This window comes from Cryptomeria japonica, chromosome 11 (assembly GCF_030272615.1).
Source record: "Cryptomeria japonica chromosome 11, Sugi_1.0, whole genome shotgun sequence".
In the NCBI taxonomy this organism is placed as follows: Eukaryota; Viridiplantae; Streptophyta; class Pinopsida; order Cupressales; family Cupressaceae; genus Cryptomeria; species Cryptomeria japonica.
In genome coordinates, this window is record NC_081415.1 from 297,602,516 (window position 1) to 297,674,604 (window position 72,089).

The 72,089-nt window shown below is 36.0% G+C and overlaps 1 protein-coding gene across 1 annotated transcript; it reads left to right on the forward strand.

Annotated features, from left to right (window-relative positions):
• Positions 1-12,607: 12,607 nt before the first annotated feature.
• Positions 12,608-26,450, forward strand: LOC131072370 (protein unc-13 homolog). Its single transcript, XM_058008517.2, has 5 exons — positions 12,608-12,853; positions 13,793-14,647; positions 15,218-15,673; positions 24,839-25,028; positions 25,184-26,450. The coding sequence occupies exons 2-5, from the start codon at positions 13,865-13,867 to the stop codon at positions 26,200-26,202; spliced, it is 2,448 nt and encodes an 815-aa protein (XP_057864500.2). The 5' UTR covers positions 12,608-12,853; positions 13,793-13,864; the 3' UTR covers positions 26,203-26,450.
• The last annotated feature ends 45,639 nt before the right edge of the window (positions 26,451-72,089 follow it).

The following is a 72,089-nucleotide window of genomic DNA, read 5'->3' on the forward strand; positions in this document are numbered from 1 at the left end:
ATGATTTGATGAGTATAAAGATGTCGGTAAAAGACACAGAAAGAATATGATGGATAAGGGGATGAATAAGTTATTGTAATCTTTAACAGGATTTTCTTTTAACCAAGCATACTCTAGAAGAGTATATTTCTTAGTGGGTCCGAAATCCCATAGTGGTTTTTCCCTATTTGGGTTTCCACGTTAAATCTGGTGTTATGAGGTTTATGATGTTTATATGCTTTTGAGTTTGCATGTTTACCAGTTTTGGTTATATCACTGAAGTATATGTTACCGAGGTTGAATCTAATGTTTTTATGGAAGATTAAGTTTGTATGATTCACCCCCCCCCCCCTCTCATCTTATCAGCTTGGCATCTGTACTTAACATTAAGTATCAGAATTATCAGATTGGCTGTATAAGAAAATGTTTGCTTCCTCTCTCTTTAGGCAGCTCACTTCTTCTTTTCTGAGTTTAACTTCCGTGGGAACCCCAGATTCTCAATCCCAGGAAATCTCTATATCACAGAATGCAAAAGATAACCTGATTCATAGCTTGATGTTTAATTGCCAACCTTTCCATGTGGTTGATCGCAATCTTCCCACTGTTGGATCCTCATCGAATACCCCAAATATCGAATTAATGGTACATGATATCCTCATCTTTGTTGCATCGAACTTGATTGATTAAATTGCTCTTGAGGAAATTCCAGAAATTCAGGATGTCCCTTCTGTTGATGCTATGCCTCTTTCTCTCAATACTTCACTACCCATTTTCTCACCCCTATTAGAATCTAGTCATGTTGAACACCTTGTGGCTGAAGATAATTCATATCAGCCCTTTCAACCTCCCACACAGCTTGACTTCGATTTTTCTCAACATCTCTCTCTTTCTCAAACAGTCTCTTCATCTCCTTTGTTATCTAAAACACCTAAAAAAAGAGGTTGGAAGCCCAAGATTCTTAAAATCCAAGAAGACATCACAACAGGTATCCAGACTACAATTGTAGACAAGTTTTCACCCCACTCAAGACCGAGAAGAAGATGTTGTTCTTCTCGGATGCAATGAGGATCATATCTTGGATTGTCAGATGCTTGAATGTCTCTGACAAGAGGGGATGAATCAAGCAGCAGTTGGATTCCTCCCAAGCAGACATCATTTTATTACAAGAAACAAAGCTTTCAGATGAAGCCTCTCAAAAGATTTTTAAAAAATGGACTTTATGGGATTTCATACATATTCCTGCAGTAGGGGATTCTGGTGGTATTCTGACCTTGTGGAATTCCAGGACAATCAAAGCAAAAATCTTGAACCAAGGGACAAATTGGCATCTTATTCTTATTGAAAATTTTGATTTATCCTTTGTTCTCTTTGATATCTATGGTCCAACAATCCCTCAAGAGAAAAATTCTCATTGGAATACTTTATCTTGTCAAATCCATTAGCAGGGAGTTCAAAAAATCATCTTAGGAGATGATTTTAATGCCATTTTATCTCAGGGTGAGAAACAGGGAGGCAATCCTACTTGTCTAAGGTGATTGAAGACTTTAGATATTTTGTGTCTGATAACGCCCTCTCTAACATTTCACGTTCTAATGGTCAATTTACATGGACAAACCGAAGAACTTCCCTTCAAATTGCAAGCAGATTGGACATGTTTTTCACTTCACATGAATGGATCCTTTAGAAATATACTTTCAACTCTAATATTCTATGGTTCTCTGGATCTGACCATTTTCCTATCTCATTATGCTTGGATAAACATGAAGCTTCTCATCATAAACCTTCTTTTAATTTTGAAATAATGTGGTTTCGGCACCCACACTTTCATTCTCTGCTTCGTCAATGGTGGGTAAGTGCCCTCTTCTGTAGGGGGAACAAAATGTTTCAACTCTATATATGAAAATGCAATTTGTAAAAGCAAATATCAAAGTCTGGAATAGGGAAGTATTCAAAAATATCTTTGCAGAGAAATCAAATGTAGAGAAGGAATTAAAGGACGACAACAAACTTATCTTTTCTAATGGGATTAATCCAGAAACCTTCTCAAAGCAAAAGCATTTACAAAGTTACTCGGAAGAATTGTGCTCTAGAGAGGAGGAGTATTGGAGACAAAAATCAAGGGAGCTATGGTTAAAAGATGGGGACAAAAATACTAAATTCTTTCAGGTATCTACAAAGATTAAGCAAGCTACATCTACTATCTTTTCTATAAATTCCTCTTCTTTGGGGGTAAAATTAACTGATGAACAAGAAAATTAGGGAAGAGGATGAACTTTTCTATAAAAACCTTCTTGCTCCCTCCCCTCCTTTTGTTCCTAAGGAGTCCAGTGTCGAGGTATTGCTAGATTCCATCCCTTGTCTAATTTCACAACTTGATAACGATTATCTGATGCAACCTTTCTCTCTTGCTGAATTACAAGAGGTGGTAGTTTTGATGGCTCCCAACAAGTCTCCAAATCCTGACAGTTTCACCATGCTATTCTTTCAAAAGTGTTGGGATGTTTTAAGCTTTGATCTTTTAATGGATTTGGAGGAGTCAAGACAAAAAACTTTTATTCTCAAGAACTTCAATTTAACCCATCTTTCTCTTATCCCCAAATCCAACAACCCTCAATCTTTTGCAAACTTTAGGCCTATCTCCTTGTGTAATTCAGTGTACAACATTTTCACAAAATCTATTTATCTCCAGTTAAAATCCTTGATACCTAAAGTAATATCTCTTCAACGAGGAGGTTTTGTTCCTGGTAGGGAAATATCAAAAGGTGCGCTTGTGGCCCATGAAGTTTTGCACTCAATTAACTCTTCACAATCCCCTGCTTTCATAGCTAAATTACACATGTTGAAAGCATATGATAAAGTATGTTGGTCTTTTCTTTTGAGATTGCTTAAAAAGTTTGGCTTTTCAGATAAGTGGTGCAAATGGCTCAAAAATTGTCTCTCTAGGGCACATCTTTCAATTATTATTAATGGTAATCCTTCTGGGTTTTCTCGAGCCACTCAAGGAGTTCGACAAGGTGACCCATTATCACCTTTTCTCTTCATTATCATGAAAGAAGCTTTTAGCATATTGGTCAATAAGCAATTGATTTTGGGTCTTTGGAATAGGGTATGCATCCCTAATACCTCAATTTCTATCACTCACACTTTATTTGCAAATGATACACTTTTATTTGGTTGTTCCAATATTCAAGAAGCAAGGCATATTAATAAAATGTTGGACATATATACTTCCAGATCTGGGCAGAAAATCAGTGCTCAGAAATCTAAATTATTCATATTTAATACTCCTAAAATGGTGTCTAACAGCATTATCCAAATATTGGGCTTTCCAATGGATTCTCTTCCATCCTCGTACTTGGGTATCCCTTTCTTTATGGAGCAGGGAAACCTTCTTTTTGGAATTTTGTGATTGATAGATTAAAAAGAAGAATTTATGTGTGGAAAGCTAGATGGCTATCTCTGTCAGGCAGAATCCTTCTTGTCACAACTATTTTGGCTACAATCCCAAACTACTACATTTTAGTCCTTCAAGCCTCGAAATCTATTGTTCATATCAAGAAAATTATTCAAAATTTTATTTGGAAAGGTAATCTTTCAAAAGATAAAAAGATATTGCTTGTGTCTCTCAACAAAATGACTCCAAGTAAATCTACGGGCGGGGTTGATCTGCACGATCTTTCAAAAAGGAATAAGGTCTTTGGGGGAGAGTTGGTTTGGAATATTTATGTAAAACCACATGCTTTGTGGTGTCAAATTATGCAAGCAAAGTATTTAGATACTCCTACCCCATCACGTATATTTACTATCCTTGATCCTCCATCAGGGTATGCAGTTTGGAACTTCATGATGGCTTCTAGGAATGTGATTACTAGATATTTATCATTGCAAGTACATAATGGAAAAGATGTCAACTTTTGGCATGATTCATGGAGTGGTCTTCCCCCTCTAAATATTGAGGAATCTCTAGTAGATGTGATCCCTATATTTATTTCTCAATGGGGATCTTACCTTTATGATTACATAGATGATCTTGAGAAGCCTTCAAATCGTGTCATTTGGAAGAAGCCAGCTTTACTCCCAATCTCCCCGGATCAAAAGGTAAAATTTTCTTTGATTCTCAAGAACCGCATAATTTTATCTCTAATGGTTTGGACAAATTGATATGGTGACCTGTGAAGAACGGAAAGTACTCTATCAAGGAAGGGTATAAGGAAATTCATCAAATGTTTGTTCAATCCTATTCACAAAGAGCTTATAACTTCTATTGGAACAACAATATTCTTCCCAAGGCAAGGATGTTTGCTTGGCTTGCTCTACACAAGAGAATACTTACCAGTGAGAGACTTGATAAATTGAATATTGCACATCCATTTGTCTGTGTACTTTGTGGTGAGCATAGTGAAACATTAGACCATCTCCTCCTCCAATGTGATTTTGCTCATTATTGTTGGATGTTTGTGCTTGCTAAGCTTTCCTTTAGCATCCCTCTTCCAAATAACGTATGGGATTTGTTCTAGTCATAGCCAGTCTTATACTCATCCTCTCTTTTTGCATGCATTTGGAAAGTGATCCCATCCACAGTAGTATGGTCACTTTGGTGAGAAAGAAATAAGCGTATTTTTAGAAAGCAGACATCTCCTCTTTCTGATGTTTTCAATTACATTGAAAAATCAGTATCAAAACTAGTTAATGCTCATGTTTCAAATTAGTTCAATCCAAATAGGGAATTTACTTCTTGGGATGGTCAAGTTATTAATTGCTGGAAGGGCATTTCTATTCCTATATCACATTGCTTTCTGAGAGTAAGAACTAGTAAAATTGATAGAAATAAAGTGAAATGGTGTCCTCCGGATTCAACGCATTTCAAATTGAATTTTGATGGCTCCTCTAAAGGGAACCCGAGCGATGCAGGAGTAGGAGTATGCATAAGAGACCGCACATGGTATGTTTTTGCTTTGAAATTTGCTTCTATTCCACCAGGTACTAACAACTTTGCGGAGGCATATGCTTTGCTTGAAGGCATTCTACTAGTTAAAAAAATGAACATCTCTTATATTCACATCGAAGGCGATTCAACTACTATTATCAACGCTTGCATAAAGAGAAATATTGACAATTGGCAGATAAGATATTTACTTGAACAAGCATGGACACTTATAGATACATTTGTAAACTTTACTATTTCACGTGTATAGAGAAGGGAATCGGGTTGCAGATCATTTGTCAAATATGGAAAGTTCCAAGGTGGAACTTAATATGATGGGTCTGAATTGTGATCTCGATTCTTTTCCAATTCTTAAGGAATTTTTTTCGGAGGACATGGGTATAGGATAAGATTACACATGGCTATGCAGTGGTCTTTTTCATAATGATAACAATTGGTATGTGAGGTATTAAAATTGCAGGGTTCCGCGGTTTTGCTAAATCTGAATGATGTGAATGGATGTCGATTTGAGCATCTATGAAGCGTGTTGGACTTCAAGTTGAATAAATGCATAAGTGAGGCAGACTGTGGACTTCTATGTGAATGCGTATAGCTCTCGTGATGTTTTGGTTCAGACTTCATCTTGTTCAACATAATCTAGAAAGCATTTGATACTTGGGGATGATTTGTGGCATTCGGTATTCTGGACATTACAAGATATATTGTACTTTTTGACATACTAGGGATTTAAGTTTCACAACCTTTCTATGTATTATTGAGCAAGGATCAAAGTTTTTCTTACTGGTTCTTTTCTCTGAGAGCTCTTTGAATCAACTTTTGTAAAGAAATATATAAATAAAATATATTAAGTGGCACTGCCACCTTATTGGAAATTTTTTTTTTAACTAATTTTAACTAACAATACATATATTTCTAAGTTTCAATTATTATTCAAATGAGATTAATTATTTCTATTTTTAAATTATGTAAATCAAATCAGTTAATTCAAACAATCAAATATACTTATCTTATTACATTTATTACTTTATCAAAATGGCACTTGTTATTCAATTGCATTCCACCCATTAAAACTATGGATTTTTTCTTTTTATTTTTTTTATTTTTTTTTAATTTTTAATAAGTTAAAGATTTCAGGGAACCACTATCTAAATGAATTTTTTTAGTAGTATGTTAAAATTTGTTATTGCACCGAGTTCTATATTTTTCATTTAATTGGTTATTAAAAAAATTATTTGAATTATTTTTAGAATTTATTTTCTTATTCTAAAGTCTACATGTGTATTATTTAATGATTTAACAAAAATACCTATATTATTAGACAAAATTACACTTTCCATTATGTTAATCTATTCACAACGCTTGATAATTATTTTTGATTTTTTTACCACCATCTATGTCATATTCCCCTTTATTCAAATTAACGATAATCTTATATTGTTTTAAGGGTTTTAATATAGTTAGATTTTAATTTCTTTCCTCTCATTATAGAGCATTGGATATAAAATTTTAAACAATAATGATTTGTAAATTATTATTATAATAATATATAAATTACTTTTTAAATATATAAAATTAATTAATAATTATTAAATTTAATTTTACAAAAAATATTATAATAATAAGAATTAATATTACAAACACATATTTAAGGGATGAGAAATTTCAAGCTAAAAATAAATAATTAAACATGTGTCATGTAATGGTCAGTACATACCTTTTTTTGATTGGTAGTTAGTACATACCTTTTATAAATATATATTTTTAAATTTATAGAATATTTGTAACAATGTTATCTAAACTAATTTTTTAATATCAATTTAGAAATCTTCTTTTAAATGTAATTTATTTTATTTTTATTTTGCATAAACTTTTAAAGTATTCAATTTTATCATAATTTAACATATCATATAAAGACATATTATACATTTGCACCATCTTATGAAAAATAGCAATTACAAACATGCCAATACATTTTAAGTAATAATGATTTATAAAGATCACCTAATTTATTTTAAGCCACCATTAAATTTAAATTTAAATTAATTATAAATTATTTAGAAATATTTATAATAATTACAATTATAGATTATGTTGTAATTAAATTTATTATTAATAATTATAATTAAGATTAAAATTAGAAGTATAACAAGAGTTAGTGTTAGAATAAGGATTAGTGGCAAAGGTTAAAATTGAGGCTCAAATATTTATAAAATCAAGGTTAGAGTTTAAGATTAAAGACTAGGGATAAAGTTAAGGAAACAATAGGATTGTGATTGTATTTAATGTTATAATTGGCAAAGGTTAGAATTGAGGTTCAAATATTTATAAAATTAAGGTTAGAGTTTAAGATTAAGGACTAGGGATAAAGTTAAGGAAATAATAGGATTATGATTGTATTTAATGTTATAATTAAGTATCAAGGCTACAATGCAAATTAATGTTAATATTAGTATTAGGGTTATGGTTACAAATTTGAACTAGGCTAGACATAATACTAAAATTAAGGTTAGGGTCAAACTTAGATCAAGGGATAAGGGTTAAGGATTGTTAAATTTAGAATTAAAGTTATAGAGATGAGTGTATTATATAATTATATGATGTTAAATTTTGAACATATTAATTATTATTTTAAAAATTAGAATAATTATGCAATAACTATAAATGTTTAATCAATAAAATACCTTCAACTTTGAATATCAATTTGTTCATTACATACTACAATTGTGTGCACTCTCTACTACATAGTTGCAATACATATACCTTGAAAAAATATACTACTTCAAACTATTGTTGAAACCCATATGTGAAGATTGATATGTTATAACTCATCTATTAACTAAACAATTTTTTACTAGAAAGGCAAGTACTCGCCACTACGTGACACTTGTTCTTTTTTTGAGCTAACATTAATTAGATTGCATCAAGAACTTGCCAAACACAGTGCATACACTGAAACAAACCTTAAAATTAAATTAGCCTTTAAATGTTTGAAACATATGAAAATCTGCTTTTAAAAAATTTAAGTACATATCCACACTTATTTTAGCACCTTCAATAATAGCACTAAACTGAAAGAAATACAAGAGTAAGTTTCATGGGCACCAAGTGTTCCTACGATTATTTTGTCTCTACAGAACGTACATTCATTCTTATTACCGTAATACGGGCTCAGAGCACAGTTTCACACCTTAACAACAATCTTTGCAGTACTTTAAGCATCGTTTTAGTCGAGTTTTCTCTACCTCACCTCTCATTTATCACCACATGCTATAAACACCAACAATGTTAAACATCAAGTTTTCATACTTCATAAAATAAATATCTTTCTGAAAATGTGTGAAATCTTGCTATCAGCCTTGGGGATCAAAGTCCCTATTGTTAGTCCATCTTAGGATGGGGCAAGCAATACTAAGTGTTGGGTAGATCAAACAGTTCACGTTCTTAGCCTATGTTTCCACAATTTTGACAATTAATATCGTCTTATAAATTACAATTTGTCAATTAATTTAACTCAAAAATAACAAGAGCAAAATTGAGACATTTTCTCAACAGTATATTTTCACATTTTGGATATCAGAATTGACCTTTTCAAAAATATCCTAACCATATCTCATGCGAGGCTACCTCTTTCTTTCAATCTAATCAAACTTCTCTAGCATGGCAAGCCTAATTTGAATTTGATTCAGCTTTTGAGTGGGGATTGAGCGACTCACTGCTGACTCTTGAATTGCTTGGAGCAATTGACGAAAACAAGAGAGTAAATGGATCTCACACCAGGCACCTAAACACAGTCGATACTTAGCGTGTGTTGTTGGTTAAACTCAACCCAACTAATCTACCTCCCAGAAGATTCTAGCCTTGGTCAAACCCCTTCATGCTCGTGCAAACTCCATAGAATTATAGCATATAGGACCCTACATAATAATTAAGTGGAAGACCCCAGACATATTGCTCTTTATTCCCATTGAGATGAATAGACTGAGGCTGAGCCTTTCATTTCAGTTTACCCAGACATTGCTCGATGAAGAGTTGGATTACCAAGGACATGAAGAAGAAGATTATGCAAGTCATTCCCGAGATAGCAAGAGAGGAATGGGATCTTGAGAACAAGTTTCGACAGCTCGGGCATAGGGTTTTGCACTAAGCAATTCAGTATTGACACAATTCTAGTTGTGTGTGCATGAATGATGCCAAAGTTCTTCAGCAACACAAAGCCAATGTGCCTTCTTTCAAGTATGTAATGATTGGGTCCAACATCTCTGAAAATTGGTTGGGCCTTTATGCATGCTCATTTCAGTGAATACAATATCATTATTGAGATACAATACCACTGTTGAGAGGATGTAGCAATTCTAGTTTCAAAACGGGGTTATAAAATACGTGTTATTGAATTTTACGAAAAATTTCAGTCGTCGTTTGCGTGATCAACGGTCAGTAATGTTCATGTTACTCACATTCTGTAGTACAACACTGTCGTTTTGGAACCAAAATAACTGTAGGCCTGTTGAAATAAAAGAATTAGCATGTTAAGGATTTACATGATCTCGTATATTTGATCTGTTGTGCCAACTAAAGATCAGCTTGGGAAGATTATAAGCAATGACCAACATTTGTAGAATGTCAGACAAGCCTCGAGTGCCTCTACCCAACTATAGTAGGTGTTGCATGAGAGGTGATGCTAGAAGAATGAATAAAGGAGTATACAAATGAATGAACATTTAATGATTTGTGAATTAAAAAACAAAAAATACATATTTTTTGATAATTTAGTATTTTAATTAGGCCATTACTAAACATTTGTTACACTCAATTACATACACATCCATATAGTACCTAATAAATTAGCATAAATATCTTAAATACATAGATATCTAAAAAAATTAGAGAGATCAATTTAGGATATCATATCTAACCTATGTCACAAAATTAATATAAACACCTCCATAATATAATGTCTCAGCATTGAGCGGAGGAAGTCGATCTTGGTTTACCCCATATATTAGCAAGTTAGTAAGTGTCCATAGGGGGATAGCACTCATCATTATCTTCATTATAGCATTGCAATCTTTTTTATCTTCAACATTTAGAACATGAGAAATAGAAAGAGAAAGAATTTGCTAATGTTCAATTTTAACCAATAGTCCCATGACCAGAAGGTAGAAGAGGTAAACTAATCCCTTATACAAACATTTCCATTAAACACAACCTTTTCCTTTTTCGATTAATATTGTAGAAATTGAAATTATTTCACCTAATTATCAATCTTTAATTTTCATCATATTAATTATTCAACAATCATCATAAATATCACATCTTTAATTAATACCATTTATTAATAACAATTAAATATTTATCTATTTATCACATCATTAATAATAAAAATTTATTCAATAATTTATCTATTTAATTAAATAATATTTTGTTATTTAATTAAATAAAATCTAATGATCTATTTTCAAATAAATTTCTTCTATTAACTCTATTACCATTAGAATACCAATCTTCACTTAATTAACTCAGACTTCATTTGAAAACTTCTTCATTCATCACTGAACTCCATTTTCAATTTAAAACTTCTTCCTCACATTTCAATTCTGAATATCATAACTTCTTCTTCCTTTGATCAATTCCAAAATCGAGGAATTCAAAGATATGGTCGCCGGCCACCAATTAAAAACAAAATCAAATCGGCTTTAAATGATTGCCCAGTTTGCTCTGACCTCGGCCATTCCTGTACTCTGTCTTTGTCGAACAGACAAATTCTTCATGCTTGCATTATACAATGTAACGTGATTTCCTGTGTTATGAATCAAGAAATAAGGTGGGACAAATACATAAGACACTCACAAGGTTTACTGTGTAATACAAAAAGCTAGCCATAAATTTGGGACATATTTGCCTCGTTTATCGTATATATCCAGGTTTTTGTTTCTCTCCATTTCGCTTCACTGTGCTGATAACTTCTGATAAAAAATAGATTGCGGGAAAATCTAGAAGCGAAGCTATGATGGTGAAAGGTTTATTGGGCCTCATCAATATCAGATTTTGGTAATTACTAGCTTGAAATCGCAAGCCAAAAGTAGAGTGATGTTTCAGTAACATATCAAGAAGAACAATAATTGTTGTTTGAAGAGCATGGCTCTGGCAATCCAAAATGAAAACAATGGTGGTATTTCGGAAACCTCCGAATTGAGTTGGCCATTTGGAGATTTGGATGTCTCTGACGAGTATTTGAAAGAAAGTGCGTATGAGATTTTGATTAGCTGTTGTCGAACATCAAATGCTTGCAGGCATAATACTCTTACATATATAATAAGTCCTCAGTCAGACAAAGCACTGACTACTCCGGTTGCTAAGATAAGAAGGGCATTGGGATTGAAGACGAAGAAGAAAGCTAATGTTAGTTTGAGTGTTAGCCCCTCGTATTCTTCTTCCTCCATATCGAGGAAGGGGCCATGTGTTTCAGACGTGGTCAGACACCAACTCGGAGTTTCAGAGCAGAGTGACACTCGTCTTCGCCAAGCCTTGCTCAGAATTTTTTCTGGACAGGTACTCTAACTTAAATACCATGTTTAACTTTCAATTCAAAGCTTGTGTGAATTCTTAAAGAATTTTTATGAGTTATTTGGTTCCAAATGCTGCTTCTGGAAAAAAACAAAGTTATTATTTCGAAAGAAGGGATCTGACAAGCTTATGTGATTAGCCAAATTATACGAGTATGATAGTAAGATTTATATCCGTAGGCTTTACATTAGCGAAGCCATCAGACCCCCTCCCTCTCCTGTAAAAGTGCATGAGGATAAGAAATTCCTCTCCATTTACTTGTATTGTTTAAATTGGTTACCCCTAATCTCTTTTTTAATTTTTTATAGTAAGATTTATATCCGTAGGCTTTACATTAGCGAAGCCATCAGACCCCCTCCCTCTCCTGTAAAAGTGCATGAGGATAAGAAATTCCTCTCCATTTACTTGTATTGTTTAAATTGGTTACCCCTAATCTCTTTTTTAATTTTTGATAGTAAGATTTATATCCGTAGGCTTTACATTAGCGAAGCCATCAGACACCCTCCCTCTCCTGTAAAAGTGCATGAAGAGAGAAATTCCTCTTCATTTACTTATATCGTTTAAATTGGTTACCCCTAATCTCTTTTTTAATTTTGTAACAGATTGAGGATTTCTTTTCATACATCTTATATATTGTTCAAATTGAGTACCCCTAATTTCTATTTATCTAATAAATTTTTCAAAATTTGTTTAAATCTGAAGATTTCTTTCGATTAACCTTATATTAGTTCAAATTGGATACCTAATCTTTTTATTTACCTTATATAAGTTTTTGAGTTTTTATTTAAGCCCAAAAAAGGATAAGAATTCATTCCATTTACCTTAGTTCAAATTGGATACCCCTAATCTCTCTATTTACCCTGTAAATTTTTCAATTTTTGTTTACCTTATATATTATTCAAATTGGATACCCCTAATCTCTTTTTTAATCTTATAAGTTTTTCAAAACTTTTAAACTTACAAAATAATAAAAATTTATTTCCATTTGCAAATTAGATATCTCTAATCTTTCTACCTTTAATTAAGAGTTTTCCATTTACCTTATATATTGTTCAAATTGGATACCCCTAATCTCTCTATTTACCATAAGTTTTCAATTTTTGCACCCCTACAGTTTTACTTCTGTCATGCCAATTTCCTTAAAATTTCTTCCCTCTGCTCTTTGTAGCAACTTTCTTGGGCTTAGACACCAGGCCCGAAGGGTATTATAGTACCAAAGTTTTCTAGAACCTGCACCTGGCTTACATACCAGGGTTGAAGACTATTATTAAGTTACCTGCTGCCTCAATCAATGTTTTCACCTGCCATTCGGACATGGTAGACCGTAGCCAAAAACAAACTTGTTGGACAGTATATAACTGAAGTGTGAGTCGGGAACTCAGAAAATTTCAAGAGACGGGAATTTGATTCAAGTGTAGAATAGTTGGGGAATCTTTCAATTCGGAAAATATATAGAACTATAACTGTTACAGGCTAACATCTGGGGAAAAAAATTCAACTTTTGGTTGTGATGAATTTAGGTGAATTTAATGACTACACACATCTAAATTTCATATAAATTTTGCCAACAATTCTAACTTTTGGAAATAGCAAATTAGTCCATAGAAATGTCCCATTCCAAGGCCCTGAAGGAAGTTTCTTACATTTATTTTTAGATCTGAATATAAATAGTTAATGACGCTACTTGATTAAGAAATTCCTGTGCTTGGACACGTTTCATAAGGTAAAACTGTGTTTGTGATGTGCTATTAAAATTTCTATTTGACCCTATTGTGTACTCTCCATATTACCTTCACATGTAAGGAACTTTGAGACTTGCATGCATCTAACTGGATATATTCCCTGCGAAGTTTTTATGTTAGATTACTTTTTGAGAGATTCTTGAACTTATATACTAACATCAGTGAAGTTTGCATTTTAGTTCAGCCAGCTTTGTTTTAAAGAATTCCATCTTTTGTGCTCGCATTGTGTTTTCCATCCTTTCTGTTTTGGCACGACACTATTTTCTCAAATCACAATGTCTTTTTATGTTTTTTTTACTAACTACTTTTTCCTTTTACTCGAAGTTTCATCTTACTGCTACTTTTTGAGATATACTCGTTTCTTGCATATGATGAAAAATTTTCTGTGGGGAAGGTTTCTATTTATGAAGTAGGATGTAGACTAATATTGGACGTGTAATTTCTGTTAAGCATCTTAGATTGCTTTCTATTATTGTAAATTCAGGACTTCACAAATATTTACAGTACAAATAGATTGGTTCTATCCAGACTTCTTACTCTCTGCTATTTACTATAACATCAGGGAAAGCGGGCAGACACTGTAGTTCTTCCACTCGAACTACTACAACAACTAAAACCTTCAGATTTTTTTGATATGCGTGAGTATCATGCATGGCAGAAGCGCCAGCTGAGAATCCTTGAGTTGGGTATTCTAGTACATCCTTATGTTCCTTTGAAACATTCCAGTATTGCTGCAGTAAGGCTCAGAGAAATAATACGGGGAGCAGATGATAAACCTATTGAAATGGGAAAGGATTCGGAGACCATGCAAGAATTGCACAATTTAGTTGTTGAATCAGTTTGCAGGTCAAATGATGGGACTTCATCAAAGTTTTTCCATTGGGTTGATGCCTTTCCTCTAAATTTACACCTCTACCTTATGCTCCTTGGATCTTGCTTTGACCGTACACAACAGACAACTGTTATTGAAGAGATTGATGGGGTGATGGACGTGATAAAGAAGACTTGGGGAGTCCTAGGGTTCAATCAGATGCTTCATAACATTAGTTTTACATGGATTCTCTTCCAACAATTTGTGGCTACAGGCCAAATAGAATTAGATTTTCTCGGAGCGGTAGAAAGTCAGCTAGCAGAGGTTGGCAAGGATGCAAAAGAAGCCAAAGATCCTCTCTACATGAGGGTCCTCAATTCTACACTGGATTCAATATTGGAATGGGCAGAGAAGAAACTTCTTTTTTATCATGATACATTTCATACCAATGGACCCGAGTTTATGCAGAATGTTCTTGGTCTTGCATTGGCAACTGTTAAAATCTTAGTTGAGGATGTTCATCAGGAGAACAAAGAGAAGCTGGACATTTCACGCAATAGGATTGATATCTACATTCGTTCATCCCTCCAGAGTGCATTTGCTAAGGTAGGTATTATTTTGTTGTTGCTAGGGAGCTTAGCATTACTTTTTTACTAGAAACTTTAATTGTCGTGCAACATTCTCTGGCAGAGTATTTTCCATTCTTGTAGATTATTTGTATATTCTATCATAATTTTGCATTATGCTTTATTTCTGCTATTTTGCAAGGAACAGTGGTAATTAGAATCTCTGTTTGTATGCATGGTTTTAGTGGTCAAATATATTGGCGTTTATAATGCAGGGGTACAAAATGAATGCAATATGTATCATCATATTTCACTGTATTTCTCAATGTGCGTCTTCATTTGTTTTACGTGCTTCAGAAATGAGCCAGGCAGCTACAAAGTATTAGTTGTATGTAATTCTAGTTAAAATACATACGGATGCTTGTTTAAGAAGGTGAACACATGTTCATTTTAATCACTGTAAGCCAGCTGTCCTTGTACTTCTCAATGTTTCCCAAACTGTCGCTGAAAAACTAAAGTATGTTGGTGTTTGTTAATATGATGTATGCCTTTTGCAACATTTAAAAAATCCATACAAATCTATCAAATACTATGTTTTTTTGGAAAACAGAAGGTAGGACAGGTAGATGCAAGAAATACACTTTTCAAAGGACAGGGAATGCCAAATCCAGATCTTTTGATAATGGCACGAGATACTTGGGAACTTGCGAGGAAAGAGAAGGACACTTTTAGCCCAGTGTTGAAGTTGTGGCACCCCTTTCCATTAGGCATTGCTGCTGTTACTCTTCATTCTTGCTATGGAAGAGACCTGAAACGGTTCCTATCAGGTGTTACAACATTGACACCTGAGGCTATTCAAGTATTTCTCTCTGCAGAAAATTTAGAGAAGGAACTAGTCCGGATTGCTGTTGAAGACTCAGTGGATTGTGAAGATGGTGGAAAAGCGGTCATGCAGGAAATGTCACCCTATGAGGCTAATTCTACCATTGCATACTTAACGAAAATATGGATCAAAGAGAGACTAGACAGACTCCAGGAATGTGTGAACGGTAGTAAAAAGCAAGAGGTATATTATTTATGCCTTCACTTTCTATTTGTCATCGTTATCTATAGACAGATTTTGCATTCAGGAAACATTCTCTATTTCCTTTATCATCTTTCTTTTTTAAATTAGACTGTTATATTTTAATACAATTTCAAGCAAGCCATTTTTTGTTATTTGTTAAAAATATTCTAAAAATATATATTTTCGTGTAACCAACTATAGAGCGCAGTGATACTTTTAGCTTCTTCCTTCAATATGAGGAAAAGAGAGGATAATTACTCATATACTTGAAATTAATTGTTATCAATTATAAATTAAAGTTTGCACTTTGCAGTGATTGACAAGAGTTTGAAGCAGTGTTCCCTGGGGACTGAACCTAGGGGTTTAGGTGATGTTCCCAACATCTCGCACATCCCAGGGACTTGGGGACTTGGAGGGGACATCCCCTTTTTCTTAAGGATGAACAACCTGTTACATTTGGTGCATGATCTTTTTTTTTTAAATAACTTTACAAGGAAGATAATTCTACAAACCCTTAAAAATATACAAGAAAGAAGATTGTCATTGCAAATTCCACACATTGTATTTACTTTAAAATTTCAACTGCTTCTAGATTGTTCTCTCCCCACAAATGTGCTCCAGGTCCGTACACCCCCCGCCCCCCCCCATCTAGGAAACTTGGAGAAACACTGACTTGATGCATAAAGTTTGAGTATTAGTTTAATTTTTCTCATGTACAATATACCATTACTAGGACACTTCATCCCTTGTGCCTAATCCTCTACGCTTTGTTCTTTTAGTTTTGACTACTGATGTATTGGCTCAATAAATTCTTTTGGCTTTTTGCAAAGAATCCCCTTCAGAGCCACCAAAAACATAGAAGAATAAGATTCTGGACCATCATGAGATGCAAAGGGCACTTGATAAATGACTTTGGCATGACTTTGTGCTGATTAGTCATCGTTTTGTATTTTTGTGCCTTAGATGGTTTCCTAAAAATTTGAGAAAATACTTGACTATAATTAGCCAATTTTTCTCAATGTGGTAGAAGTGAAAAATGAATGTTAAGCATATTTTAGAAGACAATATTGTCTTGACTGTAAGCTTGTTTAGACCAAGGGATCCCTGAGCACTCGAAGGAATCAATAGGGAATGGATTCGCAGGATAACAAGAATTCTACAAAATAATGGTGTCAAGAAAAATGTTCTCAAGGCTGTGATTCCACTGGTCTCCTTTCACACCTAGCGAATTTTGTGAAGCCCTGATCGATGTGAAAGAAAGGTCAATAAAGAAAGTAGTGTTCAAATGGCAGCTTTTCAAAGCATGGGGATCTTACAACTGTCTTATAGCATAGAGAATGTAAGGGTCGTCAATTAAGTTCAATCTAACAATAAGTGTTACATCGAAAACATATGGAAAGGAAAGTCAAAGAAATGAAGATAGCTTCCTCTAGTGTATAGATGGTAGTCTTTGAAAATTTTGGCCCAACATATCACTTGACAACAATGATGACCTCCAGAAACTATTGATCTAATTTAATACAATTTACAACCATTATGGTTTTCCTTGTCTTCTTCACCATCCAAATCATCAGCCTTTCCTTGTTTGCATTTCTAGTTTCCTTTTCCTCTTTTCCATTCACTGTCAAATTCATTCATTTTACTATCTGACTTATCCCTTTTTCCTCCTGCATATCTAGTTTTTAGTTCCATTTTCCATCTCCGCTTCACTTTTTGACAGAATTCATGTCAAAATTCCAGTAATTTCCCTGTCAAAAATCCCAATAAAAACTGTTTCTGTTCTCACTCTACAAATTCCACCTAAAACCAGTTATTGGGCTACACTAAATCAGTCCAGTACTAATTAAAAATACTACAACAAATAGATCAGTGTAGGACGAAAAAATAAACTTTGATTATTCAGCTGCTTAATTCCTTTTCATTGCAACAGTCTGCAAATAAACGATCTCCTAAATTTCTACCCGATGTTTTTTCTGAAACAGAAAATGCCAGAATTTCCATCTTTTGCAGGGATCAAAGAAACGGGACTCGGACTCAGCTCGGACTCGGACTCGGACTTGGACTCAGGACTCGGCGTCAGACTCGGCTCCAGACTCGGCTGGACTCGAGAAAGTGAAAAACTCAAGAAATGTAGAGATTTTTAAAGATTTAAAACTTGTTTCAGACACCCTTTATTGAATACACCTTAAAGACAAAATAACATCATCAAACTCGGCTCATTTGATTACATACACAAGTATACATCAATCACATAAGCATAAACGCAAATTGTAGCTGAAGAAAATAACAAACATAGATATATAAATATTGTCAAATGTATACAATATTACAAAACTCATGGAATAAAAAATACATGTCATCATATGATCATCATCAAATGTTTCATACAAATACCAAAGGTAAATACAACTACAAGCCAATGGCTCAGAGAAGCCTGCACGGCAGCACCCTCCAGCCCCGGCCCCCTGCGAAGGCGTCTAAGGTAGGTCCTAGATGATTGGACAGCCATGGCCGCTCCCCGTGACACCATGCCATGCTCACCAACATCAGGAACATCCGTGTCACTATTTGCCTCTGAATCTCCTGTCTATGCTCGTGCTCTCCGCTCCTCCTCTGCCATGGCTATAGTCTCAGCCTCTATATCTACCTGGTCGATCCAATCAGTGTCAAACTCAAAGGTTAAATTTTCCCTACTTCTATCAACGCAGTTTCCCCTCATATTTTTCGATGGGGGTTTGGGGGCAGCGCCCCCAAGGTGGGGTCAAGTGGCATCGCCCCTTGCGGGGTCAAAGGGCAGCGCCCCTTGGGCGCTCCCTGTCGCAATACAGGGCGGGGTCGAGGGGCAGCGCCCCGCAAGGCCAAAAAAACTTATTATTTAATAAAGGCATCTGGTGTTATTTTTCTATTGGCTGACATGTTGTAACCCTAATTTTTCTCATTCTCAGGCGGAGGTTGTAGTGAACAAAGACGAGACCATTCATTTTAAAGAAACTTTTTAAAATGTTTTTTTTTTGTCATTTTACTTAAAGCTAGGCAGTAGCCGAGTTTGGGGCTCAGGACTCGCCGAGTTTGGCGAGTTTGAGCCAAACTCGCCAACTCGGCGAGTCTGGCGATTTTACTCGCCAAACTCGGACGAGTCCGAGTCCGAGCCCCTAGGACTCGCCGAGCATGACTCGTACTCAGACTCGCCGAGTCTAGGCGAGTCTGGGCGAGTCCCATTTCTCTGACTCTAGATACAATATGAGAAAATAGATTGAACTACATAGGAAATAGAATCTATCAATATGTGGATGACAATTCACAGATCAATACTCATCTAACTATTCTGTAACATTTTCGAACCACTGCTTCGCTTCACATTTGCACCATACTTCAAATATTCTTTCACCATGCATCTCTACGCTTCTTTTTTATACTCAAACACAACTAATCTATGCATTATATATCAACTAGATCAAAAATAATCTCTACTATGTTGGCCAAAAAGGAAATGTAACATGTACATAACATTGACCCAAAATATTTCATGCGGAAGGTAAAGAAGACATCTGAGGGTTCACAGCAAGTCGGCACACCTTCCAAATATCACCAAAAGATTTTACACACAACCACTCGGATCAAAAACACATAAGCCAATACAAACCAATCTGATTAACACAAAATGTCTTAATCCGTACCCAAAAATTAGAATAAGCGGCCCACCATAAAAGAAGCACAACACCTTAGGAATAATAACTAGTAGTCCACAACATCCTTAAAGCAATATCAAGACGAGGAAAGCAATGCATTCCTTCGCACATTCTTGAACCAATACGAAAACCAATCATAGGCAACAATGTCTCTCAAGAACAACCATCCAATCAATTGGAAATCTGAAATCAAACTACCAGAAAAATTTTGCATTAGTCAACATAGCCATCTAAAACATATCCAATGCAAACACATATTCCGGACCATAATACCATTCACTAGAGCAGTCAGCAGCAATAACAACACCACTTCCAGAGAAAACAAAGAACATTACTCCTTCGGAAATACCTCATGTCATCTACCCAATCCATCCAAAAAGAACAACATCAATCTGTAAATAACTCTGTAACATATAACCAATCAAATAGACATCCAGACCAGAGCCAGATGCAATCAGACATCAAGAACACAATCTAGACTAAACTACCAAACACCATACTCTTCTACTACACATCACTTTTTTACCAGCAACACCAAAATCACAATAGTACCGAACCATAACAATACATCTTAGTACATCACAGTACATCCGGACCAACAACACCAACATTCGGATCACATTGACAAGTTTGACATCAATGACAACAAAGACACATGTGTGACACTTGTCACTTGTTATAGTTTTTGGGATACCATGCAACCTCACAATTTCCTGAAAGAGAAAATATGCTACTTGACTTGCATCATTTGTCTTCTTACAAGGTATAAAATGGTTTACTTTAGAATTCAATTCACCACCACAAACACTAAATCATGAACTCTTTGGGTTCGAAGAAGCCCCAAGACAAAATCACTCGAAATATTATCCCATGGTTCCCTTGGCACAAATAAAGACATATATAAACTTGTATTTTTATGTCCTCCTTTTTCTATTTGGCAAACCTTACACATAGCAAAAAACTTGTCCACATCTCACCTCATGTTAGACCAAAAGGATTTCTCACTCACGAATCCAAAAGTCTCATTTCTTCCAAAATGTCCATCCAACCCACTTGAGTGCATATCTTTCTCACAATCTTTTCTCTCCTCAATCCAAAGAGGATGCAAAGTTGAGAACCATTAAATATGAAGTTGTCAAATAAAAAGTCGTCTTCAAATGGACACATATCTATATGGTCTCGACTTTTGAGAACTGCATAGATGCTGCCAAAATATGGATTGTTTTCATATTCATCCTTCATTTCTTCAAAGCCAACCAACCCATAACTCATTAAAACCAATAAATGATTGCTTTTGCTTAAAGTGTCAACCACTACACTGATTTTGCCACTCATATGCTACACAACAAAGGTGTAAGCCTACAAGAATGAAGCCCATTTGGCATGCTTTTGAGATAGTTTACCGAATGAATTCATGTATTTCAAGGATTGATTGTTGATCATCGAAATGAACTCTCTATGTAGAAGATAATGCCTCCAATATTTTAGTGCTTGCACCACAACATAGAATTCTTTATCATAGGTAGGTAGAATACTTCTTTTTAGCTTCATTTAATTGCTCACTAACAAAAGCCACAAGTTTTCCATCTTGGCTTAACACTCCTCCAATAGCTACTCTCGAACCATCATAAGCCATTATAATTTTTTTGTCAAAGTCGAGCAAAGGAAGAATAGGTGCTTCAATAACCTTCCTTTTGAGTTGTTCAAAGCTCACATCAGCTGCTCTTGTCCAAGTAAAAACCTTTCCTTTGGTGTGATCAATAGGGTGCATTTATGCCACTAAAATTCGTAAGGAATCTCTTATAGAAATTCACCAATCCATGGGATCTCTTCACCTCAGTAATACATTGAGGTGTAGATCACTCAAGAATAGCTTTAACATTTTCTAGATTCATGCTCAATCCATCAACTGAAATAACACTACCCAAAACTACCAGCTTTTCCTTGCAAAATTCACTCTTTTCAGGGTTGATAAACAATTTCTCTACTCTTGAGTATGTCAAGCACCACTCTGAAATGTTCTACATGCTCCATATTTTTACTATGATTAGTTTCTCAATGTGCAATCTATGATTGGTTGAGATTTCATCAAAATAAATTACGATAAGTTTTCCAATGTGCAAGCTAAATACCCTGTCCATTTTTTGCATGAAGGTAGCTGGGGCATAGGACAATCCAAAGGGAATCACTACCCGCTCACATCTCATCCTTGGTTTTGAAGGCAGTTTTCCACTCTCTCCATCTCGAATTTGAATCTAATGGTATCCACTCCTAAGGTCAAACTTGGAGAAGACTTTGACATGTGACAAGCAATCTAATAGATCATCCATTGTAGGTAGTGGATATTGGTACTTTACAATGATTTTGTTAATTACTCTAGAATCCATACATAATTGCCATTTTCCTCCTTTCTTAGGGGAGAGCAGAGCAAGTGTGGCACATGGACTCATGCTTTCTCTTACAAATCTCTTCTCTAATGATTTAGTAATTTCTTTCTCATTTCCTCATTTTCTAGAGAAGTCATGCATGCTACAAGTAGCCTCATTTGGTAATTTGGTACCTAGAATTAGATCAATTTGAAGTAATGTTTTTGGTAGGAGACAAACCAGCTGGCAGATCAGATGGCATCAAATCAGAATATTCTTGCAATAAATTTTGCACCTCTAATGGGATTGTTTGCTGAGATGATTTCTCCTTTCCTAGAGGTTACAAAAGATAACAAACTTCTCCGTTAGATTCTCTAAAAAACTCTTTCCAACCCACTATAAATAGAGGCAAAGCTGCTGTTTCAGTTCTTCCTTCTTTAAAAGGTTTCAAGATATGGTTTTTACCCTCTCGTTGTATCTTATAAGTGTTTTCTCTGTCACGGTGAATCACATTCCTATCATATATCCAAGGCCTGGCTAATGGAAAGCATCCATTGGCACTACATCACACACCACCTTGTATTTATACAAACGACTTTTGAAGTCAACTAGACATGATTGATTCACGAGCACACTATGATTCTTTTTCAAGCAACAATTTTATAAGGATTCAGTTTCAGAATACAAACAAGCTGTAGTTTTTGCACCACTTCTATACTTACCAAGTTATCAGTAAACCCACTATCCACAGTCATCTTGCACACTTTATCTTTACACTGGAAGTGTGTTCGAAACATGTTTCTTCTCCAATCAGAAATGGGGGCTACTTTGCCTCCAGCTATCAAGGTTATACTCAACATAAAATTCTCACCCATTTTGCTTCAAATTCTTTAGAAGAATTCTTCTCCTTCTTCTTGGTTCACCATCGTTCTCTTGGGGTGTTGTGGGTAGTCTATAGCCCTGTGGACCTCAGTACAAATAAAGCACCTCAAAGGCTTCCAAATTCTGGAAGATTGTTGTCCTTGTAATTTGCCTTCTAAAGCCACCCCTCCCTTGGAAGTCTGGCTTCAAATTATCTTCTGGCTCTTCTTCATTGGTTGTTTTGGAGGAATTTCCTCTTCCTCTATTTGAATTTTTGTCACCTCTTTTTTGTTAATCACCTTTCCCAACCTATTCAATTTTTCCTCCACTTTCAAGGCTAATTGAGAAGCCTCATAGGCTTATCATAATATTTACTTTGAGCAGGGCTAACTCGTTTTAAGTTGAAATCTAAGTCTGTTAATGTATCAGACTACTGCATGCTCATCATCCTCTTGTAAATTAGTCCCAATTTGCAACTTCAAAAATTATTCAGTGTAGGCTGATATGGAAGACTCCTTTTTCATCAGATTTTCAAATTCTTAAAAAAACTTTGCTAATAATCTGAACCCAGGAATTTAGCTTCAAATGTTTTAAAATCTTTGGCCATAGTTTGATTTTCTCTTTTCCTTGTCTTCTCCTAACATTTTGGAGATTCACCCACCATAGAGCAGCATGAGACTTCATTTTAGAATCTACAACTTTGACCCTTTGTAGATCAGTCTCCTCAATTCCTTCCATGTCATAAAACTTTTCCAACTCTTGAATCCGATCTAGGAACACTTCTAGACTCAATTCTCCTTTGAAACCAGGGACTTCAAATGATGCGGATCAAGCCCTTGAACCTGCAAATTAGTTTCCAAAGTAAAATACTAAGTGATGCAGTTCTGTCCCTTAAACCTGCAAATTGGTGTCCAAAAGAAAATACCCTGTTCTGTATTAACTTACACATGTAAACACTGTCAAATGGCAGAGATCCAAATAGTCATGAAAATCAACCATTAGTGATCCATACAAATATACTCACTAAGTTATTTAGACTTGAATATTATATTCATACTCAGAAACTACTACAAAGACAACCATAGAATTGATTCACAGTCTACATAATATCCAACCCCTGGCTGTGTGTTTCTTTTCCCCCCTATTCTTATCACCAGTACCCTCCAAAAACTGAGTTTCCTAATTACCTATCCGTCCTGTCCTCTACTGCCTGAACAGTTATTCCAACCTATTTTAATTATTCAAACCTAAAAATAGAAAGCATGTAATAGCTGTAGTATAAAAGTTTGGCAGCAGCAAAACTGCTGAACTGTGAACTAAAATTAGTAAAAATAAAGCCCTAAAAAAACTGACGTATTCCACTAACTGGTTGTGGCAAGGAGGAAGTTAAGGAAGACGCTTTGCATCATTTGGGATGATGAGTTCAAATTGTTTAGAATCTTAATGGTGTTTGTAAATGGATCTTATTTAATTGGGAATCATAGGCAATTTCCTATATAAAAGCATGGTTCCAATAAGCAATAAAGAATGATATCACGGAATTCTTCAAGATGATAAAGTGAACCCTATTTTGGAGTATGCTAGGAAGTAAGAATTTTTTAATAATCTAAGAAATATACATATCGTCTTTCACTGAATTGTTGCTTTTTCAGTCATGAAATTTAAGGATATTGGAAATTGCAATTGTTTGTTCTACTATTGGAAAAGTATTATTGATGGAATTTCTTTTGTAAATGTAGAAAAATTAATAGTGATGTTCATAGGGAATGTGTACACAGTGTACAATGTCAATTATAATGTTTCAATAAGATTGGTTATCTGACTATGTATAAGTGTTTGTGGGCTTTAGGTAGTTATAACTTATAAGTGTCGGTTGGTTGACAGTTGTGTTCTTGACAACCACTGGGTTCTTTAAATAGATTATGTATTGGCAAGGAAAAGAGTATGATCTAGTCAAATCAGTGTCAATCCGACTAGATCATATTTTTTTCCTTGCTGATACGTAATATATTTAAAGGGCCCAACAGTTGCCAAGAAGAACACAACCATCAACCAACTAATGCTTATAGGTACCCGGCACCAACAAACATTTAATACATAGTCGGATAACCAATAGTATCAAAACATAATAATAGACATTGTACACTGACTACAGATTGGAGTTCAAAGAATTGAGTATTGTTTTTCCTAAGATCATGTTTGAATTATATAGAAAATGAGGTAATTATAGGAAGTTGTTTGTTCAACAGGTATGGAGTCCAAAGAGTGCCCAGGAGCAATATGCATCATCAGCAGTGGAAGTTCTAGCTATTATTAAAGATTCATTAGATGCATTTTTTAAGTTTTCTATACCTAATCAGTTGGACTCTCTTCTTTACCTTGTTTCTGGACTTGAAAGATCTCTACAATGCTATATTTCCAATGCAAAATCTGGATGTGGTAAGGCACTATTCTCCTCTAGAGATTCAGGCTTAAGTCGTGAAACTTAGAAGATAGCAGACCTAATAACATTTGCACATTCTTCGTCCTCCTATTATGAAGCATCATTTGTTATTAGTTTACTGTCATTCATCATAATCTTTTCATGTTTGCAGGATCCAAGAATAGTTATCTCCTGTCTTTTCCGTCACTGACAAGATGCAAGAAGGAAACAAAGTGTTTTGGCCTGTGGAAAAGGAAGAAGAAATCCCCTGTATTTCAGAAAAGCAAAAGCAGCAGAGGTTCGAAATGTTTAAAGACCCCAATCTTTCGTAGAAGCAAAAGTTTGGGAGGGTCAGTAAGTTGTTTACAGTCTACTAAAGGTGCTACATTTGGTTTGGCACAATTGTTTGTTCGCATGAATACCTTGTATCACATTCAATCTGAACTCAATTCGCTAGACCAAGTTATATCTCATGGTCCAAAAAATCATATCCCAAATGAAACTAGCCTTTCAGATTCAACTCCTAAGGCTGCATTGAGTCTGCTTGAGATCAATTTTAATCATGCTCGAGCTGATATAGAGGATGGAATTCAGAAGCTTTGTGAATGTGCAGCCTACAAGGTTGTTTTCCATGATTTGAGGTGTGTTCTAATTGAAGGCTTATATAATGGAGGTGTGTCAACTTCTAGAATCGGCCCTGTTCTCATAAAACTTGAACTAAATCTACAGATCATAAAAAATTCAGTCAAAGACAAAATGTGGGATTGCATAATTGATGCGTTAACGAAGACTACATTTGAAGGATTTCTTTCAGTATTGCTGGCAGGAGGTCCGACTCGTGTATATTCAAAACATGATTCTCAAATGATTGAGGAAGACTTAAAGTCTCTTAAAGACCTGTTTATAACTAGTGGGGTGCCATCGGAAATGGTAGAAAATGCAGCAACAAGCACTTCAAAAATTTTGCTCCTGTTTTCTTCCAATACAGAAGATATTATCAAAAAACTCAAAGCTGCACTTTTTGAAGCAACTGGACGAAGTTCAACCACGTCAAGGTTACCTCTACCTCCTACATCAGGTGTATGGAGCTTGACAGACCCAAATACTATTTTGCGTGTCTTATGTTATCGAAATGATTATTTGGCTTCACACTTTCTGAAGAAAACTTATCGCCTACCAAAAAAGATTTAACAATTGATACAGCCAGTCTGTAGTCTGAATGTGATCCCTTGTGTATTTTTCATAACATATAATCAATATAGAGTGAATTTGGAAATCATTTGTCAATGGAACCAAATGATTTAGGAAGAAGAAAAGGCAGTTGGACTGTCTCAAAAAGGCTACTGAAAGGAGTTCTCTTGTAAAAAATTTCACTTGGTTTATCACATTAGAAGATTGATTATTCTTTGATATGTTCGGCTGTCATATTCCTCCTTAACTTTTGCATGGTTCAATTAAATATGAATGAGATTTTTTCAGTAATGTTTTAAATCCTCGATTCTTGCTGTTTCATCTTAATTGTATGTATATTGGCACTTAAATTTGGTGAGATAAGTACCTCTGAGCATATTAGGATTAGATCCATTCTGGCTATTGAAATAATAGCTTGGGGTTGAATGAAACCTGTAGAAAGCATGAACTACAACGGAGATAGTTTGGTCAATCCATGATCAACTGTAGGACTAGTCTTTTCCTTAGGATGAAGACAACAACAATTACTTAACATTACCAAACCTAAAGGAAAATGCAATATTCAATGACAGAAACATAAGATAGAGAATGCCAGATAATCGAAAAATGTATAAACGAGATTTTAAGTTAGTTTAACAATGGGAAAATGTATGTAGACCCAAAATGCTCGGCAGCTCAGGTATTTAATGACATAAAAAACCCGAACTATTCGAATACAAAGGCATCCAATTATCCCTATTGTTATTAGTGTTTCGGATTCTGAAATTGAAAATTGTGAAGATGGCAATGTCAACTTCACCTCAAAAAAAATTGGCTTCAAGGGCTCGGTTATAGAGGGGTGGTGATGTCTGATGGGAAAGAGTGTTGTGGCTATTTTGGCATAGGAATTTACATATAAAACTGTGAAATTGAAAGGAAATCATAAATAAGATCCACTACTAGAAAGGGTAGAATAAAGTCTACAAATTAAAAGCAGAAGGAAAGAAACATAGAGTGGGAAAGTGAAAACATTTACTTGAAAAGGAGCAGATCAATTTAGAAATTTTGTCATGCAATATTTTGGGTTTGGTTGAAATAAAATTCAAAATATCAAAACAAAGATTTGATTTGATTTTCGCATCCAGGATTCAGCTAAAACATAATGAAAGTATACTAGTTGAGAACAAATATCAAATTTGAAAGTACAAATTTATAAATTTATTGGTCAATGAATGCTTGTTAAGGTGTTCATCATTCCATCTCCAAGGTGCATCTCAGTGAAAAGTATAATTGTTAACAGAGATCACCCCATAAATGTTATAACAAAAACTAACGCTGAAGAAATTGGACAAGAATATGTATGCCTAGCAAAATAGGATATCAAATATGATGAGGAAAAATTGGCCTTAGCAAGACTCTCGGGCAAGATAAGAAAAGGTGTTAGCTAAGGATAGTAATTAGAAAGATATCTAAAGGAGGTCATTGAAATGATACAACACACTATTATCATTAATACAGATAATGTTTTGAACATTACTAAAACTTGGAAGCTTTTAGTCCATAACATTAATCAAGTTAGTAATTAATTACACCGTAGAATTTGAAACAAAATTATCAAATAAGAATTTAGAAGGCCTAATCATGGCAAAGAGACAGTAAGGCTTCTTTAGTTGAAAAGTTCTTAATTTGGTTGGAGATTCAGTAATTTGTTTTGTGCTTGAGAATTTGTTATAATTTCTTTAGGCTCTAGAACAAAATTTATTTCACTATACAAGATTTATCATTTAGTTTGGAATAGGCATTATAATCTTAATAATTTCTTTGGACGAGGTGGAATACATATTTAAGCTTCTTTTTTTTTTGGAAACTAAGGTATCAACATATATGTATCTACTTAACTAAGGAATTGGTATGTATTGTAAAATTTTGATAATAGCTTCATTTTCTGTTTTTCCTCAATTCTAATGAAGTATGTAGTCATGAGGTTAGAGATGAAGATAATTTTCTATTTGAATGAGTCTAAATTGTTTTCTTTTTTATTCTATTTTGTGAATTTTTTATAAGTTAATAAAAAGTTTGGAATATCTTTATTTGAAAAAATGTTTTCTAACTAACTAATTCCTTGGTGGGATACTATTTCATGGTAAGCTAACTTAGGTCCTAGTATTCTTTTTAGAAGCCTTAGTTGTCAATTAGGTCATATCTTATCTTTTGGCATTTAATTCTTGTGTCTTAAGTCATTTAATATTTGTTTTAGTTAGTTGTCTCATGTTATAGGATTAAGACAAGTGTAAACATCTTGTTTAATCCTATCATTTAACTTGCCTATATAAGCAAGACTATTGTACACTTTGTAATTGTAAGGACCTCCATAATATGAAATTAACAAAATCCAAGTAATATACATAATTATACAATCATTTAAAACATTTTGCTAATGAAATTATATTTCGACATAAAGTTTGAGTACGTAAGCCAATAACAAGACAGAACATAAGGAAAAAAATTCCTTGAGACTGTAAGGTACAAATTGTGATGACAAACCTAACAGGGACTCCCAATATCTATCTCCCTCGAGCACACCATGAGTGAGAACATTGTGGAAGTGCTTACCACAAAATATTACTCCTTTGGGATTCTTCCTGACATGAAAAATACTCAACCCAGCATGAGGATGTAATACTCAATCCGGCACGAGGATGTCTAGCAATCTGCAACTAGTGATAGTAATCGAATCTATGTAGCACGATATATTTACATTCTAATATCATGATATGGAAGAGAGTAATGAAACAACGATCAAAATTAGTAACATAAACTAATATTAAAATTGACCAAACAAGCTTTTAGATCTAAATAAACTTAAAGACTACATTGAAGCTTCCCACGGTTTCCAAAATGCATGTTTGCCATTAAAAGAACACTTTTAATCCTCCCAAAAAAAATTCTATTAAATATAAAGGAAGTTTACATCATGTCAACTTCATTGAATAATATACCACAAAAAAACAGTCTGATAATAAGAAAATCATCATGTTAGCACCTATCTAGCAAAGTATGCATGTCCAGACTATTAACAAAATTACATCACTATTTGTAATAAAGATGCATTAAAACATATAATCTCAAAAGCCTCAATCCTGATTGTTTTCATCTACATCATAAAACCATGTTGTCTACCCAATTGATCCCTCCATCCATCTCTGAATCTTCCCCCCATTACTGGGGATTGGAACAGCCTCTGGGAACTCTGTCACCACTGCAACTGGAACATCAGGAGCTGCGACTGCAAGTGGAACTATTGGAATGGCTCTTTCTATTCTCTTTCTATTTTCTTCCTACTCGGTGATGAAATTGGAGACCAATTTCAAAGGGATTCTTGTCCTCTGTGCACCTCATCCATGAAAAACCATGTGAAATCTTCCGTGTAAACACCCTAGTAGTACCATCCTTAAGCAACTTCTCAAACTTTTTCTTTGGCAGTCTCATGACTACTATGACCTGCCAAAAAACATTATAGATTATGAGTCTCCTGAGTGACTCGGTGAGCATTCTTCATTTGCCATTAAAAACATCGTCATTTTGAGAGGATTGACACATAGCCTACCGCACTTTCCTAGCCCATAACAGTACAATTGATAGATATACCAAATAAACTCCAAACTTCTTTAGCAAAGAAACAGTCAAAGAAGATATGAGTAACAGATTCAGACACTCTACAACAAGCATAGATATTAGGTTCTCCATCAAGCTTAAAGACAAGCAGCCTATGCAACAGGAGGCACCACATAAAACACTTATTTTTAGGTTCCACAGTCTACCCCACATATTACCAAGGAATTTACTCCATGTGGAAGAGCCATGATTCACATTCCAACACCAATTAAGGTGCTCAAGTATGTCTTATTTATCAGCAAGTTGTGTATAAATGTCCTTAGCTTTAACACCATGAAGAAAAGATCCATTAGGTCATTTAAATTGGGTACATTTCCATCATTACTCTCACACTCCTTGGGAAGGGAGAGGACAGTACATGCCTTCCTCATCATAGTAAATATTCTTCATTGAGATTGGGGAACATCAAACTTAGAGCATAATTCAATCCAAGAAATTAAATGTCCATCCTTCAAAATATCACTAAAACACCTTATCCCCTTAGCTTCCCAACTCTTGGCCGAGAAACCCTAAATGAGTGCAACGGGTTTTCCATTATGATACAGATTCCACCAAATATACCGTTCACCACAAATCTTCTTGTCATCACTAATGATGTTATTGTGAGAGATCAGGTGCCTAACACCTTCCTAGACTTTCCATATTGCTTTGAATACCATAGATCTAGTTGGCTTGATAGTGAACTGCCCAGCTTTCAAATCATTAAGTGGGAGGGATTTCCAAGCCGGGCTTTGTTTCATAACAGACTTGGATATATTGTGTCTAACAAGGACCTTCCAAGGCTCCATTCCTTGTAAAGCCTTAAAGATCCATTTAGCAGCCAAAGACATACCTTGCAACCTAAGGTCCTTTAACCCAAGACCCCCTTTATTCTTTCTCATAGTACACCAACTCCATCTAATAGAATGCTTCTTTTTATTACCTTTTCCATCCGACCAAAGAAAGTCCCTAACCTTCTTTTGAACATGATTCCACTGATAATTGCAAAATAACCAAGTCGGAGTGTAATAAATATTATACGACGACAAAACCTTCTGTTAAACCTATATCCTTCCTACCAAGGTGAGGTACTATAATGTCCCCACTTTCGGAGTGACCTACCAGGATGGGGAATTCACCTGACACCCATCTCCACCGGTGAATTCTAGTGTTTGGGGATGATTTACTTGCCAAAGGGAATCATACACTTAATCATTTTTATGACTTTGGTAAGTTAATAAAGTAACTTTATAATTTAAAGTTATAAAAGTAACTTTTTCTAAAAATAGAAAAAGTTAAGTTATAAGTTGTTTATTTTAAATAACTTTATATTACTCCCTTGGCACACTTTCCTAAGTGAATTTTGTTTTAAAAAGTGGCCCCATCCAATGATAAGCTGACCCCACAAGCTGAGCGAACCATTATGAAGCCCAAAGATTCCATTTGGAATCTTTTAAGATGTCATGTAAGGTTCGATCTAGGGTTTGGAGTAGGCCTGGAATTTGACGGTCACCCCTACCTGTCATATGAATTTTTTATAATGGTTTAGTCATTTCAATGCCTTTCATTTGACGTTTTAAGAAAAATATTAACTGTCAAAAAATATAAAAGTAGAAGATTGAAGCCACACCAAAATCCAATGCACATCTTTCTTGGGAAGAAATGAAAATAATTGTCTTAATGAGAAAATAATGATAAATTAGTAATATATGCAAAAATCTTAAATTTACTAAATAAGTTTCTAAATTAATACACTAATATATATTAGATATTAACATTAAATGATAATCAATTAATAATTACTAAAACATTAAAATTTTAAAATTATATATATTATGACAAGTTTCTATAATAATCTTATTAAATATATTTAAAAAATTAAATTGACTAAGTTTCTAAATTCATATATAAAAAAATAGAATATATTGTAAAAATTCATATTAAAATATTTTATCAATTATATTATATCATTTCAATTATGACAAGTTTCTAAATTCATATGAAAAAATAGAACTATTCTAAAAAATCATATTAAAATATTATAAAATTAGAAACAACTACATCCTTCCATATTCTAAATCCTTCCATTTCAAAATATTCTAAATAAATTTGTATTTTTATAATAAACATTCTAAACTAGTATATATATTACCTACTATATTTTTTTACAGTTTATTTATAATTTGAAGTTATATATATATGGTTTTAGAAAAAAATAGCATGTCAATGTATACGTTCTACTAATTCCAGGCCTAGTTTGGAGGCTTATAAGACTTGTACGTGCCAATTAGGGAGGTATGCTTTTGGAAAAGTATTGAATCTTTTACCTTGCAGCAGTCTGTCATTGCAAGAACAACTTGAGGAAACCTGATTGGAGACGAAAACCTTTGATCTAGGCCTAGTTGGACGATACCCCAGCCATTCACATTACATCGGCACTCAGAATTAACCTCATATTTGGCCATTTGGGGTCACAAATCAAAGGTTATTGATTGTAACAGGAATTATAGGGTGAGAACCATAGATCATAGCAAATTGGAGGGTCTCTACAGCAAAATAAGTGCATTTATGACAGTCGTACTACTCCAGGTAGCTGGTCGTACCATTTTGGGCAGCCTGGGGTTCCAAATAAAATAATTGGAGGGTTTGGAGAATTAGAATTGCTTGTGATTTCATTGTTGGGGTCTAAATAAGAGATCACAGTAGGTTTGGAGGGAAGAAAATATCAAATCTGAGCAGTAGCAGCAAATCATTGGGGAAAAAGGTCACAATTTGGGAATCTTACCTGGCAACATTTTGGAATTCTTAGCTGACTTGCTATTTCTTCTCATATTTTGTTTTGGTAATTCATTATTAGTCAAATAAAGATCATTGGAGCTGTTGCAGTGCTTTGAAAGCTTTTGTTTCAGTAATTAATGCATTTTGGGTCAATAAATGGAGCTCATCCAGGCAGGCGTTAGACTCCTGGTAAGACAATTGGGCTTAATATCTCTAATTTAGTAAATTATTCTGATTTCTTTAAAAGCTGCAATAAAAATCAGAATCTTGAATTTAGTTCAGTTGATATTCTTTATGTTTGGCATCTATTTTCCTATAAGCATTGTCTATCATTCTCGCATAAAACATCAAAACTTCAAAATTTCAAAACCTCATCAAATTCTAAAGTAAACAATTCGCTGGTCAAAGAATTGGAATTTGTAAACAAACAGCAGATTGGATCAGATTTCTAGTCAGGGATTTTTCAGTGGTATCAGAGCGATGATCCTGCCAGCCTAGGGGTCATCAGAGTAATTCTATGCAGCGGGGCAGATTTGGTACCTACAAATATTACACACGCAAGAGACCTAAAGTGGATTTAAATTTTGTCACAACCACCCTTTGAGACTAATATGGGTGATATACCTGAAGGACAGAGGAGCCCACCTAGACAAGAGAGACAGATTCCACTCAATCCTGATGAGATTATGAGGAGCTTGGCTGAAGCACATCCATGAATTGTTGAAGCAATCAATAGGTTACAGGACACACTTGACAAAATGGATTTGGGAAATAATAGGGGAAAGCACAGGAGCCGTAGCAGGACAGTATCAGTTGCAAAAAGTATGGGCAGCGGTAGAATTCCATCTTCCCTAAGTAATGCATCCATCTCACCACGAAGGGACAGGACCCATACTAGGACAGCGGATAGACTTATGCTCCCATGGTTCACTCCTAGAGATGTACCACCGTTGGTTGAGCCTCATAATGGAATCACCTTCCAAGACACAGTTATGGCTGCCAGCGATGAGTGGGCACATCTACCAGCACATGTTAGAGATGCATTCTCGTTGCATCAATATTGTATGCAACGTCGTAATTCCATGAGGGGACAGAATGACAGGGAACCCAGACAGCAATGGAATAATGATCTGAAGAAGGCTACAGATAAGCTGATTTTATCCACTTTTGATGGTAGCGGTTCCACTAGTGCACATGTGTGGGTTCACAAGCTAGATATATACCTCTCATTGAAACCCATATTTGAAAATGAGGCCATTCAGATTGATGTCCTACATTTAGAGAGTGTCGCATATAACTGGTGGTACCATAGATTGGTCATGCAGAATTCACGCTCTCATTTATTCATTCGTAGAGTTCACAAAGAGGTTGATTTCCAGATTTGACAGGAAAGATGTGGAACTTTATTACAGGGATTTACCTCTCCTGAAACAGTCGAGACATGTGGACACATATATTAATGAATTTCAGCATATTGCAATGATGGTACCTAAGATGCCTGTTAGGAGGGTAATTATGCTCTTCATAGAGGGACTTCATGAGAGATATCGTGGTTTGGTTAAGGCTTTGAAGCCTAAGACTTTGCAGGAGGCTATACATCTTACCTTGGACTTGGACACCACAGCTCCACCTTCTACATCTCAACAGAACAGGAAATCTTCTGAAGGTTCTAAACCTTCTCAGAGTTCATCTACACAGTTACCCAATGCACCACCTCCTCTTAAGATGGATCATGAGTCATAGAATGAATTAAGGAGGAAGAAATTGTGTTTCTCATGCAAGGAGCCATGGGAACCAGGTCATAGATGCCTTGGAAAAGGCAAGGCACATCTTATAGAGGTCTTTTCTGATGGCGAGGATGAGCAGATGCGGGATACAGGTGATGAGGATACATTGGCTTCTGCCAACGTTACGATTGCATCATTATCCGGAGTACCTTGGTATTACCCCTTTCGATTGAAAGGAACTCTTAGGGGGCAGCTAGTGGATTGCTTGGTTGATACTGGTGCTACTTACAACTTCCTTAGTGAGAAGATTGTAGAGAAATTTGGATTACAGGATGAGAAATTTTTAGGATTTAGAGTGATAGTTGCTAGTGGTAATATCTTGAGTTGCACTATGAGAGTTTCTCAACTTAGCCTTCAGTTGGGAACTTATCTCTTGGCTGATGATTTCTATGTGATACCGATAGAGCAATATGATGTGGTTCTTGGTATGCAGTGGCTACAATCCATTGGTAGGTACACATTGGATTATCATAAGATGCAATTAGAGTTCTTAGTGGATGGGAAGGAAGTGGTGTTGAGAGCTTCAATGGAAGGAAAGCCTAAAATAATGGCAGCATGCTAGTTGGAAGCTAGTATCGATGCATCTTGTAGTAAATCAAATTTTGTGCACTTTGGAATTGCTGATATAGAGCAATCCCAGAGGTTGAATGAGGATTGGTTGGCAAGAGAACGACATTCCAAATTGATAGCCCAACAAGCTAAGAAGCGTCTCCTTCATATTCATGGCATTTGCCACACGGATGATAAGGATAAATTGGAATTGTATTATTCTTATTTTTCAATTGGTGTTGGTCAATTTCCATCTAGTGTTAATGAAACTAAATATGAGATAAAAGAATGGATAGCAGAGAGTAAGTTTGTTTGTACCAGCTTTGAGGACTCCAAGGGTATGGGTACAAGTTCTAATATTCAGATTTATAACAGCAGTGAATTATTGTTCCTTCATCATGGCATTGATGCATATAATCACGGGTCAGTGAGCCATAGAAATTTTGCAGTGTTGAATACACGTGACACGTGCTTTGACTCTTCCTATGATGGCATATATATTTCACCTTTGAGTTTTCTACTGGTTACTCTTAGGGTGGTAGTGCTATCCTTGTTGTGTGTAGGGCTATTTGACATCATGTTCCCCTACTTCGGGTATTTTAGCATATTTCTCATCTTGGTATGGGATCCGAGAATTGATTTGCTTGGGAAATTTTATCAGAGTGGAGCAGCATGTTGCTTGATATTGCTTGAGGGAAAGCAATCCCGAGAAGGGGGGACTGTAATGTCCCCACTTCCTGAGTGATCTACCAGGTTGGGGAATTCACCTGACACCCATCTCCACCGGTGAATTCTAGTGTTTGGGGATGATTTACTTGCCAAAGGGAATCATACACTTAGTCATTTTTATGACTTTGGTAAGTTAATAAAGTAACTTTATAATTTAACGTTATAATATAAGTAACTTTTTTCTAAAATAGAAAAAGTTAAGTTATAAGTTGTTTATTTTAAATAACTTTATATTACTCCCTTGGCACACTTTCCTAAGTGAACTATATTTTAAAAAGTGGCCCCATTTAATGATAAGCTGACCCCACAAGTTGAGTGAACCATTATGAAGCCCAAAGATTCCATTTGGAATCTTCTAAGATGCCATGTAGGGTTTGATCTAGGGTTTGGAGGCTTATAAGGCTTGTACGTGCCAATTGGGGAGGTATGCCTTTGGAAAATTATTGAATCTTTTACGTTGCAGCAGTCTGTCATTGCAAGAACAACTTGAGGAAACCTGATTGGAGACGAAAACCTTTGATCTGGGCCTGGTTGGATGATACCCCAGCCATTCACATTAGATCAGCACTCAGAATTCACCTCATATTTGGCCATTTGGGGTCACAAATTAGAGGTTCTTGATTGTAACGAGAATTATAGGGTGAGAACCACAGATCATAGCAGATTGGAGGGTCTCTACAGCAAAATAAGAGCATTTATGACAGTCGTACTACTCCAGGTAGTTGGTCGTACCATTTTGGGCAGCCTGGGGTTGCAAATAAAATAATTGGAGGGTTTGGAGGATTAGAATTGCTTGTGATTTCATTATTGGGGTCTAAGTAAGAGATCACAGTAGGTTTGGAGGGAAGAAAATATCAAATCTGAGCAGTAGCAACAAATCATTGGGGAAAAAGGTCACAATTTGGGAATCTTACTTGGCAACATTTTGGAATTCTTAGTTGACTCGCTATTTCTTCTCATATTTTGTTTTGGTAATTCATTATTAGTCAAATAAAGCTCATTGGAGTTGTTGTAGTGCTTAGAAAGCTTCCATTCAGTAGTTAATGCATTTTGGGTCAATAAACGGAGCTCATCCAGGCAGGCGTTGGACTCCTGGTAAGACAATTGGGCTTAATATCTCTAATTTGGTAAATTATTCTGATTTCTTTAAAAGCTGCAATAAAAATCAGAATCTTGAATTTAGTTCATTTGATATTCTTTATGTTTGGCATCTATTTTCCTATAAGCATTGTCTATCATTCTCGCATAAAACATCCAAACTTCAAAATTTCAAAACCTCATCAAATTCTAAAGTAAACAATTCACTAGTCAAAAAATTGGAATTTGTAAACAAACAACAGATTGGATCAGATTTCTAGTCAGGGGTTTTTCGGGTACTTCTTATTCCATTTCCTTAATTTCTTGTCAATTCTTTCTTTTACCCAACACCACATTTCCTTGAGGTTTGGGCATATTGCAAAAGGTATGCCCAAGTATCTAACCTGATGCTCTGGGTTGCCCCACATTAATGAATATTTACTAAACCGGTGTGGGAAGTGGGATTCCCATCCAAGCATTATGGATTTAGATAAATAATTTTTTCTTCTTGAAGTGTCATAAAACATATCCATCTTTACCATAAGGGCAAAGAAATTAACCTCATCTAAATCCACTAGAATGGCAATGTCATCTACAAATTATGCATTGGATAGTTCATCTTGATTAGGTACTGTTAACCCTTTGACCCCAGTAGATAGGAGGTTGTCCCTCAACAGTTAGTAAAGTGCATCCGTAGCAATAACAAAGAGAGCAATTGCCAAAGGGCAACCTTGCCGAATGGACATTGTGAGCTCAAATCCCTCTGGCATGTGTTCATTAACATCAACAAAGGCCTTAGCATCAACCATCATACTCCTTACCATTCTACAGAATGTCCTTGAGAACCCAAGCCCTTCCATAATCATGAATACAAAACTCCATTCAATTCTATCATAGGCTTTTTCAAATTCTAATAACATCATGGTTTTGGAATGGTTAGATTCTTTAGCCCAATTCATAGATTCCCATCATGTAACAAGTTTTCCAAAATGTACCTTCCTTTTACAAAGCCAGTTTGGGTCATATTCACAACCTTAGGAAGGACATCCTCAAGTCTTCTGGCTAAAACTTTAGCTAATATTTTGTAGGAGACATTTAATAGTGTGATTGGTCTCCAATTTTTTATCAAAGATTTGTCCCCATCTTTAGGGAGGAGCTTGATAAGACCACTGTTGATCTCCTCACCCAAATAACTTGCATCAGTGGCCTCCCTATATAGCTTTTGCAAGTCCTCCCCAATCCACTCAAGATTCTTTTTGTAGAATTCCAACGACAGACTATTCAGACCTGGTGCTTTGTCATTACTAAGGGCAGAAATGGCACTCTTGATCTCTTCCACCGATATCTCCTTGCTCAACCTGTCGGAATCATCTCTGCTAATCTTATTAGGAATGATACTCCTGATTTTCTCCCTGGCACTTCTTTTACCAATCTCATCATCCTCACAGTTGAATAGTGTAGAATATAAATGCATGAATGCTTTAAGAATATTAGTTTGTTCAGTTATACTTCTATCCCCCTCCCAAATACAATCAATCTTCTCCCTTGCTTCCTTGTATTTCAGCATTTGAAAAAAGAGTTTTGACCCCTTGTGCCCATGCTCTAGCCAGTTCATTCTGGCTCTAGTCTTAAGGCCTTGGATTTTGACATTTTGAATTTTCCTGAAGGCATCTTTAGCATGCCATATGGCCTCTTTGGAATCCTCATTGTTAGGATTATGTTGTATGTGTTCCTCTACAACAATCATCTTGTCATCCATCTCAGCCTCTACCCTCTTGAGATCTTTGGCTTTCTTTCTTCCTACTGTCTGATATAGACATCTCTAACTATGTACATTCTAATTATCTCTTGCTTTGGGTAGTGTCCTATTTTGCTCATTAAATTGTTTGATGATAAACACTGCTTGATTAACATCCTCATCTAGTAATAAACTAGAATTCAAAACAAAATTCTCCCTTTTTCTTATTGAATCTAATGATGGATTGCCCATAAAAATCATTGTTTGGATCAGGTGATGATCACAGAGCATGTAAGGGATAGCTTCACATTGTTCCTATTACTGTTTTTCTTAAACTGCAACACATCTCTATTAGCATAAAACATATCCAACCTGTTGTAAATCTTCTTGGTTCCTTGTTGGTAATTACACCAAGAAAACCAAGTATCTTTGACTTCACATCTCTTACCAGCCAATGGATCATATAATCTCAATTTATTCACCATCCTTCTCCAGAAAAATCTTTACTCCCATTCCATTCAAATTTTTTACCTCCTACCTTATCAGATGGCTATTCAATCATATTAAAGTCACCCCCTAGCACCCAAGGAACCTCCTCCAACTGTGCATTCCACCTCCAAAGCTCAATCATTTCTTTATGATCATTAGAAGCATATATAGATCCTATCCCAATCTCCTTATCTTTGAATCCTAAAATTACCCAAACCAACCTGTTGCAGGGTGAACACCCCCATCTTACAACATACTTACTCCATTTATAACTAATTAAGATAGCAGCACCTCCCCTGCCTCTAGTACGATTAGTAGTAAAATATTCTGCATCCCTCCAAATACACTTCAAATTGATATCTAGGGAAAATTGGACAGCCTTAATTTCTTGTAGTACTAACACATCCACATTCTTGTACAATCTAAGAAACCTTTTAACAACATACTTCCTCTCTAGGGACTCTGGTCCCCTAACATTCCAAGAAACACAATTTAATTCCATATCAAACTTAGGGAGCAATGTCTATTGGTGCCTTGATGTTTTATAACATTTAGGCAACTGGCTATTGGACCCCCTTTTTCTCAACCACGTTAGCTATAGATCCACTAGGTCTACCCCTCTTCCTCTTAAATTAAAACATCTTCTCTGCCCCCAAAGAGTGTGTATCCTCTTTCTTCTTCCTATTCTTCTTTTTGCTCACAAACTTATCCTTAGCTTTCTTAATTCCATATTCTTTCATGGCTTCAACCAAAAGCTCCTTATTGGGGTTGCCTGAAAAAGGGACGATGGCCCAATTGTTTTCTCTACATTCCTCAGAGTTACCAGACTCAATACGCTCCATCTTTTGTCCTCCACAGCCTATACCATTCACCTCTCCTACAAGGCCAAGCTCACCACCCTGCCTAGCAAGATCAACATCCTTCTTAACCTCTCGGTTGTGGGTGCTAGGGGAGGGAAGAATATTCTTATCAGGCTCACTAGAATCTTGTTGAGTCCCAGTAGATTCATGAGTCACACTAGATTCCAACTAGGGCTCTGGACATTCACTTCTATGCTCATTGGATTCCTAAACCAATTCCTCAATTATTGGACCAATCTCCCCCCTCTACCATCCATATCCCAGCTGTTATTAAGGCTAGGGATTATACTATCCAAGCTGATGCCCTCAGCTTTGGTAGGTATCACCACAAGCTCGAAATTTTTCTGAACTTCATTGCACCTACTACCCCCAGGGTTAATCTAAGATACAATTCTCTTCTTGGTATCAATTATCTTTTTGAATTTTTCAATGATAATTTGCTGAGCATTCAATGTTTTGTGCTTGGGACTGGTATCTTGTTGCTCCTTTTCATGAGTCTCAATTTTAATAACACCAGAGGGAGGTGGGGGAATTGAATGAGAATCTAGTTTAATAGCAGTGTGAAGGGAATCTAGATTGCCAATGACAGAACCATGACGAGGGGCTTCTACCAATTTAGGGATGGATTTGACAGGCAAACCCTATTGGGGAGCAGAATCTAACTTGGGGTAAAGTTTGGGAGGCGGAAAAAAAGTTGGGGTTTTGAGAGGGCTTGAAGAGCCATGACTATCCATACCCTTCCCACTGGGATTAGGGTTAGCCAAAGAGTTATTTTCTTCTCAAAAGAGGGCAGTGTTTCCTTATATGCCCCTCCTTTCTACATAAAAAATAGACGTTAATGCCACCCAAAAAATCAATTGGGCACACAAAGGTTTCATTCTCTAATTCAATTCTCAATTCCTGCAGTATATCAATCCTAGGTTTGATACAGATCAACAGTATAGCATCCATATATGGGAGAAAGGATGGAGTTTCGTCCATCCTTAAAACATTACCAACCAATTCCAGGGCTTTTGGAATCCAATTCCATAGAACAGGGGGGATATTTCTTATCATCGCCCATCTAGAGGCCGGAGGGCATGACAAGGCCATAATTTCTTCATTATTGGCCTCAAGTGTCCAGTCGATGGCCCTAAAATAGCCATTACCTATCGACCATTATTATCTCTTAATAACCTCCTTCTAGCTTTTAGCCTCCTTGAAAAAAATAATATATAAACCCTTTCGAATCATTCTACAAAATGTATATTGAAGCCCTAATGTCTTTACCCGAACATTTTACAACCAGTTATTCATATAATTCCTAGAGGGAAGTTTGCTATAGTCAAGAACTGCTAGAAAAATAGAAATATCCCTAAGTCTATTCTTCTCTCCATTCAAAGCTATGTTCATTTCGAAATTAAGTTTAATGATGAGTGTGGCACTGGAAGAACACTTCCTTCTTCCTCCATCTTCAGATCGCTCCTCATTTGCAGTCGCTTGCATGGCCACGAAATAAGAACCTTCTGGAGTTCTCTGATTGCCCACCACCACCTTCAACAAAGACTTGTTTTGCCCTTCAACCGCCACAGAAGAAGCATTCTGAGAAGCCCCAGGGGAGTCATGTCCCATAAACTATCTACCCAACCGCCACGGGAGACAGCAATAAATGCTCCCACACACCGAACACTGAAGGCCGCCTACACCCAGGCCTTCGCTCGTGCGAAGTCAATCTTCAGAGGACGAGGGACGCCCTAGTTCAAAACTACTAACTCTCTTTCATAAGTATCCTCCCAAATTTAAATTAGAGTGCTATCATAATTAAAATTATATTTCAATCTATATTTAAAATAAGGAGATGTAATTTGGGTTATAACAGTAACATGTCTCATAGATCATAATATCAAGCAAGCTCATCTCTTGCATAATCTCTTGTGTAAGGTCATCTTTATTTTTGTCGGTGATCCTAGAGTATTGAGCTAATTTTCGGCTACTAAATGGTATTAGAGCTTCAGCCTTGCAAAACCCTTTTTAGATCTTATGGTAGAGCTATTCTTCAAATGAGAGATCTTGGTGAATCTAGTAAAGTTGAGTATGATCTTCTCTTGGATCATATAATGACCTAGAGAATCATAAAAATTGAAAAAAACTAGATTTGGAGGTTTTCTCTTTGTGGATTTTCATTGCAGGTTCAATTTGACACTCTTATCTTCAAACTTTGGAAGTTTGCCATGAAATCTATGGATGCCTCTTCACATCATTCTCTAGGAATAATCAAGGTTTGTAAAAAAACCAAGGGTGTTATTTGTTTTACTTTTATTTCATTGGCATACCATAACTTTTGCCATGCCACAAATTTTTAAACATCACCTTCAATCCATTCTCACAATAAATCCTAATTTATTTGTTGATGTCTTCAAAAATCCTAAGTGAAATCCAATTAGAACACCATGAAGCCCTTGTAGAATTATCAGTTTGAGGGTAGAGTTCTTGCATAAATAGAATCTCTATTTGAACCACAAGGAATATCCCTTCCAACAAAACTTATTTGAGCTTTTGAGATGATTTTGCAATTGTTAAATGAGATACAATGTAGCGCCATCTTACTATTACTCTACTTTTTCTTGTTTAACCAATTCTACCTATAATATTTAAATGTTACAAAATAATGCCTCATCCTTAGAATCCTTTCTAGATGGTGCATTTGTCACTAAATTCTCCATGCCTTTCTTATAGATGATATCAAATTCATAATACATCTTATTTATCCATTTTTTTATTCTTTATAGAATCACCATTACCTCCAAGAAATATTTTAGTCTAACATGATCTATCTTTACTTTGAATTGTCTTAATTGTGTGAAGACTAACTAGAATTTCCTTCTTATAAATATATTTGAATTGATTCTTACCCTTCAACTAATGAGTTTCAAAAGTAAGGTCCTACCATCTTGTATGAGAAATTTTCTTGTTTTGTCCTCAAAGCATCACAATCCACAATAAAATTCTTGGTGAAATGTTCAACACATCACCTCCTTTAATTTTTCAAACGTCATATTAGCTACTTCATTTGTCATAACCCTCTTTTTAGACCTTTATTATTATTATTATTATTATTATTATTATTAATGTTGTTGTTGTTGTTGTTGTTGTTGTTGTTGTTGTTGTTCTTATTATTATTATTATTATTATTATTATTATTATTATTATTATCATACTGCTGCTACTACTATTATTATTGTTATTAATCTTATGAGTAATGTTAGTTAGAGATGGAAAATTGAATAAGGATGGAATTATTTTTAAAATGAAGAATTAATAAGTGGTGACACACGTGAGGTCATAATTTATTTGGAAATCACTCATTTTCTGAAAATTCTAATTGAGCACATGATGTAGGAGAAATAAGAAGATTCTAGAAGTGAATTTCGAATTCGAATCTGGAATGTATGGTCAAAATGTAACCCCCCACTATGACGATCGTAAGGAATATATCATATGCATGGAATTATTTTGGGAAAGGAATCTGTAAATCATTTCTTTCTTTTGTAGTGAAAAATGACCCTCTTTTTCTATATATTGAACACTAGATTTTCGAAAAAGGGGAGTTCATTGTTTTTTGAAAAAGTTGTCTTGAATTCTTAATTTTTTTTCAAATCAAGTTAGTCGTAGGATAAGTTTTGTAGAAATTTTGCATGAGATGGGATTTTGGAGATTTTGGAGAAGATTTCTTTTACTAGGTTTTAGGAAGAGGAATGAAGAAGGTTGGCTGGGGATACGAGAGTCGATTCAACTACAAGGTTTTCATTCATCATCCAGATCCAAGTTCCTTTCTTCTTATCTTCCCCCCCCAAAAAATACTTACCTTCATGTTTCTTTTCAAAACAGGAAAAGAGGGGAAATCTCTGGAAATTTAGAGGATTAAAAGTATTTTAAAAGATATCAATATTTCATGGGATTAAATAGAATAGTAGATTCATCTCTCGTATCTCAAAAAAAAAGTATCCCCTCTTGTTTTCAGATTTTTATTTTTATTTTTTAAAGTATGGATTGTATATGCCTTATCAAATACATGTGTATAATTTCTTCCCTTTAAATTTATAAATTAATGGTTTGCTTTTAAAAAAAAAGGTATATTCAAATATACATATTTCTTAGATTCATTAATCAGTTATTTATTATTTTAAGGGTTTTAAATATATATATATATATATATACTTCCATTAATTAAGGTAAAAAATAAATAAATATATAAATAAGAATTAGAATTTATCCCCCCCAACCCATGTAGACCACTGGGCCACAGGAGGAAGGGGGCCCACACCCCCTATATGAACAAGACCCACAAGGTGTGGGGCCCACGGGAATCCCCCTCCCTATCTTTTACTTTTAATATATATATATATAAATAGATTTAATTAAAATAAATAAAATTTATCACATTAGTTATAATTAATTTAAATTTATTATATTAAAAAAAAAATTATATTTTGGGGTTTATTAAAAATTTATTCATTTAAAAATTAAAATATATTTTAAAGTTATAATTAATTGAAATTGAATTATATTTAAGTCATTCAAATAGTTGAAATTTAATCATATTTTAAGTTGTTTAATTAATTGAAATTTATTAAAGTTAATTCTTACATTTGATAATTAAAATTTATTCATATCTATAATTTAAGTAGTGTAAATGATCAACGAAAATCACATAAGGTTTAAGACTATTAATCTTTTGTATATTCGGAGCTCTACGAAAATGCACCAAAAAAATCAAGTGATCCATCACAATTTCCGCTGCGGAAAGTGCCAGACTTAGCTCAACAAAAGTGGTTTTTTGAGCGAACCAAATATGCGATCAGGATTTGCAATCCGGGGATCAGGGCTCCCCTGCCTAAGGAACAGTCGGATTGGCAAGTGGTGAAACCTAGGAGGTCACGTAGGGCAGTTATGAAAAACTCTCTTGAGGGTTGTGAATGGCAATGACCGATGCCATGGAAACACTAAACCGGCCATCTCCAATAGCTTTATCAGTTGCAGAAACTTGAGGAAGGTTTCATAAAATCAGCTCCTCGGGTTTTCTCTCACTCCAATAATGTTAGTAGAAGAAGCAATATCAATCACAGAAGATCGGCGGATATCTATCCTAGGGCTTTTGAGGGCAAGGGAAAGATAGTTGCAATGCCTCCTAAACCCTCAGGGGTTGAGCCGGTTATAAATAGGAACCCTAATTCAAATGTGGCAAATATTTTAGAGATTAATGAGAACCTGGTTAAGAGGATTCAACAGTCTTGTAAAGCTTTTGGGGTTTTCGCTAGATGGTAGGGACTCGGAATTCTGCCAGAGGTTATTGCAGACTGGTTTATGTCTTCCTTTACATGGATAGTAAGTATAGCTATCTTGATTGAAGGCTTTCTGTATATTGATTGTGGAAATTCAAGACATAAGGAAGAATTCTTAACAGGTAAATCTCCAACTTTCAAAGGTTTTGATTTTAATTTTTTAGACTGGCATTTGGATTTTAACCCTAACAATTTGAAATCTTTTTAAATAGATAGACCAGTTTTAATCCCTAACTTACTAGTAGAATTAATGGACATCAAAATTATTAGGAAAATAGGTAATCACTTGGGTAAATTTGTAGAGCTTAGTGGTAAGAATAGGAAATACTCAAACTATGTAGTGATAATTAACATGGATATTAGTGTTAAAACTTTAAAACCTATTGAAATTAAATTAGGGATGTTGTCTTTCCTTATCTATCCCAAATTTTACAAAGGAGTTATGGACTTAGACCCTGCTCCCGCATTGTCCCCAGAATTCCCCTCTTCCCAATCTAGATCTAGCAAGATTCTTGGGGTAGACATTAGTTTCACTTTGGAGCTAGGAGGGTTTGTGATTAGGGAAGTTTCTCTACCGCCTAGGCAACTTGAGGAGATAGAAGAGGGGGAATTTATAGCAAACCAGAGCAGGGATGATCGGATGATCCCCTCCTCTCCTTTCCCCCTTGAGGAATCTTTGTTGGAAAAGCCAGGCATGCATGCTAATCCAGTGACACCCTGTGTCAAGAAGGGTTATCCTTCTCCGACTTTTAAAGATGGGATGGGGAGGGAGATGGAAGCTCTGCCTCTTTCCTCGGATCAAGCTACAAGATTGGAGGATCGAAGCAACTTTAATGGTTCTCCCCATCTGAATGAAGGGGATATTATTGAGGAAAGGGTTGATCAAGAGGAGGATCTAGCTCGCAAAGAGGAAGAGGTTAACAACATTATTAACTATCTATGTGACTCAGTTACTGAGGAAATCATGGACAAATTATTGGATGAAATAATAGATAAGGATGAACTTAATCTTCAGAAAAATTGCTTAGTAAGGTAATTTTGGCCCTTCCCCCCCCCACCCTATGGTCTCTGACATGGAGGAATTTCTTTCATATTTAAATAACAAGGAAAATGAATCCTTAGGCATCAAATTCTGGGTAGATGATAAATCTACTCCGGATTGTGCCAAGTCCTACAAAAAGAGAGGTAGGAAATCCATATCGGAACTAAGAGCCAATGATGGTTCAACAGAAGGTCAGGTTAAACTCATGAACATGTTTCATGCAGGGAAGGGGAAGGTTCTTCCCAAGGCACCATGAAAGTTGTGTCATAGAATGTTAGGGGTTTTAATGCCCTTAATAAATAGAGGTTAGTCAAGCGATGTCTATCCTCTTTTAGTCCAGAATTAGCTTTGTTACAGGAGACTAAATTAGGGAACAAAGATTTAGTCTCTTTCGGCAAGTGATTAGGCTTTAGACAGATTATAGGGGCCCCAACCAATGGGGCCTCTCAAGGACTTGCTATAATCTGGGATCCACGCAGCATGCTTTTTTCATGTATGGAATCTCACAATAATTGGATGAGTGGGAGGGTAACTAGCCTCAAAAATAATCTAGATTTTGTCATTATTAACGTGTATGGGCCTATCCTTAATAAGAATAAAAAAAGAATATGGGAGGAAATTGAGAATTTCACAAATACCCTTCATCAAATATGTTTCTTAGGTGGGGACTTCAATGCAATTTTGCATCAGCATGAGAAGTGAGGAGGCTTAGGTATAAATGCTCGTGCTTCTCTTGACTTTGCAGATTCGATCCATCATAGTGGCATGAGTGAAATTATTATGGTTAAGGAAGCCTTTACCTAGAACAATCATAGGTTAGGGTTTAGCAACATTGCAAAGAAACTCGATAGATTCTTTGTCTTGGCTCTCATCAACTTTCCCTATACCTTGGATGCATCTATTCTACCTTTCTCAAGATCGGATAACTTTCCTATTCAACTTGACATTCAAGGCGAGGTTGGCCCAAAAAAATACCCTTTTAAATTCGAGAATATGTAGTTGAAAGATGATAACATCCTTGAACTTCTAAAGGAGTGGTGGAATGCGGCCAAGGTCTCCGGGTCTGGGATCTTTAAGATTGTTAACAAACTTAAGATTATTAAACAGAAGATCATTCATTGGAATAAAGAACACTTTGGCAATATTTTTGACAATAAAGCCCAAGTGGAATCTGAGTTGGGAGAAGTTAATGAGAAAGTATTGAGACATGGGATGGATGAGACCCTGTTTCTCAAAGAAAAGAAACTCCTTGCCGATCATGAATCAATTCTTTCCAAAGAAGAAGTCTTATGGAAACAAAAATCTAAAGAGACTTGGCTGGAAGAGGGTGATAAGAACACCAAATTCTTTCATAATAGTGTGAGGATGAGAAGAGTTATAAATCATATCTCCAAGATAAAGTTAAGTGATGGCTCTGAGGAGGCTAATCCTAAATCCATTGCGACAAAGGTTGTAGACTTCTTTTCTCATATCCTCAATTCTGATTGGATCCCTTATGGCTCTATCCAGGACAAGTTTATCTAGTGTATCCCAAATCTTCTAAGTAAAGACCAAACTAATTCTCTTACTGCTAAATTTTCTTTAGCAGAAGTAGAAGCAGCTCTTATGCAGATGAGCCTAGATAAATCCCTTGGGCCGGATGACTTTCCGACTAGTTTCTTTCATAAATTTTGTCCCTTCTTAGGTGAGGAAGTAACGACGGCTCTAGAAGGAATGAGGAACTCAGGTAATATCCTCAAAGAAATTAACAATACTTTTTTGGCCCTTATCCCTAAAAAGGATAAACCTGAGCATTTTGATGATTTTTGACCCATTGCCTTGTGCAATACTATTTATAAACTTTTTTCTAAAACTCTAGCTAATAGGCTTCAGAAACTCCTTCCCCTATTGATTAGTGAGAAACAGACGGGTTTTGTTCCTGGAAGATCTATTTATGATGGGGTTATTATAGCTCAAGAGGCTATCCACTCTGTCCAGAAGAATGGCAATCCCAGTATGCTCTTAAAGTTTGACATTAGGAAAGCATATGATAAGGTGAATTGGAGATTTCTATGCAGATGCTTAGAAGCTTTTGGATTCCCCCCTATCTGGATTAATTTGGTTTTTGAATGTATCTCTATGCCTAAATTCTTAGTACTGGTTAATGGCACTCCTAAAGGATTTTTTAGTTCCTCTAGAGGTTTAAGGCAGGGAGATCCTCTATCCCCTTTTCTCTTCATTATTATGGTTGAAGCCCTAGGGAAATCGATTTCTAGGGCCAAGGAGAATAGTCAGGTGTTGGGTGTTCAACCCAACAATAAGAATAATAACTCTAGTTAAAGTCTCAACCCGAAGTTTGGACATTCACTTGGTAAAGTCACTATTTCCATAGCTAGTGTTCATTTGATTGTCAACCCAGGGACGTAATACTTGAAATGGGTCTGCACTATATATGCACTAAGTTCCTGCAATAGCTACTCTGCATTACTGTAGCAACTAACATTATACGGAAAAGATAAGAAAGAATTGAAACTATTGAAAGGCTACAAGAAAACTTCTGCATAAATTCATAAAAGCAATACTGGCTAAGTTCAATGCTGATAAACAAAAATTACTCTATTTTGGTTTGGTTGCAGGAACAGTCAGTGGATCTGTTTCTAGTGGCTGTAGGAATAGTCAATGCACGAACGTCTACTACAGCTAGGGAAAGAAAACTAATCTTAACAAATGCACAGGAACACTCACCAAGTGGGCCCCCTTGGGTGGGTAATTCCGGGCTTCCCAAAAACAACTCTAAATGCTCAGAATAACATATTTTTATTCATTGTTCTTTGGAAGTCATTACATGATTCAATATGAAAAGAAACTCAAAAACACTTGTGAAAAATCCTCTGCTCTACTTTCTCTCTTCCTTTTCTATCTAACCCCGAGAAGAGATAAAGAGCTTTTTTATAAAAAAAATCATCTATTGCAAACAACACAAATCACGCTGAAGAGAAGAGGCGGATAATTGATCGAGAAAGGAGATAGCTGGAGTTATGCTACAGGAAATGCGGATCTAAACCGAACCACAGTCATAACATATTGTGGTGGTATTTACAACATCAATGTCCACTTAAGTTAGACATCGGTAGTATCGCTTGATTGCTTCCCCTATGTCGTTCCTTACGCTTTTCAGCATTTCTGTTGTTCGATCCTTCAGTCATCTTCTTGAGTATCTCTTCCTGCAACTGGTGTGATAGGCAAGCTTCCACCATAACATCATTTATTCCTTGCACTTCAAAAGAAATAACATACAAGAACATACATACATATTTTATTTAATCGAGACATCTATTAATTTCACATATGATATTGCCCTAAACAATCTGCATGGCAACATGAATAAATGACATGGCTGCAGGAATAAACTGGCAAAGACAAAACATGCTTTAATAGGTTCATGCTAACATCTGAAATACATATAGTAAACTTCTAAAACATCATTACTACTATGTAAATCAAAATATGACAAAATCTCAAGTGTTCTAAGGATAAAAATATGACAATGTCTCAACTCATCATGCCCCCCAACTTTAAGATCTTGTTGATCCTCCACCAAGAGGAAAATTTCTGATTCTTGCACTAACTCTTAGGTCACCAATGGGTCCTTGACCTGTTCCTCCTAAAGCTAAATTCCAGTAAAATCCTTTCATCTTTTCCAACCTGGACCATCTGGCTTCTTCTGTAACTGCTTCATAAGGCTTATCTATAGTCTTACATCCCAATAGTGGCCACATAAGAATAGGAGGTTGAAAGATCAACAGTAACTAGTTATTGGTCTTCTCTCTACCCATTTGTATATATTTGGGGGCTCTTTGCATAGCTGCCTGAAAATTTGGCAGTGAATGAGGCTCTCCCTGCTTCAATTCTTCTGGCAAGTTATTCCAGCGCTGAGTTAAACCATCTATTGCAGTTGCACTGTCAATCTGAACTAAATGCTCATATGCCTGGTATATTTCTTCCCTCATCAGCAGCACTAGATTCCTAATATCTTGCCTTACCAGTAATTTATGCCATTCATAATAAAGAACTATTGGCTCTTTTACTTCCTTTCTCAATGGCAATGGACAATCAAATTCAAAATCCTCATATGCTCTGGCTTGTGCTCCCATGCTGATCTCATTTTGAATCCATGACATTAAAGCTTTTATATGGATATCACCAATATATAGCAAAGGATTCCACTCATTATCTAGAGCTACAGCATAGTTATGTAAATAAAATTCACATAACAAATTTTTCACATCTGCTGGAGATGTCTAGCAAGCATCATAAAATTCCTCAGGGGTTTCTAAAGAGGGGCTAAGGTCCCTGACAATGCGGTTCAATTTGAAATTTAAATAACGATCCCTTAAATGCATAGCATAAACTCTTGGTGGTGCCCTACATTGCATCAATTCGGGAACCATACCAGTGATTGTATCAATTTTAGCCTCTAATTCTTCAATTTTGTTATCCCTCTTTTCAATTTCTCTTTGTTGTTTGTCAATAACCCCTTGCAATCTAGCCCTCTCTATTTCCCATTGTCTATAAAATGTTAACATAATAGGTAAATTGCTTAGGGATGATGGAGGTATAATAGGTGTTACCTTAGGCCATGGAATCTCTTCAACAAGTTTCTCAAGCTGCTCTGCCACATATGCAAGATTTGATAGTCTATCTACATCATCTTCCTTCTGGGTTTCAACATCTGTAGGGCTCCCTTCTTCTGATGTTTCCACTGAAATAACCTCTGTCGGATCACTTGCTGGACAAGCCTTCTGGGTCTTACTCTGAGTTCTTCTCACATAAACCTTTGTAGTGGTTATAGGAATGGTTTCTACCTGTGGCTTTGTTGTAGGAGTTTTTCTTTTAGACCTATGCCTCTTGGTTGCAGGAGAAACTTGATTTGCATGCGGTTGAACCATAGGTTCTTCATCTGCATCAATTATTTCCAATTCCTTCCCTTTTCTTTTAGAAGATGGTGATTCTCTTTGAAGAGAAGTGGAGGGTTGCTCCACATTTGTCTCAACCATCTCTTCTTCCATAATAACCACAGCTCCTTCAGCGATGAGAAATTCATTCTCTGCAGAAACTATAGGAGAAGAGGGTTCTTCAATATTTTCCTCTTCAACTAGCGGATCATCTGCAACAGGAGCATCTTCAACCCTAAACTGCAATATGTCTTCAAATACCCCCCATTCCATCTATGAAACATCTCTAAGAGAATGTTCTACAAGCAATTTAATCAAACCATGATAGCTGACAGAACGATTTCCATTTTTTCGTGTTTCTTTGGCACTTACAGAAATGAGGTGGTATAGAAAATTGGGGACATTCACTCTCTGGCAATGCCGTAAATGACTAAGCAATTTGAAATGTGGTAAATGTAGATTTGAATACCTCCCTTCGCAAGTAATGTATTTCATTACATATAAAGCCACCTGGGGCCACTCTGCTGGTAGGAAAACCCTCCTGGTTCCTTGCTTGTCCACCGTTAGAGGTCCATCTGTGGGAAGTGTACACTCTACTCTGGTGCTCCTTCCATCTTTTGATTTTGGAAACAATTCTCCTTCCTGCTGCAACCCTGTAACTTTAGCTATCCACAGCTCTGTAGCAATGACCCTTAATCCTTTAACAATAGCCTCTCCTTCGTTGAATGAATGCATAAACTTTGCGGCAATTTCTTCATTATAATCCCTGATTTTCAGAAAGTTAACAATCCAACCATGCTGCCTAAAATAATGCTCACAAAGAGCATCCTACAACAATGCATCATGGACTGTTGGTTCATGGCGGATTGGATCTCCCCCCATTTCTTACTCTGTTAGTATAGCAAACTCTGCAGCTGAGAAACGGAGAACCAAAATATCCTACAGACTAAAAATTGAAAATTCCTTACATATCTCCAAATTTGGTGGCAGAGTTTATTACTTGTGTCAAAGAATATCTTGTTAAAGAAATGATGGAAACCAATCAAATCAAGGTACCGAAAAGGATGAATAATTACTAATTTTAGAAACCGAACCATAAAACATCCCCCCCTCCAACTTAACTTAGCACATGTCCACACAAGTTGACAAGATTTAGGGGAGTGTACGCAGATTTAGGAAAGGCAATAATCATAATGAAATCATAAATGCGTAATTAAAATAAAATACAATATGTACATACCTGCAGTAGTACGAAAAGGAAGGTGAAATGAAATGAAATGACAGATAAGAAAACGAGATGGGATGACGTGGATGGAAATTTTATTTATGGAGAAGAATATTTCCATAAGACAGAAATATTTTTGTGAAATGACACGAGAAGAATTATGAAGTGGCAAGCATGTTCACTGCAATGGTTGCAGGAACTTTACCTCTATTACTTTGGTCGATTGTTGAAGGAACTTGATCAGTGGCTGTAGGAACCTGATTAGTTGCTACAGGAACCTGTGTTTGATCCTTCTTAGCAAATTGCTACAGGAACTCCTCTTTATTGGTCGGCTTATGATAAAGATGCAATCGGTGACCATTCACCAAAAGCTTAAACTGAACTGGGTCAATTGTGGTCAAACAAACAGCTCCATTATTGAAAACTTCCTCAATCTCATATGGACCTAACCATCTGGTTTGGAGCTTTCCCATAGTATCTTTATATCTGGAGTTATACAATAGTGCCCAGTCGCCGGCTTTAAACTTTTTCTCTTTGATATATTTATCATGCCACTTTGCTCTTTGATTTTGTATCAGTTTTGTCTGCTAGACAGCCATTTTTCTCCATTCATCCAAAGCATTCAATTGTTGAATACGTTCCTTTTGTGCTTTAGACAGTGTCATATTTAATTGCAAAGCTGTCCTCAGAGTTTTATGCTCAAATTCAATAGGCATCATTGTTGCTTTTCCATAAACCATCTCAAAAGGTTTAAAACCAATTGGTATTTTCCAAGTTGTTCTGTATGCCCAAATTGATTCTGAAAGCCTATGAGACCAGTCTTTTTTATGAACAGGTACTATTTTGGTAAGAATAGCCTCAAGCTCCCTATTTGTAACCTCTACCTATCTATTAGCTTGTGGATGATATGGAGTAGATTTTTTGTGCCTTATATTGTATTCATTGACCAAGGCTGCAATCAATGTTGAAGTAAATTGTGGGCTTTGGTCTGATACAATTTCCCTTGGTACTCCATATCTTGTAAATATCTCCTCATAAAGAAACTCAGCCACCTTATTCTCTCTTGCATGTGTCATGGCATGAGCTTCCACCCATTTTGTTACATAATCTATACATACCAAAATGTAAGATTTGTCATTAGAAGGCGGATCAATTGGGCCAACAAAATTTAATCCCCATTTATCAAACGAAGCAACTAATATTTGTGGATATAATGGCATCTCATCAGATTTACTAGGTCTCCCCATGTGTTGGCATCTGTCTCATTTTCTTGTATACTGTGTTGCATCCTTATATAATATGGGCCAACAATATCATGTATTTAGTATTTTGAGTGTTGTTCTTTTAGCAGCAAAATGTCCTCCACATGGCTCATCATGACATGCATGCAGGATATCATATGTTTCATCTTCTCTTACACATCTTCTCATGACTTGGTTAGGTCCAGTATAAAACAAACAGTCAGCAATCCATGAGAAGTTAAAGCTTTTTTCTACTAACAACCTTCTTTCTTTAGGAGAGAAATGAAGTGGCATTTTAGCAGTAGCTAAATAGTTGGCAATATCAGCATACCAGAGAGTGTGGACTTGTATAAGGAATAGATGTTCATCCAAAAAAGCATCATCTATAGCTATAGAATCTTCTTGTAACTGAAATCTTGAAAGATAATCTGCAACCACATTGGACTTCCCTGGTTTATCAACAACTGTGATATCAAATTTCTACATCAACAATAACCAGCGAGCTAATCTACCAGTAATTGAAGGCTTATTCATGAGATATCTGATTGCGGTATGATCAGTATGCACAAATATGGGATATCCTGTGATATAGTGCCTGAATTTGTTGAGTGCATATATAACGGCTAACATTTCATTTTCAGTGACTGTGTAATTCAACTCAGGCTCCTGCAAGTTCTTGCTAATATAATATATTGCACTTTTCAAGTTATCAATCTTTTGTCCTAATACTTCTCCTTTTGCATAATCAGATGCCTCTGTATGAATTTGAAATGGTAAAGACCAATTTGGACCTTTAAGAACTGGTGCTTGGGTCAAAGCATGCTTAAGCTTCAAGAAAGCTTCATTGCATGAAGAGGTCCATTTAAATTCCATATCCTTGGTAAGTAGTGAATATAAGGGACTTGCAATTTTGCTGAAATCTTTGATAAACCTTCTATAGTATCCAACATGACCAAGGAAACTTCTTACATCTTTTTGCTTCACAGGTGCATTGATATGATGAATGACTTCAATCTTTGTTGAGTCAACCTATATTCCTTTTATAGAGATATGATGACCAAGGACTATTCCTTCCTGCATCATGATGAAGCACTTCCCACTGTTTAATGACAAACTATAGTCCTCACATCACTGCAAAACTTTTTTCAGGTTCCCCAATGCTTGTTCAAATTCAGAACCATAATTTGTAAAGTCATCCATATAGATTTCCATAATGTCTTGAGAAATATCTGAAAAAGATACTGATCACTGCTCTTTCAAAAGTGGCTGGAGCATTACACAATCCAAAAGGAAGAACAAAATATGCATATGTGCCCCAGGGACAAGTAAATGTTGTCTTTTCTTGGTCCTCTGGAGCTATCTAAATCTGATTGTAACCACTGAATCCATCAAGAAATGAAAAATATCTTTTCCCATCCAAAGAGTCCAATACCTGATCCACAAATGGTAATGGAAAATGATCTTTCTTGTTGTTAAGTTAAAAGCTCTATAATCAACACATACCCTCCATTTTCCTCCTTTCTTAGGAACTATTACCAAAGGTGATACCCATTGGCTATCAGAGATGGGATAGATAAACCTAGCCTTTAACAACTTCTGCAATTCTTCTTTAACTATTTCTTTTAATGCAGGATTAATTCTTCTTTGTGGTTGTCTAAGTGGGTAACTTTCTTCTTTTATAGATACGGTAGGTGCAAACTGTTGGATCTATTCCATGCATATCCTTGTAATCCCATGCAAAGGCATTTTTATGACATTTAAGCAAGTCCACGCGTGCTTCCTTTTGAGTATCTGAAAGATCACTATTGATATTCAAACATTTATTCAAATCAACTTCTATTTTTATAGTAAGATCAATCTGGGATATATCAGAAAAATGAGAAGTACAGACTTCCTACGGCAACAGAGTATGCAATATATTAGTGGCTGCAGGAAAGTCTGAATCTGCAACATTTAGTACCAACTCCTACAATTGTTGTTCTTGTGTCAACTTATTTGTCATAATTTTATAAATAATTGAGTCTTCATCATGTAATTGGATGAATCGCCCTTGGTTAATCATCATAAGGTGATTAATAGAATCAACTCCCTCGGATTCTTCTCCCAAAGTAGGACAAATGGCTTGTTGTTGATCAAACTGGGGCTGTGTTGGAGAATACAAAGCTAATGTTTTTGTAGAGTTCCCATCTGAAATAGTCATATCTCTTGATCTACCTCCAATATATGCATCAGCCGTGGCAAGCCAAGGTCTTCCCAAAATCACCGGATATCCTCCCAGTGTTTCCTTTGGAGACAGAATCATAAAGTCTGCAGGGTATTCCCAGGAATCCAATATAACCACCACATCTTCAATCATACCATCAGGTCGCACTGTAGAGCTATCAACAAGCTATAGAACCGTGGGTGTAGGCCTTAGACTATTGATTTCAAGTTGTTTCATTACTTCTCTTGTCATCACATTAATGGCTGCCCCTAAATCAACTAAAACATTCCTTATCTGACTGCCATTAATGACTACACTTACAACAGGACTACCTAGATCAAAATATTTTGGAATTGAAATCTTGCCTAACATAATATCTGCCAGTTGACCCATAACATGCGTTGTTGTGGATCCTTCTTCTTCCTTCCAGGTTTTTTTAGACATGCTTCTCTTAGTGCCTTACTATATATAGGAACATCTTTTATTGCTTGCAACAATGGAATTTTAACACAGACATGTTTCAGTTGATCTATGATATCAAAACCTTGCTCTTGTTATGTGAGAACTTCTTTTTCTTGCAATCTCTGGGGAAATGGTGGTAATCTCTGCTTCTGAGGTATTGTGTCTGTTGGATTAGAAATTTCTTGTTCTTCTTGTACCTCAGTAATAATTGGAGGAGATGGATTAGGCAGAGTTATCCCAGATCGAAGGTGAATATCACTTATGGATAAAGAATAGGTTGGGTATTGATTAAGATCAGCTGAATAAGCTTGTTGTTGTTGCTGAGATTTAATATTAGGATTTGACATTGGCTGAGTGGGCAACTGTGTTGGTTTAGGTGGGACAATAGTGGCTGCAGGGGGAGGCATTATTGCAGGCTGTTGTGGCTATTGACTCCCCCTCCATTGAGGAGTAGAATGACAATTCCCTTGAAACCGGCTCCCTTGGCCTTGAGGTGGATACCAATTTCCCTATGGTTGTTGCCACTATGGAATTTGATTAGCAAAATGTTGCCCTTGGCCTTGAGAACCATACCAGTTTTGATAGTTACCAAAATTTTGAGCATATGGTGATTGCCATTGATTATTTGGTACATAAGAATTTCCACTATAACCAGAAAAAGAAAGTGGATCTGGAGGCATACCTTGTCTTTGGAAATTTGGCCTTCTCTGAGCAACATAGAAAACTTGCTCCTCCTCACCTTGTATTGGCTTGAAGTCAAGAACCTCAACATTTGCAACCATTTTACATCTGCAATCCTTTTTCCGTTATCTACAATGAGGGCAAAATGCTGCAAGAAATGCATCAGCTTCTTCATGTTTCTTCCTAGCTGAGAGTGTATCCAATTGAGTAGCCATATTGTTTATAATGTCCTCCTTAAAGTCTTTCAACAAATGGATAGGTTCCATTTAAGAAACTCCAGTACCAGATGCTGATGAAGGTGCTCCTAGATTGAAACACCTATTCTTTTTAGAAGCAGATCTGGAATACTTCTTACAAATTTATCCTATTTCAGTCCACGTGGACTTTATAATGTCACCTCCTCTCATAAGATCTAAAGAATCAGTGCATTCATCACTGATTCCCCTCAAAAATATCAACTTGAGGGAATCTTCGTTTAGAGTACTATGCTTGGACGTTTTGACACTAAACAGAAACTTCTCCAGATAATCTTCAAGACTCTCATCTTCTTTCTATGTTATTCTAAAGATATCATCCCCATGGCGATCAGTGCCTCTACAATACTCTTTATATTTTGCAAGAAACAATCATTTCATCTCATCCCATGTATTGATTGCGCTACTCATAAACCATCTTAGAGATGATTCCTTCAAGGTGGCAGGAAATATTTTGAGCCTATGGGCATCTGTATTATAATCAAAAATCCTACAGAGAACTTCAAACTTAAACAGAAATGTGTTTGGATCCTCTATCACCAATCCATAGAATTTAGGGAGGGAAGAAGCTGGAATGTTCTTGAGATTAGCATTATCATGTTGATCAAATATGGGGAACTCAAACGTTGGGTCCAAAGGTGGTGGTGGATTATTTCCACCTGGAGGTGGGTTTCCTTGCATTGGACTTGTGGGGGTAGTTACTATATGAAATTCTTCTTCAGGAGGTCCAAAGAGGAACTGAAGACTGCCTTCAGGAAATTCAGATTTAGGGTGGTTCAAATTCTATGGAGTATGATAAAGTTCAGCAAAAGGATTTATATCTGAAGAATTAATTTATGTATGATTAGGATGACTGGGCATAAATCTACCTAGAACATCCCTTCTTCGCCTATGCATGCAGATTCATGAAATTTTTTGAACAATCAAGTATGCCAGAAAAACAATTAACTGAAAACTGAAAAGACAATAACCATAACAGGTTCTTAGTTTGACACCATCCCCGGCAACGGCGCCAAAAATCTTCAACCCAACAATAAGAATAATAACTCTAGTTAAAGTCTCAACCCGAAGTTTGGACATTCACTTGGTAAAGTCACTATTTCCATAGCTAGTGTTCATTTGATTGTCAACCCAGGGACGCAATAATTGAAATGGGTCTGCACTATATATGCACTAAGTTCCTGCAACAGCTACTTTGCATTACTACAACAACTAACATTATGCGGAAAAGATAAGAAAGAATTGAAACTATTGAAAGGCTACAGGAAAACTTCTGCATAAATTCATAAAAAGCGATATTGGCTAAGTTCAATGTTGATAAATAGAAATTACTTTGTTTTGGTTTGGCTGCAGGAATAGTCAATGGATCTATTTCCAGTGGCTACAGGAATAGTCAATGCACGAACGTCTACTGCTTCTAGGGAAAGAAAACTAATCTTAACAAATGTACAGGAACACTCACCAAGTGGGCCCCCTTGGGTGAGTGATTCCAGGCTTCCCAAAAACAACTCTGAATGCTCAGAATAACATATTTTTATTCATCTTCTTTGGAAGTCATTACATGATTCAATATGAAAAGAAACTCAAAAACACTTGTGAAAAATCCTCTGCTCTATTTTCTCTCTTCCTTTTCTATCTAACCCCGAGAAGAGATAAAGATCTTATTTTTAAAATAAATCATCTACTACAGACAACACAAATCACGCTGAAGAGAAGAGGCAGATAATTGATCGAGAAAGGAGATAGCTAGAGTTATGCTATAGGAAATGTGAATCTAAACCGAACTACAATCATAACATATTGTAGCGGTATTTACAACATCAATGTCCACTTAAGTTAGACATCGATAGTATCACTTGATTGCTTTTCCTATGTCGTTTCTTACGCTTTTCAACATTTTTGTTGTTCGATCCTTCAATCATCTTCTTGAGTATCTCTTCCTGCAACTGGTGTGATAGGCGAGCTTCCACGGCAACATCATTTATTCCCTGCACTTCAAAAGAAATAACTGTGTGGGGGAAAAAGTGAAACTAAGCAAACATGTCCTAATCTCACTTTCAATCACACACTTGTGGAATACGAAAGAGCCTAGAGGTATCACACAATTGGCTACTTCTTTTTGTGGAAGAGAGAGCCACGGGCTACCTATTAGGATTTCTATTCCTTTGTTGCAAATGATAGATACAATGATGCAAGTTCAACTACTAGCCCTAGAGTGCAAGTATGAACTAGTAACAAGATTGCAAGATTGAGATTAAGTGATGAAAAGCTGTAAACACAAGGACAAGACAAGAATGCAAATGCATACCCGGAGTTAGAATCTGAGTGGAAATGTTCGGGACGGGGGCGTGGGCGCCACTGTCCTGATTCTGCCCCTGAAACTGCTCCTGAAACTGTTGTTTTGCAACTTGAAAAGTTGTCTGAAACTTACTGTCTGATAGAAGGACCAGGGCGCCTAGCGCCCCTGTCCTGGCAGGACCAGGGCGCCCCACGCCCCTGTCCTGGTCTTTTGCTCTGAAATTTGGTGTGTTGTTCCATCTCAGTCTGCTTCCGTCGGATCTGCAACTTGCGGCGTCGTCCGAATCCCGAAACCTGCACTTATATCTGAAAAGGGTTGTAGGCGGCTATATAGGGTTTTGCCTTAGTCAAACCCCCACTTTGGTGATTTCCACCTCCACGAATAGCCAAGTTGTATTGTAAAAAGTAATGTGTGTGTAGACCTTGTGTGTGTGCAAGATCCTAAAATGCAAGTAAGCAAACTAGAGCAACCTAGAAAGTAAACCCTAATTGCTTGTAAATGATATTGTAAATGCTCCAAATCAAGATGCAAAGTGATCTAAAGCATGAATACAAATGATATAATGAGGCTTATGCAAAGACATGAAAACAACATGAAATCATACCCAACCCCAAGGGAGGGGTACAAGCCAATCTTCAGTCGGTGATCCCTTATTGCTCTTCAATGTCTTCAAAGCCCTAAATGGATGAATGAAATTGATGAATGCTTGATGGATGGATGTTGAATGTTGTTGAAGTCTTCAAAGATCTGCTCTTTCGCTGCATAGAAAGCCCTTGAAAACCAAAATTGGGATCCTTTCAAATGAAGAAAGAGAGCTCTTATATATGAAACCCTAGGTCTTAATTTCAACTTTTGGCCAACCTAGAGATTGAATCTCCTGCCAATTTCTTGGGGTTAAGCTTTATTTTATGATTGGATCGCGCTCCTAAAATTTCAGGAAAAATGTCCGGGACCGTGTGCACTCCGGGCGCCATGGTCCTGGCAACTTTTCACCAAATTTTCAGGGCCGTCGAATATGATGATTTTAGAGAGAATCCCGAAGTTACAGGTGATTTCGAGATGTTTTGACCCCCGAAATCAAGCCCCCAAGTTCAAAATAGGGCCTAATTAGGGTTTTTGATTAAATGATGTATTGGAGGAATAAAATGAAAGGGGCACACTTTAATGAAAGGGCCCAACTTTATGATGTGGAGGACGATGAAATAGGACCTTAGACCTAATTAATTTGATTAATTAAGTGCTAAAGGGGAAATGGAATGCAAAATGCAAAATGCGCCAAGGCAGGTGCTAAACTAGGTGTGAAATTGTACCACCCTAGAAAGTGCGTACAATTTACGACGCTACAATAACATACAAGAACATACATACATATTTTATTTAATCAGGACATCTATTAATTTCACATATGATATTGCCCTAAACAATCCGCATGGCAACAAGAATAAATGACATGGCTGCAAGAATAAACTGGCAAAGACAAAACATGCTTTAATAGGTTCAGGATAACATCTGAAATACATATAGTAAACTTTTGAAACATCATTACTACTATGTAAATCAAAATATGAAAAAATCTCAAGAGTTCTAAAGATAAAAATATGACAATGTCTCAACTCATCATCGGGTATTAGAATCACTAGTAAGCTTGACCCTATTACGCATCAGCAATTTGTGGATGACACTATGCTATATGGGCTTAGCAATCTAGGTGAGGCTCGGGCTTTTAAGAAAATCTTGGACTCTTACTCAATGGCTTCAGGTCAGGAAATCAATCCGGCTAAATCAGAAGTCTTCTTTTTTAACACTAAGTTAAGTATGCAAAAAGACATATGTGGTATTCTAAATTTCAATCTAGGAAGCATTCCTTGTAAGTATCTAGGCTTGCCTTTGGATAAGGGTTCAGGGTCATCTAATCGGTGGGATGGAGTAGTAGAAAAGATTAAAAGTAGGGTAGCAACCTAGAAGGGTAAGTGGCTATCCTCTGCAGGAAGAGCTACTCTTGTCAAATCGGTTATGGCCGCTATGCCTATCTACCAACTTTCATGTTTCAACCTGCCCCAGTCCAAAAAGGAAATACTAAACAGACATCTAAGATCTTCCTTTTGGCAAGGGGCGGAAGAGAAGAAACGTATCTCCCTAATGGCTTGGCATAAGATTTGTAGGCCTAAGTTGGCAAGGGGTATTGGGATTAAGGACATTAAACTCGAGAGCAGGGCGTTAAAGGCTAAATTAGTATGGAGAATGTTCAGATCCCCTCATCTTAAGTGGGCCCAAATCCTCTACCATAAATATCTCCGTGGTAGGGATCATATGAGCCTCTTCAGGGACTCCTCCCCTCCGAGAGGCTCACGTATATGGAACTTTATGTTGGACTATAGGAAAATCATCTTAGACAAATTATCATGGAATCTGGGAAAGGGGGATAAAGCCCTCTTCTGGTCGGACTCTTGGGGAGGTTTTCCAGTCCTTAAGCAAAAATTTAACCTGGAATCATCTAGAGAAGTGCTTGAATTTGTGTGGGGTAGGAATGTCAAGGACTACATCATGCCTTCTGAGGGGGACTTAGCTAAGGGTTGGTCTTGGAGATCCCTTGATCAGGTAAACATCCCTGCTAGGGAGAAATTGTTGCTTCAAGACATCCTTAAGAATAGGATGGTTACCTTCAACTTAGGGTTAGATTCTTTTGTTTGGGATGGGTCGAAATCAGGATAATATACCTCAAAAGATGGTTACAATCTCCTCCTGAGTCAACAACTTTCCTCTTCCACCTTTGTCCATGCATCCTTGTGTTGGGACAAGATGTCTCTACCAAAGGCAGGATTATTCGCATGGTTAGCCCTCCAGAATAAGATTTTAACAGCAGACAGATTCAGAAAGATGGGCTATGCAAGCCCTAGCATATGTCCCTTGTATGAAGAGGTTGAAGAAGACAAAGATCACATCCTTCTCAATTGCAATTATGCCTCTAATTATGGTTGTGCAAAAAATTAGGGTGGTCCTCTGCCTTTCCCAATACCACATTGGGATGTTTCAGGCATGGCCAATCCTTTTTAGGAATTCCCTTTATAGAGGTCTTTGGCACCTTGCCCCCTCTTTCGTTATTTGGGAACTCTAGAAGGAACACAATAAGAGGCTCTTTAAGAAGCAGAAGATGGAGTGGACTCTTTTGGTGAATAAAATAGAAGCCTCAATAGTGGAGACTTTAAATAGTAGAACCTCTAAATTTCCTAGTAATCTCTCATAGATGACCTACTGGGATGAGAAGATGAGAGGGAGGTGGTTTGGTTTGAGGATCCCTTCCTTTATTGGAATTGGCAACTCTAACAATCAGGAGTTGAGAAAGGCATGCAAGTGGCGAGCCCCTAAAAAGGGTTGGTTTAAAATAAACTTCTATGGTGCTTCCCATGGGAATCCAGGTCTTGCAGACATTGGATGTTGTTTGCATGATGAGGGTGGAAGGGAATTGGCCAGGGTAGCAAAACCCATAGGGTTTGAATCCAATAAGAAGGCTGAAATCTTTGCCCTAATTGAAGGTATCCTTCTTTATCAAAATATAGGTATTCACAAACTGGCCATTGAAGGAGACTCGGCCATTATTATCAAAGGCCTAAGGAAAGGTTCTATGACTGATTGGAAGTTGAATGCGCTCTCATCTAGAGCTCTTGGTCTCCTTAAATATTTCAAGAAAATGACCTTCAACCATATATATAGAGAAGGAAACTCTAGAGTAGATGAACTAGCTAATGCTGGAACTGATGGGCAGATCATTAGTTAGGAGGGGCTAACCCCAGATCGAAGAATTTATTAAGCATGTCTCTGAGCTCTTAGATTTTATTTTTTGGCTCTCTGGTCTTTTAGATAGAAAGCTTAATTTCTTCTTAAGATCATCTCTAAGAGCCTCTCGAGATTGTATTTCTATTAGTATGGATACGCATATATATATATATATATACAATTAATTATATATATAGAAATAGATATATATATGCATGGATGTATATGTATTAATATTCATATAGATATAGTGTAAACTAATAGGAATAAGAGATTATGGTGCCTCAAGAGTCAGCTTTATTTCTATAAACTCCAGAGTGGATGAATTAGCTAATGTTGGAGCTGATGGGAAGTTCTTTAGTTAGGAAGGGCTACCCCGGGATCGAAGAACTTAGTAAGCCTGTCTCTAAGCCCTTAGTTTTTATTTTCTAGCTCTCTGGTCTTTTAGTGGAAAGCTTAATTTCATTCATTTTCTAAAGATCATCTCTTAAGGGATTTATAAGATTTATTTCTATTAATATATATATGTATATATGGATATGCATATATATATAGAGATGCATGTATACAATTAATTTTATATATATGCAAGGATGTATATGTATTAATATTCATATAGATATAGTGTATATTAATAGGAATAAGAGATTATGGTGTTTTAAGAGTTAGCTCTCTTATTCCTATTAATATACACTATATCTATATGAATATTAATACATATACATCCTTATATATATATATATATATATATATATATATATATATATATATATATATATATATATATATATATATATATATAAGGATGTATATGTATTAATATTCATATAGATATAGTGTATATTAATAGGAATAAGAGATTATGGTGTTTTAAGAGTTAGCTTTATCTACATTATTATTCTATTTTTAGCATCGATTTAGCTCATATTTATCTATGGCTTTTTAGCCATTTTTTTAGAGGTAGTATCTTACACATATAACAGGAGTATCTTATATATATATATATAGGTGCATATAGGTGCATATGTGTATACAGAAGTATATAAATATGTATATATATATATGCATATAGGCATATATACATAGGGATCTCTCTATGTAGACTTTCAGGTTTCGGCATAGCCCCAAATATGTTCCTCTAATGGTTAAAAGTTATTCCGATGAGTCCTCCTTGTAGTCCGCATCTCGTTTTGTACATCGGGTCACATTTCGGGTATCTGAACAACTCATTTTATGCTTCTTTAATGACCCAATGACATCGCCCTCATACTTGTGCATCTTTTTACCTCTTCGGTCTATCGGCATACGCTTCCTCGATGAAACCTCCTTCTTATTCATCAAGCTCCAACTTGTTTGTCTTTAGGTCTATCGGCTTATGCTCCCCCGATAAGGTTTCCTTCCTAACAACTACCTCAGCTTCTTCATCAAGTATCAGCATAGCGGAGAAGTCTTCTTCTGAATAATCGATGTCATCTCGATGACATCACCTTGGTTCTCTTTTAGTCACTTCTTTCGGTATAGGCTATCCCAATGAAACCTCGTTAGATTCACCCTATTGGGCATCGAGGTAGCTATCTCCTACACTATCTGATGTCTTGATGACTACAAAACATCCGCTCTGCATTCTCCTTCATCAATGTAAGTCATTCTGATAGCTCCTTCTCTGTGCTCGAATTCTCTTCCTCATTGGATATCGACATAACTGGAAACACCTCTCCCTGATGGCTCAAGTTACCCCAATGGCTCACCTTATATATTGCATCATCAAAGTAAGTCAAGCGGATAACACTTCCTTTGTCACCTAGTCCATCGGGTATCGGGGTAACATAAGATAATGCTTTCCAATGACCTGATGACATCGCCAACAAGTGACCATTCCATCTTATATCGGCATAGGGTCTGCCAACAGCCTCATCGGGTATCGAGGTAATTTCTTCTCCATGTCACCGATAGTGAAAGCTATGTCGTTGACTGTCACGATATCGGTGTAGCTCTTCCCGAGAGATTACCAACTCACCAAAATTCTTCTTATCGATCACACCCTAAGAAAACACCATCGCGTGCATCGGTAGAAGGCTTTCTTTCACAAATAACCAAGCTAATGGACTTTTGAAGCACCGAAAACATTCCTGAATACACTCATGACCCTTCTTCTATGATGAATTATTGGCCCTTCTTCTTTGGCACTAACACTTAACAAAGTGGTTTTGCAGAATGATTGTTTTGAAAATCTATTTTTGCAGGATAATCTAAAGATGGCAAATATGGCAACTATGAACTAGGAAATTTGGCAGAAGTGAACTAGTATGTAATAGTGAACTAGGATGATACCTATGAAGGGCTTTTTGATCAGCTAGAATGTAGAATTTGTAAAGGATGGCAACAATGAACTAGGATGCTACCTATGAAGGCCTTTTGATCAGCCAGAATGTAGAATTTGTAAAAGATTATATGTAAATCATTAAGAGTTAGTAGTCACTAACTGGACCTATGGTCCCGGGAAATGTCGGAGGTTTTCTCCTCTCCGCTCTTTCCTACCGGGGCCCGCACTGAGGGGAGATTGTAATAAAATTTATTAATAAAATATGGCTTAGGCCTTTTACCGAGCAAAAAATAAATAAAATTAAGTAGTGTAAATGATTAAAATCAACTAAAAAGGGATTTATTTTAGTGTCTCCTTTAGTGTATAGTAAATGAGATTATTAAAATTATATTGGTAATTAATCTCTTAGGGAGAAGTATAATGGGTCTAACTCAAGTTAATAGCCTTCTTATTAGAGTTTTAATATGGGAATTTAAGTTGTTAATCTAGACTTCCCTTTAATAAATATTTAATTTCTAAAGAGTTTATTATCTCCTCGATGATGGGAAAAGAGTTCCTTTGGGTTTTGAAAGGATAAATATTTCATTAGGCAAAAGGGTCAATTAACACTTGTGGAATTCAAATCGATAATCAAACATTAAGAGATCTATTATCTTGAATTAATCTTTCTTAGAATGAAGATATAACAATTAAATCTTCATATTAAATAAATTAGTTTGACTTAAGAAAACAAAGGAAAAAGGAAAATGATATGTCATCAATGATACACTTGTAGTATTGGTTCCCCTTCACCAAGTATCACTAGTTAACCTCAAATAAATTCTAGTAGTAAATAGATCCCTTCAAGAAATTCAATACTTTTAAAATATTTAAGTTCTTTATTTATTGGATTTCAAACTCCCTTTTTTTCATATTTCAAGTAGTGTGAGTATTAAAGGATAAAATAATTTACCGACCAAGTAAATGTGTTTAGAATCATAGTTACTCCTTTATATTTCAAGCAATATGAATTAATGTTTAGTTAAGGATTTCCTTCAATCCGAGAAGTTAAATATTTGATTGTTTATTTATTAGATCTCAAGATATAGAGTATACTTGAGGCATTGAGAATAGTCAATTCTATTAATAGTTAAAAGCATTTACCTTCTAGATATAAAGAAACATAAGACTAGTAAAAGGGAGAAGTTACTTTTAAAATGCAAGTAATTAACATAGATAAATTTATTTAACATTTAAATTTAGATGTGAATTTCACAATTAAATATTCATACAATCTAAAGGGTATAATCTATTTTGGAAGAATAGTAGTATTAATCAGGATGTAAAGAAATTTTATTTGAAACCAAAATAGTTTTAGTAAATGGAATGAGACAGAGGCTGAAATCTTTTACGTGAGATTATTAAACTTGACTTACCTTGCGGATCTCAAATTTAGTACTTATATTTTGTTTGTAAATGTTTAATGGAACTTAGTTTGATGGATGAAATAAAGTTAGAATTTGTTGTTCTAGATTATTGGATTCTATCTTAATCAAGCAAATGAGTTTCAAGAAACCTATTCATGATCACTTAGAAAATTCAACAATAATTTTAGTTGTAGTAAATTTTAGGAGCGACTTTAGCTCTCTTCTAAGAATTTGAAAAATGATATGGTTATCATTTTTAGGAAATATCTAAAAGTAAAGTCAATGTTACTTCAAGTGGAAGGAATAGTTAGTTTATCTCCTTATAATTTTGTAAAAGATTTGGCAATAACCCAAGAACAACTAGAAGTGGATTGATTAGAACTGTTTATTAGGAGTCTTATTATTTATTTTTTAGTAAGTAAATAGTTGGATAGGCCAGCACCTATATTAATAATAAAGTTTTAACATTCGAGAGGTTTCTATTTATCATTTAACTCCTTCATAAAACTAAAGTATTTCCAGTTTCAGATATAGACAACAAAAAACCAACTATTTATAGACCAACTTTGGCCATGAGTAAAAAATTTGGTCTCGGAGTCCTACATCCTATCGACACTATATTATCTATCTATAGCTAAACAAACTGTAATAAAAACACCATAAAAGTATTTGAAAAGACAAAAAAATTATGGAAAAGGGGCACCATCATTCATTGTCTGAGGGGCTTGGGATGCTTTCCTAGAACCTCTAAGCAGCAAGGGCCTATGCTACAATGGAGCAGTCTCTATCGCAGTCCACATGAGCCTCTCTAGCCACAATTTCCTCCACTAGCCTCATATCATTTGGAATCCACAACTCCCCATGCCCCGGACCCCAGTCATTACCTTCCACCACCACTCCATTCTCATCCACCACAATATCTCGCCTACCCTACAGATCTTCCTCCCTCACATACTTTCCCAGGTCAAAGCCTTATGGCCTTGCCAGGTTGCCAGTCACAAACATAATGAAGATAAAATTTCTATTTCTCTTTGCATGACCTTGATTATATTTCTCCAGCTCCATGGTCTGTAAAATGCAGAATTTCCTCATCTCCCCCCCCCCTTGCATCACAAGACATGTAGTATTGATGGGCCAACAGAATTCGATTTTGGTCATCTATGTTGTCCAAGACTGCATCAATTTCCCCCAAAAAAGAATATTGAAAACCATATGACAGACCTTATTTGTTCTGGGTTTTCAAACACCCATCTGAATGCAAATAGCCAAGAACATGGTCGGGATGCTCGTGTCCACTTTGTATTTGTGCACCGTCCGCAGAAACTCTGAACCTAGAATCTACCTAACTACATGCATAATTAATGGGTGCTTTGATTCCAATACCATCAAGAGTTGTTTCTCCGTGATCTCCCCAAGAAATGCCATTTCCTGCTTGGTTGATTCCAATAGAATAGGGGTGTCCATGCCTACAACTTCCAAATTAATCAGAGAGAATGAAATATGTGATGCAGTTACAACCATGCTTGCAAAACATATAACCCCCCTCACCGAAAAAGGCTACGAGTTGTATTGATTTCCCATCATAATAAAAACATGCCTCGACCCGTACTCAAAATATATCCAGGATGTAACTTTTATTTATTATTATTCCTCACGACATGAAGGCTTAGGTCGTCGCCACCTAGGCCTCGTACTGATTCGAGTACAGACCACATATTTGGTTAATCTCTGGTAATAAAAATATTTCCACTTGTTTATATCCTCTAACATGTCACTTGGTTATTGAGTACTTGCATGTCATATCCATACTTGCCAACTCCTTGGAAATTGTACCACCACTAGCCACCCAATCCTTGATATTATTGTCGCACTGATTGCTTGTCAATTCCAAATCATTCTGCAAAATTAATAGTTTCAACGTTCCTTTTTTGCTCCGCCACTTGTTTGGCCAGGTCATTAGCCAACCCATTGCCTTCTTGATAGATATGGCAAATTTTAAATTCTTCAAAACTCTTCAATGCATTTGTGATTGGCTCCAGCCATCTCTCAAGTTGCTAGTTCACCAACCATTGATTCCTGATTGCATTGATCGTTAGCAAAGAATCCCCTTCAAGATATAGTTTTTTGACCCTCAGTCTCCTAGCAAGCTCAACTCCTTTCAAGGCTGCTCCAAATTTTGTTATATTGTTGGTGGTCTTTCCAATATATTCAACTAAGATCCCAATAGTACGACCCTGTTCATCTCTGTCTATACAAGCAGCACCTGCATGTCCAGGGTTACCCAAGGAAACTCTGTCAAAGTTTATTTTGATCCAACCCTTCTCTGGAGCTTGCCAACTTGTAGCCTTGCATTTCTCATCCACACCTGATTGCTCCAAATCGTTGCCCTTGGGAACCATCAGACCTGAGAATTTATTTTTCATTTCATTGTCTCGATTTGTGAAAATATAAGATTTATTGAAAAGCCTTTTGGTTGCTTCATTTACCAATTCTACTATTGCAGCTTCCATCTTTGACACAAGAACCTCCCTCAGTATTGTCTAATCCTTGAAAACCTGCCTATTCCTTTCTTTCCAAAGTTCCCATACTACTATCGATGGGAGAACATACCATATCCTGTAGAACATACCTTTAGGAATCTTTGTTGGCCAAGATATAAACCATTCCTTGATGCTCTGAGGTTCAACATGTTGAAAGCCTAGCTTTCCCAAAAAGAATTTCTAATAGAATTGAGCATATAGACAAGCCCAGAGGAGGTGATCAACATCTTCTGCATTGTTCTTGCACAACAAGCATCTACTAGGTCCACAAATCCCAATTTTGGCAAGTCTATCTTGAGTTAGAATCCTACCCTGAATGGCTAACCATGCGAACACCCCGGCTTTAGTGAGAACATCTTTACCCAGAGAAGTTTAATTGGCTAATGAATTTCCTCTAGAGCTACTTCTTTCAGCCTATACCTGAGCTTTACCTTGTATTCCCCATCTTTGTAGGCAAACCATATGATTCTATCTGCTTCCTGAGAAACATGTATGGTTCTATCTTTGAGAATGTTGGTTAAAATGACTTTTTGATTTTGGGAAGCATCAATGGCATCCAATGATTTCCAGCACCATTTTTCATTACCATTAATATTGATCACCTCACCGAAGTTGCATACTTTAGTCCCCCAAACCCTGATGGTTGTTTCTCTAATCTCCCTCAAGTTGTGGTCCATTCCCAGCTTTTTGTGGCCAGCCCATCAGTCCTCCAAAAATGTTGTTGATTGGCCATTGCATATTTCCCAAGTGATATATTTGGACACCAACTCCCTGCTTTCGCATATAAATTTCCAAATGGCAGAACCTTTTGGAGGGTTTCTAACTCTTAGAATATTAAGAGGGTCATCTGAATCGAGATACTTTTTTCTAAGTATTCTGACCCACTTCAAGTTTGATTTAGTCATGGTCCAAGTGAGCTTAGCCACAAGGGCCAAATTCATAATTTTGAGTTGTTGAATCCCAGCACCCCCAACATTCCATGGTTTACAGACCTTTTCCCACGCAAGTAGTGGATTCTTTTGATCCTCAAGAGGGTCAGACTAAAAGAATCTTCTCAAAATTTGATTTAGGTTGTCCTCTATTGATGCCAAAAATTTCAAACATGTCATGGAATAGATTGGGATAGCCGATAAAACAACTTTCACCATGAGCAATCTGCCTGTCAAGGTCAGCCATTTCCCTTTCCAAAGCTCCATCTTCTTTTTGCAGTTCTCAATCAATCTATCTCAATAGATTTTTTTGATAATACCTTGAAACAGAGGCAGACCTAAGAACTTCCTTGGAAATTGTGCTACTTTTAATCCTAATATTCTTGCAATGTCCAACTGGAGGCCCAGTTGGACATTGAGGAAAAATACTTCAGATTTACGCCAATTGATAGATAGTCTAGAAGCCTCACTATATTTATCCAAGATGGATTTGATACTTCTTGCTTCACCTCTAGAGGCTTCTCCAAAGAGGATGGTGTCATCCTCAAACTACTGGTGGGTAAATGGTTCTATGTAAGAGGTGACCTCAATGCCCTTCCACTGCCCCCCTTTCCTCACAACCATGATACTTCTCTGTAGTGCCTCTACCATTATAATGAATAGATAAGGAGATAATGGATCCCCTTTCCTTAAACCCCTTCTTGAGTTGAAATACCCATTGGCCAAACCATTGATAAGCACAGAGAATTTTGGAGCTTCAAGGCATCCTCTAACCCATTCAATCCAAGTTCGATCAAACCCAAATCTAGATGGAACATCTAGTAAAAAATTGCTATCTACCATATCATATGCTTTTAAAATATCCAACTTGATTATCATAATGGGATTCCTTAGCTTCCTTGTTGTATGGATCGCTTCATGAGCAACTATGATTCCCTTTATAATAGACCTACCCGGGGCAAAGCCACTTTGTTCTTCCAATATGATCTTTCCTGGAACCTTTTTTAACCTATTTTCCATTACTTTAGTGATTATCTTGTAACACGTATTGCACAAAGCAATTGGCCAAAAATCATTCATACCTGAGGCATCCTTATTTTTAGGGATAAGGGCTAAAAAAGTATGATTAATGGTTCCCAGAATCGTTGTTTTTTTCTAGATTCCTCTTCTACCTTGAGGATATCATCCTTAATGATCTCCCAAAAGGTTTGATAGAAGCAAACCAAAAATCCATCTAGTCCAGGAGCCTTATCAATGGCTAGTTAAAAAGTAGTCATTCTGAGTTCCTCCATAGATATAGGTCTAGATATCGCCCTATTCTCCTCTTCAGTGATGATGTTGGGTATCTGGTTGAAACACTCACTCCTTATATCTCCCTGATTAATGTTCTGAAATCCTCAATTCAGAAGATTATGAAAGTATCCCACCTCTTCTCTATTGATCTCATCTTTACAGCCAAGGACAGTCCCATGCTCTCTGATCAACTCCAAGATTCTATTTATATTTCTGTTTGTTACTGCACAGTTGTGAAAAAAATTAGTATTCTTATCCCCTTCCTAGAGCCAAAGCTCACACAAATTTTTCCTCCAAAATTATTCTTCTCTAATCAATAT

What these genes read in the sequence shown, in the direction of transcription:
- LOC131072370 (XM_058008517.2), top strand. Translation starts at nt 13,865, where the DNA reads ATGCGTGAGTATCATGCATGGCAGAAGCGCCAGCTGAGAATCCTTGAG. An exon ending in ACGGTAGTAAAAAGCAAGAG is followed by an intron (nt 15,674 to 24,838) that starts GTATATTATTTA and finishes TTTGTTCAACAG; the next exon opens with GTATGGAGTCCAAAGAGTGC. An exon ending in CAATGCAAAATCTGGATGTG is followed by an intron (nt 25,029 to 25,183) that starts GTAAGGCACTAT and finishes TCATGTTTGCAG; the next exon opens with GATCCAAGAATAGTTATCTC.